Genomic DNA, 71,317 nt, shown 5'->3' on the forward strand with positions numbered 1-71,317 from the left:
CTTTTCTTTTTTTTTCATTTTTTTATTTTTTTGAGATGGAGTCTTTCTCTGTCACCCAGGCTGGAGTGCAGTGGCGTGATCTCAGCTCACTGCAAGCTCTGCCTCCCGGGTTCACACCATTCTCCTGCCTCAGCCTCCCGAGTAGCTGGGACTACAGGCGCCCACCACCATGCCTAGCTAATTTTTTGTATTTTTAGTAGAGACGGGGTTTCACCGTGTTAGCCAGGATGGTCTTGATCTCCTGACCTCATGATCCGCCTGCCTCAGCCTCCCAAAGTGCTGGGATTACAGGCGTGAGCCACTGTGCCCAGGCCTAGACTGCTTTTCTAATGAAGAACATCCTCCGCTTCCCAAACAAAATTCCATTTCTTTGTACAAATATAGGACTAGAGAGTAGCAAAACCTCCTGCAACTCAAATATTCTTCCAGAAGCCAGGTGAGGAATGACAGAAGTAGTGAATGAGAACCCCGAATGAGCTCTGGGGTGGGGAGTGGTGACAGGAGAGGAAGCCGAAGTCCATAAGGAGATGTGCCAAAGCCACTCCTCTCCATGGGCTGCAGCCACCAGAACCAGCCACAAATGTGGTCATCTTGCCCATGGTTAGGCTCACCTTGAAAAACAGAACCTTCTCAACTGTAGACAAAAGCATAGACATCAGCAAGTACTTATGTGCAGCAAAGTCCATTCCACAATATGTTCTTACTGATCTGGAAACAACACAGTCACAAATAAATGGGTTAAGAAAGTGGTTGTAGCCAGGTGCAGTGGCTCACGCCTGTAATCCCAACACTTTGGGAGGCCGAGGTGGGTGGATCACCTGAGGTCGGGTGTTTGAGACCAGCCTGACCAACATGGAGAAACTCTGTCTCCACTAAAAATACAAAATTAGACGGGCATGGTGGCACATGCAGGCGCATGCCTGTAATTGCAGCTACTCGGGAAGCTGAGGCAGGAGAATCGCTTGAACCCAGGAGGCGGAGGTTGCGGTGAGCTGAGATCACGCCATTGCACTCCTGCAGCCTGGGCAACAAGAGCGAAACTCCATCTCAAAAAAAAAAAAAAAAAAAAAGTGGTTGCTTCATTTAAAATTACTCATGCTCACTATTGCCAAACTCCTCCCAAAAGTGGTAGCATTGCCTTTGTCTTTGGACACACTGGTGTTGGAGGTCATTGATGAGGAACTCCATGTGGACCCCCAGCCGGCTTTGTCCTCTTGGTTTCAGTGAAGCTCCAATTAGGCTTCGCCCGTTTCCTGCAGTGGGTAGCTGCAGACAGAAGCTCCTTCCAAGGCAGTGGCTGGGACAGCAGCTAAAAGACTTAACTTGGCAGACACTGTGAGTCAGTGCATGAAAAGGCCAGTATGGAGATACAGATTAATTACATAGGGAAAAATAGCAACTGCCCCAAGGAGAAAGCTGCAGACAGCACCTTCACCAGGTGAGCCGGGTTAGCATCATCAGTCATGCCACATACTGGCCTTATATGCCCTCTGATACCACACACTGAGGAGGATACCACGTCACTCTTAAGATATTCTTGCAAAAAAAAATGCATAAGCTACATTTAATCAGGAGGAACGTGCCACAAAATCATGGCCAGTACTCTTTAAAACTCTGAAGGTCATTAGAGACAAATAAAAGTTGCAGAACCATTCCAGACTAAAAGAGACCAAGGACATTTGATGACTTAAATACAGCATGAGATATTGGACTGGGTCCTGAATCAGAGAAAGACATCAGTGGGGCCATGGATGAAATTTGAAGAGCATGGGTGGATTCGTTGACAGTACTGCATCAATGCTAAGTCCCTGGGATTGACTATCTTAACATAATTATGTGAGGTGTAAACACTGGGGAAACTGGGGTAAAGCATACGGAAAATTTTTGTACTGTTTTTGCAACTTTAAGTTCCAACTTATTTCAAAATCAAGTTAAAAAAGTAAAAAATAAAATCTCTTTAAAATTTAACAAGAAGAGAAAAAAAAAGAGAGAAGCTCCCACCACTGTTGGCTGACATCTATGTTCTTTAAATTTAGTGGGAAAGAAATGATCAATTTTGGCCAGGCAAGGTAATCCTAGCACTTTGGAAGAACGAGGCAGGTGGATCACCTGAGATCAGGAGTGCGACATCAGCCTGGCCAACATGGTGAAATTCCATCTCTACTAAAAATACAAAAAATTAGCCAGGCGTGGTGGCTGGTGCCTGCAATCCCAGCTACTTGGGAGGCTGAGGCAGGAGAATCACTTGAACCCAGGAAGTAGAGGTTGTAGTGAGCTGAGATTGCATCACTGTACTCCAGCCTGGGCAACAAGAGTGAAACTCCATCTCAAAAAAAAAAAAAAAGAAAAATTTTTCTTTTTTTTGAGATGGAGTCTTGCTCTGTCACCCAGGCTAGCGTGCAATGGCGCAATCTTGGCTCACTGCAACCTCTGCCTCCCAGTTCAAGCGATTCTCCTGCCTCAGCCTCCTGAGTAGCTAGGACTACAGGCATGTGCCACCACGCCCAGCTAATTTTTTTGCATTATTGTTATTTTTTTTAGTAGAGATAGGATTTCACCGTGTTAGCCAGGATGGTCTCGATCTCCTGACCTCGTGATCTACCCTCCTCAGCCTCCAAAATTGCTGGGATTACAGGCGTGAGCCACCACGCCCACACATCATTTTTTAATTCATTTGGCTACCGGCCCTCAGAAGGTTAAGAGACAGCCATATGGTGGACATTTGTTTGGGGCCACCCTGCATCACCCACTCACCCCCTTCTCTCACCCCAGGTTTTCATTGAGGAGTTTATTTTTCCCTTGACTCGCAGTCATAAGACTATGGGGAAGGAGCTGCTAACTCCAGCCCTAGAAAAGAGGTGTGTGGCCCAAGCCTACCCAGCAGCATATTCAGTCTCCTTGGCCCTGGTGACACTCCACAGAGGGCATGTGACAGCAGGAAGTAGACTTAATTCTGAGCGTTTGGCTTAAGCATCAGGAGGCTGTCACAACCAGCCCCACCTCCACTGGACTTTAACAAGCTCAGTGGGGACCAAAGCTACCTCTGTGACCAGCTGCTGCCAGGAGGGAGTCTGTCCCAGCAAGGAGCCAGCCCTGAAGCTGCAGAAATGAGTCCTGCCACAGCACCCGATCCCTGGTCAGGCCACACCTGACTCCACCCCATGGGTCCTGTAACTAGAAGAGGTCAGGAAGCCCCCCGTCCTTCAGGCATTCCAGATTGCAGGGGCCTCCGGCAACCAAGAGGGCCATGTTTAGCTGAGTTCCATCTCCTGCTGAGAAAGTCAAGATCAGCCAAACCACATGCTGCGGTATCAGAGTCTCCGGTTATGAAAGGCGGCATCAGTGGGGTAGTGAAGGACAGGAGGAAAGGGCAGAGAGGCCACCAGTGTCCCTCTGGGAGGACAAACGTTTTGCATTGGCCAGCATGCCCCCATACTTTGGTGTTCTGACAACCCACCCACTTAATCAGCAAGAAATCAAGCCTTTCCTGTGATCCCCATGTCCAGTTCATCCTTTGCAAGTTCCTGGGTGGGGAGCAGAGTGGCTGTCACATAGACAAAGATGTAGGCTGCCCACCAGTGCCTACTTCTCCAACTTCAAGGTCCCCTGCTCCATCCACTGCTCCCCAGATGGCCTGGGCATCCCTGAACGTGGCCAGCCCTTTCCCCGTGAATCAGTTCCCTGTATGCAGTCCAGGTTGGTCAGAAAGGCCTGTGGACAATGTCTGAGCCCCAGTCGAGGCTGAGCTCCACCAGTTCCTGTGCCCTAAGGAAGTCAGGAGATGGGGCTGAGCGCCCAGCCTTCCGGAGGTCGGAGCCTGCTGCCTAGCAGATGACCACGAGGGAGCAGTGTGGAGCAGCTGGTAGGCCGGGCCGGCGGCTCCTGGCTGACCAGCCGGACAGGACTTTCCAACCTGAAATCCAACCGGAGGGAAGAGAAAACACACAGCCAGCGGCAACAGCCAACCCTGAGTGGCGGGGTGACAGATTACGCTTATTTCCCAAATGTCCTGTTATTGATAAGTAACTGATTACCAAATAAATTTTATTACTAAAATGAAAGAAAGAAGCCAGGACAGTAGATACCTGTTTTTCTGCATTATTTGTATCCAAATTCACACATTTGTCCAACTACAAAGATCCTGAACAGGCGCCACGAACCACTCCAGGACCGGCAGGGACTGCTTCAGGCAAGGAAGATTTGTACCCCTGGGAGCCGCTGTGCCCGTCTCCACCTGGGGTCCAGCGCAGCCCACCTGGGGTCCGGCAACCCTCACCTTGAGGACAGGTGTCTCTTATCCTGCGTCCAGTTATTTTGGTTGTGATGGAACTCCATTTTCTCTTGGAGATTAACAGCGCCTGCACTTTGTATGCTTGAGGACATTGCCAAGGGTGCTCTCTACCACTCCGCTCTTAACTTGTTTTCATAGCGACATTTCCCAAATTCTCAGTCATTTCACGTGAAGCCTTCCCAATTTCTCCATGGATCCACTTCAACCATGAAGACACTGGACACAGAGTGCCATGAGGACTGAATATAACGGCAAGGGCCTGCGCCTAGGGGCGGGTCCCACAGCAGGACACTGCTCTTGCTGCCAGACCCACCGCTGGACCCAGGGTTTCTAAGCACTGATGACTCCCAACCACTCAAGGTTCTTGTTATGGACAGGCTCACATGCCCATAGTTCATATGTTGATGCCGTAAACCCCGATATGGCTTAGAAATGGCACTTGGAAGGACATATTGGATTAGGGACTCACACTTTTGAAATGAGGTCATAAGTAAGTCCCTGATTCAATATGATGATGCATCCTTAGAAGAAGAGGAACAGATGCACGGTGCTGCACTCGCTCGCTCCCTCCTCTCTCTCTCTCTCTCTCTCTTTCTCTCTCCACATAAGCACAGCGGAAAGGCCATGTGAGGACACAGTGTCCACAAGCCAGGAAGCAGGCCTTCATCAGAAACCAGATTTGCCAGCACCTTGATCTTCAGCCTTCAGAACAGTGAGAGAATGAATGTCTGCCGTTTGAGCCCCCAGCCTGTGGTATCATGTGAGGCAGCCTGAGGTGGCACCTGCAGTTCTCTTAGGACCGTAGAGATGCTCACCCGGAACAGAGGCCACCGTGTCCATTGTCTGTGCAGGGCTGTTCTCACCCCTGCCCAGGGGTGCACCACAAACACCTGATGGTCTCATGCCGCCCCCAGTCACAAACACACACACCCCATCCATGAGCAGTAGAAATAAGCATCCAGGAAAGGAATCAGGGAGCTAATTCCTCTTCCTAATGCTAAGAATTGCTCAGAAATCCATGCACTTTTAACTCTCACATGTCTGGGGCTCTGACAGACCTCCCTCTCTGGATGGCAGCTGTGTGTGCTTCAACCTGTTTCAGCACAGTCAACCCACTCCCTGCTTCCCCTCTGCTCCTCATGGGCAGGACACCTCACAAGGACCCTCCCTCACCCTCTACCTTGAGGGCAGCCATAAGCAGTAGCCTGGGGCTTGGGGGATGGGAGCTGGGACCCCCCTACCTACCACTCTATGGGTGGTGGATCACCCCAGTTGGGGATAAGGCTGCAGGGAACACAGTGTTGGAGCCCCTTAAGCATGGCCGAGAAGAAGCACTTCATGGAGACACTCAGGCAGCAACATGGCAGGGGCTGTGTCTGGTGCTCAGGCTCCTACGTCCCAGAGAACCCAGAGGAAAGCAGGGCCGACCTCCCTGCCACGGGCTGCCTCTAGTCTACTCCATAGTCCCAGGAAAACAAGCTCTGCCCTTTCCCTTTGAGGGGCTGGTGGGGAAGGGAGCAGTCCCAGCCAAGAAGACACAAGTTGTCCTTCTAGGCTTGTGGGCCCCGAGGAATAGCTACCCCTCCTGCACCTCATTGGCCATTCTCCCTCTTCTCCTTCTCCCCTCAGGACAGCAGACATGTCTCCCTTGTCACCTGCTAGCAAACTGAAAGTCTCTCTCCTTCCTTCAGCAAGCACCCCTGGGAGACTTAATCTTCAGCAGACAAGCTCTTTGCTCACCCTGCACGGGGAGAATTCAAGAGGGCTTGGAAGTCACGAGGAAACCTGGCCCACGTGGGAGCTGGGGGTCCAGGGCCACCACATAAGTGTGAGCCCCCAACGTGAGAAAGAAGCAGCCACCTGTTGAACCAGGTATAAAAGGAGTCGAGAAACCTTGAGAAGTCTAGGTCCATCGCTGTGGGTTCACATGTCGGGAGAGTCAAGCGCATTGGGTTTTTGTTTGTGGTTTTCAATATTTTGTTTATTTGTTTTTCTGTTTTGTTTTGTTTTTGAGACGGAGTCTCGCTCCGTCGCCCAGGCTGGAGTGCAGTGGCACGATCTCGGCTCACTGCAACCTCCATCTCCTGGGCTCAAGCAATTCTCCTGCCTCAGCCTCCCAAGTAGCTGGGATTACAGGTGCCCGCCACCACACCAACTAATCTTTTGTATTTTTTAGTAGAGATGGGATTTCACCATGTTGGCCAGGCTGATCTCGAACTCCTGACCTCGTGATTCACCTGCCTCAGTCTCCCAAAGTGCTGGGATTACAGGCATGAGCCACCGTGCCTGGCCTAATTTTTTTATTTTGAATTTTTGTGGGTACATAGTAGGTGTGTATATTTATGGGGTACATGAGATGTTTTGATACAGGCATGCAATGCATAATAATCACATTATGAAGAATCGGAGTATTCATCCCCTCAAGCATTTATCTTTTGTGTTACAAACAATGCAATTATAGTTATTTTTAAATGTACAATCAAATGATTATTGACAGTAGTCACACTATTGTGCTATCAAATATTAGGTCTTATTTATTCTTTGTATTTTTTTGTACCTATTAACCATTTCCACCTTCCTCCCAACCCCACTATCCTTTCCAGCTTCTGGTAACCAACCTACTCTCTATGTCCAAGAGTTCAATTGTTTTGATCGTTAGATCCCACAAATAAGTGAAAACATGTGATGTTTGTCTTTCTGTGCCTGGCTTATTTCACTTCACATAAGGGCCTCCTTTTCCATCTATATTATTGCAAATGACAGAATCTCATTTTTTTAATGGCTGAAGAGTACCCCATTGTGTATATGTACCACGTTTTCTTTATCCATTCATCTGTTGATGGACACTTAGGTTGCTTCCAAATCTTGGCTGTTGTGAACAGTGCTGCAATAAACATGGGGGTGCAGATACCTCTTCAATATACTGGCTTCCTTTTCCTTTCTTTTGTGTATATACCCAGCAGCAGGACTGCTGAGTCACATGGTCACAGCACATTGTTGATGAGCACAGACTCGCAGAATGCAGGACACGGATGGTGTGGGGGGAGAACAGCTGCACTCTCGGGGTGTCCAACTCCTCTTCAATATCTTTCCCCTCACCTAATTCACAGCAATGGCTTCAAAGGAATAAGAAGGGGAGGGTGAGCTTAATGCCAGATCTTTTAATGACCTCCTCTTAAGCTTAAAAACGCAGTTTCAAAATCAAAGAGTCCTACAAAAAGAAATTATTTAAAGTAAGTTATGCAACATGTGCCCTTTGGAAAAACAGCACTGTCCTTAGAGTTATGCCCCCAGGATGGCGGGGACAGGCCCTACATCTGCAAACACATGTGCTCAGACCACCTGGCCCCTGCCAGAATCCCCCGCCCCGGCCATCTGCAAGTTTCCAGTCTTCGCAAAAATCCATTCAAGTCGGGAAAACATTACTCTCCCCGACAAGCTGGCTCCCCTCTATTCAGATCAGCTAAAAATCCTCTACCTAAGGATCCAGCCCCAAATATGCTGTATAAGGAAGTCCTCACCTCAAAATCTCCACTGCTCTATTTCTTACTAAGATTCCTGTGGACGAAGGACAGACAGAGCTCAGCGTCATCTCTCTGCACACTGACATAAATGCATATCTAATTGCTTCCTTTGGAACGACTAATCAGAAACTCAAAAGAATGCAATTGTTTGTCTCTTATCTACCTATGACCTGGAAGCCCCCTCCCTGCTTCGAATTGTCCCTCCTTTCTGGACCAAACCAATGTACATCTTATATATATTGATTCATGTCTCATGTCTCCCTAAAATGCGTAAAACTAAGCTGTGCCCTGACCACCTTGGGCATATGTCATCAGGACCTCCTGAGGCTGTCACAGGCATGTCCTTGACCTTGGCAAAATAAACTTCCTAAATTGATCGAGACTTGTCTCGGATACTCTTTGGTTTACAGTATGGTACCACATTTGTGTATCCATTCATCAATTGACAGACATATGGGTTGCTTCCAGTGTTTGACAATGGTGAATAATACTGCTATGAACATTTGTGTATATGCCTTTCTGGGGCATATGTTTTCAGTTCTCTTGGGTATATATATATATATATATATGGAATTGCTAGACCACATGAAAACATTTAACTTTTTAAAGAAACCACTAAACTGTTTTACAAAGACGCTGCATCATGTTACAATCCCAGCAGGAATACAGATGTTCCAGAGGCTCCACATCCTCACCAATACTTGTTATTAACAGTCTTTCTCATTCTATCCATGCTAGTGGCAGGGAGGTGGTATCTCACAGTGCTTTTGATTTGCATTTATTTGATAACTACTAACGTTCAGCACTTCTTCACGTACTTTTTGACCACTTGTGTATTTTCTTTGGAGAACTGTCTACACAGATCTTTTTTAAAATTGTGGCAAAATGCTCATAACATAACACCATCCTAACCATTTTAGTGTGCAGTTCAGCAGTGGTAAGTATATCTGCACTGTTGGGCAACACATCTCCAGAACATTTTCATACCCACTAAATTCGTGCCCCATTTCCCCTCCCCCTGCTCTTGGCAACCACCAGTCTACCATTTCCATGCATTCAACCACCTGCTCATGAGTGCAATGAGCAACTCTATTCAATCCCCTAGTGTGATGATCCTATATAAAACATGTCCATTTTATTATGGAACTCTTTGGGGCACCAATCTCTGTTAGAGCATTTCTCCAATATCACCCAAGATATTATGAGTATTTCAGGTTTTAAGACTACTGTATGGCCAGGCACAGTGGCTCATGCCTGTAATCACAGCACTTTGGAAGGCTGAGGCAGGGGGATCACTTGAGCCCAGGAGTTCAAAACCAACCTGGGCAACATGGCAAAACGCCTTCTCTACAAAAAATACAAAAATTAGCTGAGCATGGTGGTGCATACCTGTAGTCCCAGCTATCCAGGAGGCTGAGGTAGGAGGACTGCCTGAGCCCAGGAGGTAGAGGCTGCAATGAGCTGAGATCTCACCACTGCACTCCAGCCTTGGTGACAGAGCAAGACTTTGTCTCAAAAAAAAAAAAAAATTGACTATTTTATGTCCTTCAATCAATCATAAGAACAATTTCAATAAATGTTCAATAGCAAGCTAGTAATTGCCCCTCAGGTGGGAACTCCCTAGTCCACAGGTAAATTGGCCCTTCAGGCAATATTAATTGGACACATTAATGGGAACGAGCAAGATTACCCAGGCCCACAAAGGGTGCTAATTTCAACAGTGCAGAACAGAGGCTGCAGTGCCGGCACCAAAGTCTCTGAACAATGGCCTCTTGTGGGACACGGACTGAGGCTTATGGCACCAGCCTGTGAGCACACCCCGGCCATACATGAGTTAGATCCATCTCTGTCTTGGGCGCCTCTTCACCAGGAGGATTAAAGAACAATATCCAGGGTGCTGTCAAAGTGCCGGGCCTCCTTCTCCTAACTCAGATACTCTTAGGGTGACATGGGGGATGGAGAGCTAAGGTGTCCGTCATTAAAGCGAGGCTCAGCCTCACCTCAGAGGGATACTCATGATCCCCCTTCACCTCCCAACACCCGGGTCGCAGCACAGGCCGATCGTCCTGTGTTTTGCCAGGGTCGGCTGCTCCTTCCGGCAGGCAGGAGCTTCCACCGCTGAGCATGTCGCCTGGTGGGGGCACGGCTCACCCGGTCCGAGGGCGTCTCCAAAGGCCCGTCACTCGTCACATGTGTGACTACCTTCAGGGTGTACTGTGCATGTTTAACACCCAGCTGCAGGAGGAGCCGCTACTTAGAAGTGTTTTCTGATTTCTGCTCTGTGAATACTCCCCCATGGGCCATTTCAGGCCCGTTTCCTACTATGGGTGGGAGGCCGAAGAAAGGTTCGCAGGAGAGCCCTAGGAGCTGTCCCCACCTAGGATCTCCTCCACCCATCCACAGAGTCAGAACACGTTTGTCCCAAGGGCAGGCACAAGGGCTGGGATAGAGAAAGCCCCCAGTAATACAATCGAGTGAATGAATGAGTGCACGCCCCAGAAACAACACTAACAAAAGTGTTAAAGGTTCTAGTGCTATTAGAACTGAACTTGGGGTCAGCTATTTAGAGACACGCCAACAGGAATCAGATGCATTCTGTCTGGAGGTGGGCTATGGGGGACTGAGGGAGGGAGAAATCGCCCTCTCTAGGCACATGCTCCTCAGCCTTGGGACACCTACTCACCTTCTCCATTTGTTTGGGGACCAGAAGCCACTCAAGTCTGCAAGGAAGAGATAAATGTGGGCCCTGTGTGGACACCCCCTCCCTGCGTGCCCTCTGATGGTGAAAATGTTTCTCTGAATAGATGTGGTCCTGGCTTTCCCGGCTGAAGGTCTCCGGTGGAGACGTTAAATAGGCAAGGCACAATTCTGAGGAGGACTGGCCTGAACCCCCGTCTTGCCCAGTGGGATGCCCCCAAGTGTTCAAGGATTCATGGTGGGACTGGGCCCCTCCTCCTGATGGAGCAAAGCCCTTGGTGAATTACACAGGACTGGACTAAACCCACTGACACAGGAATTTGCCATTTAGTTTAATTCAACCCTTGCTTGGAAACAGGAGCTCTTGCCATAGCAACGGTGGAATCACAAGATTCCCTGCCCACTCCACACGCGCAGCACAGTTACCAGAGCCAAACTGTGGTAGGAGAGAAAGAGAATTTCAACAGGAAAATAAAACATCAGCTCTGATTCTGCCAGCTAGCTTTAAGATTAATAAGGTATTTAAGATTTTCCCATGTACAGGCCTCAACGTTCTTCCTGCACAGTGGAGGCATCTTCCAAAGCACCTACAGCTCCAAGCTCTGATCATTTGAAAGCATCAAAACAGGGCCAGGAGCTGTGGCTCACACATGTAATCCCAGCACTTTGGGAGGTCGAGGCGAGTGGATCACCTGAAGGTCAGGAGTTCGAGACCAGCCTGGACAACATGGTGAAACCCCCGTTGCCTGGGCGACAGAGCGAGACTCCATCTCAAAAAACAAAACAAAACAAAAACCAGTATTGGGCTCTTCCTGTTAAATCTGAGATTCTCTGAAGCTAACCAAATGAACCAAGCATTTACATAATGTTTGCTGCGTGCTGGATGCTCTTCTAAAAAGTCTGCATATATTCACAATCCATCTATTCCCCCAACAACCTTATGAGATAGGTGTGATAATTATCTCCATTTTACAAATGAGGAAACTGAGGCATGATAAGGTAAACAAACTGGCCCAGGAGTTTGCATTTAAATAAAGAATTCAAACCTAGTACATCTCCATATTCTATTCACCAAAAAGAAAAGTACATCTTTGAAAATTAAAAACAAGTAAAACCTGCCAGGCATGGTGGCTCACGCCTGTAATCCCAGCACTTTGGGAGGCCAAGGCCTGGGGATCGCTTGAGGTCTGGAATTTGAGATCAGCCTGGCCAACATGGTGAAATCTCATCTCTACAAAAATGCCAAAATTAGCCAGGGATGGTGGCGCGTGCCTGTAATCCCAGCTTTTTGGGAGGCTGAGGCAAGAGAATCACTTGAACCTGGGAGGCAGAGGTTGCAGTGGGCCGAGATCACACACCGGCACTCCAGCCTGGACAACAGAGCCAGACTCTGTCTCAAAAATAAAAATAAAAATAAAAAAATTAATTAATTTAAAAAAATAAAAACAAGCAAAACCAAGTGTGACACCCTATGAAAAACCACCGAGTACACTGCAAACTACGCAGGTGGGTGGACGAAGCCCTGAATGGGCATGGAGGTTTGCAGACATGAGGCACCCGGCAGAGGTCTGCAGAAAAGACAGCACGTTGCTGGGAATGGCAAGATCCGGGGGCAAAAAGTGCAGAAGAAATAGCATACAAAAAACAATCTCTGCAAATAACCTAAATAAAATATTAGCAAATCTAATTCTAAAACTCATTAAAATAATAATAAATCATGGCCAAATAGAATTTATCCCACAGGAATGCAAGGAAAATTCAAATTAAGAATCTATTAACATAATTCACTATATTAATAAGTCAAAGAAGAAAAACCACATAATTGTCTGCATACAGCTAAAATGGCACTTTAAAAATTCAGAATTCCTGATTAAATTTTTAAAACACTTAATAACAGTAAGTGCATATTATGATACAAAGCATATCTTAAACCAAAAATAAGTATTAAACTTGATACCAAAACACCAGACATATTTTCATTATGTCTCTGCCATTATTAAATGTCGATTTAAGGCAAGAGAAAAACCGAAGAGATTAGAAATTATACAAAGGAAGGCAAAATTGAAAGATGGCACCTCCATGTGCTTGGGAAATCCAGATACAACTGAAATGCCTTAAAAACAATAAGGTTGCTGGCAAGAAACTACATGCTACACAGAACTTCTTTTCTATACATAAAGTTTGAAGGAAGAAAAAAAAGGAAGAAAGGATTATCTTTACAATGGCAACAGCAACAACATATGTGAAAAGTTACAAGCCATGCAGACTTGTATGGAAAAAACATTAAAACTCCAGCAAGTGGGCCAGGCATGGTGGCTCACGCCTATAATCCCAATATTTTGGGAGGCCAAGGCAGGAGGACCACTTGAGACCAGGAGTTTGAGACCAACCTGGGCAACATGGTGAAACCCAGTCTCTACAAAAAAAATACAAAAAAATTATCCTGGTGTGGTGGTGCATGCCTGTATTCCCAGCTACTCAGGAGGCTGAAGTGGAAACATCACTTGAGCCTGAGAGGTTGAGGCTGCAGTAAGCCATGATTGTGCCACTGTACTCCAGCCTGGGTGAGAGTGAGGCGTTGTCCAAGAAAAAAAAATACATCAAGAGATGGAAAACAAAATTTGAACAAAAGATAACTCGGATCTTCTTGTTGGATCGAAGCCTCCATAATGTAACCAAGTGGGTTCTCATCAAACCATATTATAAATGAATGTGGAATGAATGTGCACTCATGTAAAAACAACAGGATTCTCTTCTGAACTACATACTGACACTTAGCTTATTGCAGAAAAACTAAACACGTGAGAATACCCAAGGAAGTTCTGCAAAAGAAGAGAAAACAGGGAAGATTTGCTCTACCAGATGATAAAACATTATAATGATACAGAAATTCAAATAGCTTGATAGGACAAACAGATTGATGGACTACATGGAAAGACCAGAAAGAGGCCCAAGTATAAACATAAATATGGAAAGATAACGCCAGATGCAGGTGACTCTTAGAGTTTGAGGTTGTGGCCCCCAGTGCTGAACCCCTGGGGGGCCCAGTGTCCCCTCAGTCTTTTCAATGGCACCAGGCCTGCCTCTCACCCTCCCCGGTGCGGAGCTGGGTCCATGGCTGTCTGGCCGGGGACGACACCCCCCGGCTGTCTCTACTCAGGTACAGCCATGTGACCAAGTCTTGGCCAGAGAGAGGAAAGCTGAAGTTCTGAGTGTGGATCCCCCTGTGCCATCCCATTCAGTAGCCACTAGCCACATGTGCGCGTTTAAATTTAAATTTAAATTAATTAAAATAAGACATTGTTAAAGATGCAGTTAGTTGTACTAGCCATATTTCTTGTGCTCAGATAGTCGCATGTGCCTGTGGCTGCAGTGTTGGGCTATAGGGAATTCTGTGTACTTGATCATCTCTAACTTAAAAGCAAGTCACTTCCCCTGGGTATCCCCTAGCCCAGCCTGGCTCCACCCACAGTAGTAACCATCTGTGGTCACACAGTAAGAACACGACCTTAGGGGCAGGGCTGGGACTGGATGAGGCAAGCTACGTACCTAGGTTGCAAAATTTAAGGAGGGACTGGCACCCAGCATCACCCAAGTGAGGGCCCCCCTGAATTCTGAGCATCAATGCCTCCTTCAGCTCAGGCTCATCTTGGTCCTGCTGTAGGGAGTGGAGAGCAACCCGATGCAGAGAGCCCAGGGGTTGGCCTGGAGTCTGGGCTGCTCCCCACACAGAGAAGAAAGGCCCAAGTACTTAAGTCACAGCTCAAGGCCCTTGTGGTATAAGTGAGAGATTAGTGCCTTACATATTAGTGTCTTACTGTATTAGTGGGAGAAAGACAGATTATTCCCTAAGTCAGGATGGGACAACTGGCACACTGTTTAGAAAAACAGAGATGAATCGCTTTTTTTACTCTTTATCAATTCATCTTCAAGTTAATTGTAGTCCAACAAAAGTCCTGGTTGGCATATATACGAGGACATTTATTGCAGTAATAGTTAAAGACTGGCATCAATTCTATCAACCAAGGACTGTAGAGAATAAATTATAATATACCCACTTTAACATGCTGCATAGACATTAAAAAGAATTCAAGGCCAGGTGCGGTGGCTCACACCTGTAATCCCAGCACTTTGGGAGGCTGAGGTGGGCAAATCATGAAGTCAGGAGTTCGAGATCAGCCTGGCCAACATTGTGAAACGCTGTCTGAACTAAAAATACAAAAATTAGCTGGGGATGGTGGCAGGCGCCTGTAATACCAGTTACTCAGGAGGTTGAGGCAGGAGAATCCATTGAACCTGGGAGGCAGAGGTTGCAGTGAGCCTAGGTTGCACCATTGCACTCCAGCCTGGGCAACACAGCAAGACCCCCCCAGAAAAAAAATAATTCAATAAGTCAGCAAATAGGTATAGAGAATCTACTATGTACCAGTTCTATCAACCAGGCAGATGGAATTTCTGTGCTCAAGGAAGTCACAGTCTGCCTGTGGAGAAAGAAAACATATTAGATGATAGATAGATAGATAGATAGATAGATAGATAGATAGATAGATAATAGAAAGATGATAGAGATAGATAGATAGATAGATAGATGATAGATAGATAGATAGATAGATAATAGAAAGATGATAGAGATAGATAGATAATAGATTAGATAGAAAGATAGATAACATACCACTTTCAATAGCATCAAAAGTAATAAAATACTTAGGAATAAATGTAACTAAAAAGATGAAAGACTTGACCACTGAAAACTACAAGACTTTGATGAAAGAAGTTCAGTAAGTGGTGCTGGGAAAACCAGAAAAAAATGAAACATGCAAAAGAATGAAATGTGTCCTTTGTCTACACCATACACAAAAATCAACTCAAAATGGATTAAAGATTTGAACATAAGACCTGAAACTGTAAAACTCCTAGAAGAAAACATAAGGGATTGGCCAGGTGAAGTGGCTCACGCCTGTAATCCCAGAACTTTCGGAGGCCGAGCTGGGTGGATCACCTGAGGTCAGGAGTTTGAGACCAGCCTGGCCAACATGGCGAAACCCTGTCTCTACTAAATACAAAAATTAGCCGGGTGTGGTGTCACATGCCTGTAGTAGCAGCCACTCGGGAGGCTGAGGCAGGAAAATCTCTTGAACCCAGAAGGCGGAGGTTGCCATGAGCCGAGTTCACACCACTGCACTCCAGCCTGGGTAAGAGACCGAGACACCATCTCAAAAAAAAAAAAGAAAAGAAAACATAAGGGAAATCTTCATGACATTGGCCTTGGCAATGATTTAACGGATCTGGCACTAAAAGCACAGATAACTAAAGCAAAAATAGACAAGTGGGATTACATCAAACTAAAAAGCTTCAACACAGCAAAGAAAACAATCAACAGAGTGAAAAGGCAACCTATGCAACGGGAGAAAATATCTGTAAACCATATATCTGATAAGGAGCTAATTTCCAAAGTATATAAGGAATCCATACAACTCAATAGCAAAAAAAAAAGAAAAACCTAATAACTCAATTAAAAATGGGATTAGGACTTGAATAGACACTTCTCCAAAAACATACAAATGGCTAACAGGTATATGAAAAGATGTTCAACATCACTACTTATCAGGGAAATGCAAATCAAAATCATAATGAGATACCACCTCACACTTGTTAGAATAGTCATTATTAACAACAACAAAAATACAAGTGTTGGCTGGGCATGGTGGCTCATGCCTGTAATCCCAGCACTTTGGGAAGCCAAGGCGGGTGGGTCACCTGAGGTCAGAAACTCAAGACCAGCCTGGCCAACACGGTGAAACCCTGTCTCTACTGAAAATACAAAATTAGCCAGGTGTGGTGGCTGGCACCTGTAATCCCAGCTACTCGGGAGGCTGAGACAAGAGAATTGCTTGAATCTGGGAGGCAGAGGCTGCAGTGAGCCGAGATCATGCCACTACACTCCAGCCTGGGTGAGACAGAGCAAGAGTCCATCTCAAAAATTAAAAAAAATTTAAAATTAAAATACAAGTGTTGGAGAGGATGTGGAATAATTGGAACCCTTGTACCCTGCTGGTGGCAATGCAAAATGATGCAGCTGCTATGGAAAACAATATGGAACAATTCCTCAAAAAATTAAAAATAGAACTCTCATATGATCCAGCAATCCTACTTCTGGGTATTTATCCAAAAGAATTGAGATTAGGATCTCGGAAAGATACCTGCAGTCCCATGTCCCCTGCAGCATTATTCACAATAGCCAAGATGGAAAAATAACCATCATGTCCATCGACAGATGAGTGGATAAAACATGTGGTACACACATACAATGGAATATTATCCAGCCTTACAAAAGAGGGAAATCTTGCCATTTGTGACAACACAAATTAAGCTTGAGGATATCATGCTCAGTGGAATAAACCACGTGCATAAGGACAAATACTGCATGATTCCACTTATAGGAGGTGTCTAAAGTAGTCAAACTCACAGGAATAGAGAGTAGAATGGTGATTCCCAGAGGCTGGGGGAGGAGAAAATGGGAGGTTGCTACTCAATGGATATGACGTTTCATCTATGCCACATGAATAAGTTCTAGAGATCTGCTCCAAAACATTGTGCCTATAGTTGGCAACACTGTATTGTCAACTAGAAATCTGTTAAGAGAGATCTTATATGAAGTCTTCTTACCAAAATAAAATCAAAATAAGAATCAAAAGATCTAAAGAAAAAGAAATATCAGTAAATGTATAATAGACAGATGGTTGACAGAGATAAAGATAGATGAGAAAGAGAAAGGTAAATAAAAGATAGATAATAGATTAGACAGATTAATAGACAGATACAGCTGGGCACAGTGGCTCACGCCTGTAATCCCAGCACTTTGGGAGGCTGAGGCGAGTGGATCACCTGAGGTTGGGAGTTCAAGACCAGCCTGACCAACATGGAGAAATCCCGTCTCTACTAAAAATAAAAAATAAGCTGGGTATGGTGGCACATGCCTGTAATCCCAGCTACACCAGAGGCTGAGGTAGGAGAATCACTTGAACCCGGGAGGCGGAGGTTGCAGTGAGCTGAGATCGCGCCACTGCACTCCAGCCTGGGCGACAAAAGTGAAACTCCATCTCAAAAAATAAATAAATAAATACATACGTACATACATACATACATACATACATAGTACATATATACATGATAGATAATAGATGACAGATAAATAGATCATAGCTATAAATGGACGATAGATAGATAGATAGATAGATAGATAGATAGATAGACAGACAACATCAGAGAAGGGCTTTTTTTTTTTTTTTTTGAAATGGAGTTTCGCTCTTGTCCCCCAGGCTGGAGTGCAATGGTGCAATCTCAGCTCACTGCAACCTCTGCCTCCTAGGTTCAAGCGATTCTCCTGCCTCAGCCTCCCGAGTAGCTGGGATTATAGACACGTGCCACCACACCCGGCTAATTTTTTTATTTTTAGTAGAGACAGGGTTTCACCATGTTGGCCAGGCTGGTCTCAAACTCCTGACCTTAAGTGATCCACCCACTTCAATCTCCCAAAGTGCTAGGATTACAGGTGTGAACCACCGTGCCCGGCCCAGAGAAGGGCTTTGATGAAACTCAAACATGCTAGAAGTCAGGTGCCATTTTTGAATGGGAGGGTCAGGGAAGGATCTTCTGAGGAGATATTTCAGCAGAGGTGTGAACAGTTGGAAAGAGTGATGACTGCAAAGAGGTGGGGAAGAGTGCTCCGGAGAGAATGCCCAGCCAGCCACAAGCTCTTGAGAGGAGAGGGTGATGTGTCTGGAGGGGAGAAAGGGAGGTGCAGAGAAATAGAGGAGCAGCAGGGTGGTTGGGAGAGGACTGGGCTTTAGTCTAAAGGCACTGAGAAGCAGCAACACCACATGATCCAATTTAAATCTCAGAAGGCTTATTTGAGTGGCTGCGTGAACAAAGCATTATAGGGAGTCAGGAGTGGATATTGGGAATCCAGCGGAGAGCCCACTGTGACCGCGCAAGTGAGAGGTTGAGGGGTGCGAGGAGGGTGGGAGTGGGCAGTTCGAGATAGATGCCTCCTAAAGCACCAGGTATGGGACGTGAGGAAGAGCAGGCACTGGAGATGACTCCACAGCTTTTGACCTGAGCTACGGGAAGTCAGGAGAAGAACTAATGTATGAATATAAAGTAATCAGCAACAGATGCTGTGACGTGAGAAATTCAGGGTGCAGAAAAGTTAGAATAGAAAGTTGCCAAGTGCACACAAGTGTGTGTGTACACACATGTGTGAGCACACACATGTGTGAGCATGCATGTGCACGAGCATACATGTGTATGTCTGTTCATTGTGTCCATTACCACAAACAGGAATCAAGTCGGTCTATCTCTGTATTCTGACCCCAGACCCCATATGTGGTAAGCCCTCAGTCTGTTTATTTTATTTTTATTTTTATTTTTATTTTTATTTTTATTTTTGAGATGGAGTCTCGCTCTGTCGCCAGGCTGGATTGCAGTGTCATGATCTCGGCTCACTGCAACCTCTGCCTCCTGGGTTCAAGCTATTCTCCTGCCTTATCCTCCCGAGTAGCTGGGACTACAGGTGTGTGCCACCATGCCCAGCTAATTTTTGTATTTTTAGTAGAAATGGGGTTTCACCAAGTTGGCCAGGATGGTCTCGATCTCTTGACCTTGTGATCCACCTGCCTTGGCCTCCCAAAGTGTTGGGATTTTGTCAATAAGCAAAATTTCCTCTGCCTTCTGTCCTACTATTCGTATTTCTCTTAATGCCTCACTACAATTTTTTTTTTTTTTTTGAGACAGAGTCTTGCCCTGTCACCCAGGCTGGAGTGCAGTGGCACAATCTCAGCTCACTGCAACCTCCACCCCCCGGGTTCAAGTGATTCTCCTACCTCAGCCTCCTAAGTAGCTGGTATTACAGGCCACGCCACCATGCCTGGCTAATTTTTGTATTTTTAGTAGAAATGGGTTTTCACCATGTTGGCCAGGCTGGTCTCGAACTCCTGACCTCAAGTGATCCACTCACCTTGGCCTCCCAAAGTGCTGGAATGAGCCACGGCTCCCAGCCTCTTTAGTACAATTTAAATTGCTTTTCTTTCTTTCTTTTTTTATTTTTTATTTGAAAGTTAAGAGAAATGAAGGGCCTGATGGATTTTCACAAAGTGAACATACTTGTGTAACCAGCACCTAGATGGAGATGCAGACCACCTCCAGCACTCCCAGCCACCCCCAGCCGCACCCTGGGGTGCCCTTTGCATTTCTCACCACCTCTCCACCGAGAGTGAGCACTATCTGACTTTTAACAAACACAGATCAATTTTCTCTGCTTTTGTATTTTCTATCAATGGAAACATATAGTATGTACTCTGTGTGTCTGGCTCCTTTTCCTCCATGTTAATTGTTATTCATCTCTATTGCATGTAGTTGTAGGTTGTCCCTGTGTAGTATCCTGTTGTGTAAATATACTACAAATGATTTATGCATTCTACTTCTGAGGGGTGATGGAGCTATTCCCAGTCAGGACCTGTTACAACTAGTGCTGCTATGCACATTCCTGGTCGTGTCTTCGGGTAACATAGGATCTGTTGGGAATACATCTTGGAACTCCTAGATGTGCAATTTTTCAGCTTTAGGACCATCAGCCAAATTCATTTTCTCAAATGGCTGTATGAGTCTACATCCCCACCAGCAGCACAGAGACTTCCAGTTATTCCACCTCTTCTCCTGAGCTTGGCTTTCCCACCTTTAGGATCAGAGTCCTTCTGGTGGGTGTGCACCAGTGTCACGTCACGGCTGGTGTGGTTGGTTTCTAATCCTCTGGGGGGAGGTTCTCGGCACATTGGGATTACTGTCCACGCAAGGCTCCCCTCTTGTTATTGGCGCTTGCTTATTTATGCCCCTTCGTATCCCCACACCCCTACCTTTCCCCCTCCTCCAGCATTAGGAGTTCAATCTAAGGCTTTTATTGTGTAGACTGGTTTGTGTGTGTCATTGTCCCATGTATTAGTCAGGGTTCTCCTAGAGGGACAGAACTAATTAGACAGATGATAGGCAGATAGAAGATAGATAGATAGGTAGATAGACAGATAGATAGTAGATAGTAGATAGATTGATCAATAGATTGATAGATAGATGATGGATAACGAGGAATTTATTAAGTATTAATTTACACAATCAGAAGGTTCCACAACAGGCTGTCTGCAAGCTAAGGAGCAAGGAGAGCCAGTCCCGGTCCCTAAACTGAAGAACTTGGAGTCTGATGTTTGAGGGCAGGAAGCATCCAGCATGGGAGAAAGATGTAGGCTGGGAGGCTAGGCCCGTTCCATCTCTTCACGTTTTTCTGCCTGCTTTATATTCCCTGGCGCTAATTAGGTGGTGCCCACCTGACTAAGGTGACTGCCTTCCCTAGCCCACTGACTCAAATGTTAATCTCCTTTGGCAACACCCTCACAGACACACCCATGATCAATGTTGCATCCTTCAGTCCAATCAAGTCAACACTCAGTATTAACCATCACACCCCATGTGTGGGGTTTTCTTGTGTGTGTACGTATATTTTTAATTGCATCAAGATAATGTTGCACACCTATGTCATGTATCATCTTGTGTTTTGGTTTCCTCCCCCAGGGCAGTGCTCTCAATATCCATCCCTGCTGCTATGGGGTCAGATTCCAGGTCTCAGCCCAAGGCCACTCCTCTCTACTCTACGCTGTGATGCTGGAAATGAGAACCTATAGTTACATTCAACATTCCCAGGCTCGTTGTCTGCAGCTTCCTAAATCTTCTTTCTTTTTTTTAGAGACTGGGTCTTACTATGCTGCCCAGGCTAGACTTGGACTCAAACTCCTGAGCTCAAGCGATCTCCAACCTCAGCATCCAGAATAGCAGGGATTTACAATGCACAGCACTGCACCTGGCCTGTGTCTTCTTTGCTCTCGAACCTTGCATAGCCAAGATACTTCTGCATGCTCTTCTCTCTGTTTGTCACAGGTAGTGCAGTTTCCCTTTTCTATCTGATTCTGTTACACTTCATAAACATCTAGTCCCCTGCACTCTAGACGCTGCATCCAACATGTAGATCTCTGCGTTCGTGGACACCCAGGCCCCTCCAATTCCAGAGATGCCCCGGCGATCCATTTCTCCGATGACAAGCGAGGTTTAGCATCTCCTCGTGGGGGTGTCAGCCTTTCCATCTCTTTTCTGTGGCTTGCCAGTTTGTGCTTTTGTCTAGTATTGGGTAGGAGTTCCAACAAGCAGAAGGGCTGAAGGGACAATGACAGGATCTGAAGGGAGAACCTCCCGCTGGCAGAAAGATGCCTCCACATCCAGAGGTCCAGGAAGGGCTGTCTTGCAAAAGTGACCAGGCCTTTTTTCATCATCTTCACTGAGGACAGAATTTACTGGGAATTGTTTAAACTGCTGCCTAAGGATGTGTATTAGGTTCCTGATGATAAAAGACAGGAAGACTCTGCAATTATTCCCAGGGAAAACTACAGACCTCCTTCCATGAGCCCCACTAGATCCTGAGGCCATGCAGCAGGGCCAGGACAGGGTAGGCTATGAAAATTAATCCGAAAAGGTTTTAGAGACCCTCCAGACACTCACATCCTGTGTTTACATATGTCCCGTTTCAGCCAAACCTTTTACATTCTCAGGACAGGCTGACTTCATAAAACCTGCCACTTGGTGGCTTTGCTCTGTTTGAGAAGTGGAAATGGCCAGGAAGGGTGCCGGCCTGTCCTGAAAGATGGACACACACACTCTTTCTACTGAGGCCATTTGTTTTGCAATTTCAGGGTAGAGGGACTTACTGGTCGTGATTGTTCTGAAGTGTGGGATTTAAACAAACTGGGCAAGTAGAATGAGGCTCTGACCACATGCAGTGCATGAAGTGTGGATTCTGTGCTCAGAGTCTGGCTCAGGGACCTGCTGCAGTAGCTGGCCACCTAGGCCCTCGAATCCCCATTCAAGGGACAGGCCTACGGATGGCAGGGATGAGGTCAAGCAAGTAAACGTGCTTGGTAGCGAGGAAGCCCTTTGCAATTCGATTTGCTGTTGTTGCTATTGGAGGGGCAAGTACCAGAGGCTGGCTGGTCATGAAGGACAGATTCTCGTAAGGGGCAAAGCTCTGGGTCTCAGGGGACAAGCTCCTGTTGCAGCCTCCTCTCTGGGCTGTCATTAGAGCCCAGCATCATGGGTGCCTAGAATTAGCTTTCAGCCTCCAGAGAGCTGCTGCTATTCCTGGTGGCATAGATCATACTTGCCATGTTACCTGTAGTCCACAGGCCATGAGCAGGCCTCCTCCCGGGCCTGAGCACATGCCGTCCCAACAGAGAAAAGGCACCAAGCTCCTTGTCCCCATCCCTCCAGAGGCCACCTGGAAGTGGAAGCAAACAAGAGAGCAGGCAGTGGTCCCTATAGGAAAGAGGTGGCCTGAGGACTACCTGGACCCTCTGGCTCTTCTTTGTTGTCTGTGTTTCTTGGGAAACACAGAGGGTATCAATTGCATGCAGAGGCATCTATTTGCTCAGCATGGAGAGCTTAAGGGAGGTTGAGTGCTGGGTGCCATAAGGGGAAAGATGGGGACAGGGACCCCATCAGTGCTGAGGGACCTGCTACCTGGGATCAGAGGGGACTATCTCCATCTGCCATCTCTCCCCTTGAGACCTAAGACCCTACAGGCAGAAGGAGGCTAAGAGATAGGAAAAACCAAGGTGTTTCTCCTATTCTCACTACCACTCACCACTCACTTCTGACATTAGATGTGTGGGGGTTTTCCCTACACATCAACCAGTTCTCCAGTGGACACCAGCTGGGAGTCCTATAATTCGATTCCATTTTGACACAACCTGCCTATAGTTAGCAGGCAGGTTGGGATATGTAGGGTCATATCCCACAGGTTAAGGGATCCATCCCACAGGTTAAGGGATCCGTCCCACAAGACGGCCTCTTCTACTTCAGACACTAACCAAGCCCCAGGTTGTTTAAACTGTGCTTTTGACCCAGTGGCTATACATAGGGGTTCCCACGACCCTCTCCTTAAGTTTGTTTAATTTGCTACAGGAGCTCACAGAAATCAAGGAAACACTTCACTTACATCTATCCATTTATTATAAAATATATGAAAAAGGATACAGATTATGTAAGGATGCCTCAGGATGAAGAGATGCTTAGGGAGATGCATACGAGAGAAAGGGTATGGAGCTTCCATGCCCCCTCCGGGAACACCATCCTCCAGGAATCTCTACGTGTTCAGCTAGCCAGAAACTCCTCAAAGTCTGTTCTTTTGGGATTTCATGGAGGCTTTATTATGTAGGCATGACTGATGACATCATTGGCCATTGGTGGTCAACTCAATCTTCAGCCCCTCTTCCCTCCCAGGAGGTCCCATTGGAGCTGAAAGTTCCAACCCTCTGACCACTTGGTTGGTTCCCCTGGGAACCAGCCCCATCCTGAGGCTATTCAGGGGCCCCCAACCAGCAGTCATTTCGTTGACATACAAAAGACTCTTATGACTTTGGATATTCCAAGTGTTTTATGAGCCATGTGCCAGGAAACAGATGAAGCCCAAATATATATTTCACAGTGTCACAGAGGCACAATCCTTTTCCCACTGAACGCGTTCTCAGTGATGTCTGCTGAATGAAGCAAGGGCAGAAAAACTGCTGCAGGGGAAATTTCCTGGAAAGAGAGAGCAAAGGCCCCTCATTCCAACTGTATGCTCAAATAGGAGAGTGAAATAATCCCTCCTGGAAATTATGCTCTATCTAACACGCAGATTCTTGAGTGACTGCAGGGATTCTGATGAGTGGCTGCTTGTTGGCTGGTTTTCTGGGCTTTGCCATTCTCCCCGTCTGGGTAGTGTGAGGTGGAAAGCACAACTGTAAACCAAGGTTGCCAATCAGTGCTCATTTTTGGACAAAGGTCAGTTGTTCAGAAATTAGACTATTCCTGCCTCCTGTCTTAGCTGTTGGTGGCTCCACTCCACCTGAACACAGGGTGTAGGGAAGTCATTTCAAGCCCAGTGATTCTGCAAATTTGGATGACTCTGACAGCAAAAGTTGTTTGTTCATATGTTTGTGCATTTGCTTAATTCACGTTTACCTTAAGAACATGCTCACCCTGTGACCTCTGCAGAAATCCTGACTCTGGTGCAGGAGCCTCTACTAGGAAAATTTGGAAAATTTGATGCCCAGCATGAAAGGAAAGCCACCCAAGCCTGTAATTTCTCAGGTCTCTTTCAAAGCTGATGTCCCAACAGTATTGTCAACCTAAAATAATCAAAAGGTTCAGAATCTAGTTCAAAGAGAATTTATCCCAACAGTACAAAGTTGAGGACAGCCCACTTGGGAAGAATGTATTCCAAAGAATGGAAATCTGTGCTTCAAAGTGTAGTAGAAGTTTGGGATTGCTTATATGAAAGCTTAGGGAAGCTTAACAGAATTTCAACATCTTTCTTTTTTTTTTTTTTTTTTGAGATGGAGTCTCACTCTGTCACCTAGGATGGAGTCCAGTGGCATGATCTTGGCTCACGGCAACCTCTGCCTCCCGGGTTCAAGCCATTCTCCTGTCTCAGCCTCCTGAGTAGCTGGGATTACAGGTGTCTGCAACCACGCCCAGGTAATTTTTTTTTTTTTTGTATTTTTAGTACAGATGAGATTTCACCATGTTGGCCAGGCTAGTTTCGAACTCCCGACCTCAAGTGATCCGCCTGCCTCAGCCTCCCAAAGTGCTAGGATTACAGGTGTGAGCCACTTGCACCTGGCCTAACATCTTTCTATAGAAGGCTTAATGCACAGTTACAACAATCTGATGAGCCAAAGTGTTGATAGCAGTAGGAGGCAGACAAATTCCTAGGCAGACAGGGGCAGGTCCCCAATGAAACCCGATCTTCAAGCCATAGACAGCCTGAAGCCTGAAAACCAGGCAGCCAGCTCCAGGTAGAGTCCATGACCTGAGTGAGAACTTCCTTGATGCTTTTATAGCCAATCAAATGGTGCTTTTTCCAGGCCTGCTTATGGACCAATCAGCACACACTCCCCCATTCTGAGCCCATGAAACCCCTGGACTCAACTACATGTTGGGACTACCCACCTTCAGATACGGGTTACCCACTTCGGGTCCCCTCTCATGTCAAAAGCTGTTCTGTCACTCAATAAAACTCTTCTCTGCCTTGCTGACTCTCCGCTTGTCCATGTAACCTCATTCTTCTTGGACACAGGACAAGAACCAAACAGTGGGTGAGAAAGGAGCTGTAACGCTGTAGCCCACCTGCCATTGCCAGGTGGCCTCCCCATGTGACAGGAAGCAGCAGTGGGGCCAGGCCAGCCACAGGCTGAAGTGGACTGGCAAGACCGAACAAGCTGTAATGCAAACAAGCTGAAACATATTCCTGGCTGGCCCACCAAGTTGCAGGTAGTGATGCACTCCCATTCACCAGACTATGAGAGAAGAGCTGTGACCCTCTGGGGGCCCAGACCTTGGGACTCCCTGAGCCAGAGTTGTGACCCACTGTAACACCCACTTGGGGCTCCAGGGTTGCTGTGTCTCCAAGTTTCTGGGACCCACTGTGTTGCCCTCATCCAGATGCCAGCACCCAAGGTGGAAGCCATTCAAGGCACACCTGGTCCAGCTGCAACCTTGCATGGAGCCCATGCCTGTGCTGGCACCTAGAGCTGCCCACCCCACCACAACAGCCGGCGTGCCTGGCTGTGCACTGTGGCCGGACCCTCTGCTCACTGGCTCACACACCTTTTGCCACTCTGCACCTGGCTTGCCCACAGAAGGCGAAGGATCTGGGACAGTAGCAAGAACTGAGTGCAGCCCGCCAGGCTAAGTGGGAGGGAGTGAGCCCAGCGCCAAGCCCAGAGCCAAGCAAAGCCTGAGCAAAGGCACCGCCGGACAGAGGTTTCCAGCTGGCAAAGCGGCTCCGAAAGAATCGCCAGGGATTTTTCCTTTCAAGAAAAGTATATTTACATTCCACACTGAAGATATAACTGTCATTGAGATAGGAGTTTGCAAGGACTTGTTTCACAAGACACAGGTCACAAAGACCCTGCTGATGTGGCAGAGAAGCCCGTTCAAACCAGCTAGAACACAGACAGCTACAAAAGCAACCTCTGGTTGTCCTCATGGCTCATTATATGCTAATTATATAGTGCATTAGCGTGCTAAAAGACACTCCCACTGGCGCCATGACAGTTAACAGATGCCATGGTAACTTCCAGAAGTTACACTATATGATCCAAAAAGAGGAGGAACCCCTGGTTTTGAGGATTCACCACCAGTTTCCAGAAAACTCATCAATAATCCACACTTTGTTTAGCATATGATCAAGCAACAACCATAAAAATAGCCAACCAGCAGCCCTGAGTGTTGCCTATGAAGTAATCGCCCTTTTATTCATTTACTTTCTTTATAAACTTGCTCTCACTGTCTCTGTCAGCTCACTCTTGAATTCTTTCCTGTGCAAAGCCAAAAAACCCATGTGGCCTCCTGGGCTAAGCCCCAGTTTCAGGGTTTACCCTGCAACATCATCAAGTCTTGCATACCATCTGGTCTGAGTTAGGTACAGGGCAATAAATGAGGCAGTCAATCTATAACCAAGATCAGTGATTGGAAGGTGGGTAGATCTGGTATCTGGTCTCTCCTAGTCAATTCTAGGACAAGAACAGTGAGTAAGAGAGTTAAGCTATAATAAGAAGCAGAATTGCAAACAACATGCTACGTGACTCAGTCTCCAGGGCTTAACTTCCCCCATGGTATAAAAATTTATAGGGCCCTGAAATTTTATTTTCTTTTACAATGTCCAGGGAGAGGTTGGAAAAAGAGGAGCCTCATTCAGGTGAGATATGTAAACGAGACGGCAACCTGCCAAAATACTTGTTGCAATTAATATTTGTTGCTGCAATGTTGTTATATCCAGGGCTCTGCAATACAGAGAAATATTCCTAAATGATTTCCTTCAGTGCAGATATATAATTCTTGGTTCAACTCCAGAAGATTGTTATTATCAACATAAAGAAATAAATCATTCCTGCCAAAGGCATCAGATTTCCTCTCCAGGAAGTGGTCACTGAGGTCTTCTTTAAAGGGCCTGTCTGGGTGCGGTGGCTCACGTCTGTAATCCCAGCACTTTGGGAGGCCAAGGTGGGCAGATCACTTGAGGTCAGGAGTTTGAGACCAGCCTGTCCAACATGGTGAAACCCCATTTCTACTAAAAGGAAAAAAATTAGCTGCTGTGGTGGTGCACACCTATAATCCCAGCTACTCAGGAGGCTGAGGCAGGAGAATCACTTGAACGTGGGAGGTGGAGGTTGCAGTGAGCCAAGATCTCACCACTTCACTCCCACCTGGGTGACAGAGGGAGACTCCATCTCAAAAAATAATAATAAAAATAAATAAAGGGCCATGGTGTCAGAATGGGGCAGTGGCCCTTACAGGTTCCTCCAGCCCCACTCTATCTTCTCCCTCTGAGCTTCATCCCTGCCTGAGGCCCTGACTCCACCACCTCATCATATACCATTATAACGATGAGTTTCATGTCAGCCCAGGCCTGGAGAGAGAAGAACCAAATGCCTGTTGAATGAATGAATGGATGAATTAATTAATTGATATCTAAAACCTTGTACTAATACAATACATTTACCTGAAGATGATTATTTGTAACAAAATCATGACAACACATACATAAGGAAAGAAGAATAAAGATCATTACTTTTGTGTTTCAGAAAGTGAAAATAGAAAAGCAAAAAGAACATAGGAATGAAAAATGATGTCTCTTATGCCTTATCACTGCAAATGCTTACCCAAAAAAACCATAAGGCTTTAATCTTGAGGATTTATTCCAGGTAAATATATCTGGAATAATATCAGATCTTTTACATGAAGTATAAAGGAGATATGATTTGTTATGTCCCTAGCCAGCCCTCTCTATGTCACTCCACAGCTAGATAAGAAAAATGTTCTTCATACCCTGTCGGACTCTCTACCTCCCTGACCCGCTAGAAAGAGCCTCTGGGTTAGACCCAGCTGCAGATGTAGCACCAGGAGAAAAAAATAAAGCGATGCAGATTCAACCAGACATGCTGCAACATGCTATGTAGCGAGGAGTTCAGAGACAAGGAGGAGGGTGAGGAGCAGAGCCATATGGGCTGGGCCTCAAGAGGAGTGGATAGAAGACTCTGGAGGGCTATTTGGGGAGTAGAAGCAAGGAATTTTTGTTGTTGTTGTTGTTTGGGCTTTTTTGAGACAGAGTTTTGCTCTTGTCACCCAGGCTGGAGTGCAATGGCACAATCTCAGCTCACTGCAACCTCCACCTCCCAGGTTCAATCAATTCTCCTGCCTCAGCCTCCTGAGTAGCTGGGATTACAGGCACACATCACCATGCCTGGCTAGCAAGGGAGGTTTTAGATGAGTAGCCTTGGGTTGTGAAGTGGATCTCCTCAATTATTTTTCAAATGATGCAAGTAACAATTGGAGTTTGCTTTTTGCAATTATTATGGCATTCATTGAAGGCAAGACTGGGTCCCATGGGACATTAGATTATAGATGGGTTTTTCATGTGGAGTGGAAGGATATCATCCAGGATTTCAGAGCTAAGATTCCTAGCTAGCTGCACCTAGTTTAAAAATCATCCTTTCAGGTCTTAGTTATGGGCAATTTTTCCACCACTTCCTACCTCTGGTGTAAAGTGGTCAAATTCAATTGGCCACAATTGTTCTCATTCTCATACTCCAATGCAAAGTCAGACAGATATTGTAGAAATTACTTTGAACTTGTCATTACAACTGTGGAGGTATTATAAAGGTTAAGAATGCATGTTTCACTGGGCGCGGTGGCTCACGCCTGTAATCCCAGCACTTTGGGAGGCCAATGCGGGAGGATCACGAGGTCAGGAGATCGAGACCATCCTGGCTAACACAGTGAAACCCCATCTCTACTAAAAATACAAAAAATTACCTGGGTGTGGTGGCAGGCACCTGTAGTCCCAGCTACTCGGGAGGCTGAGGCAGGAGAATGGCGTGAACCCAGGAGGCAGAGTTCGCAGTGTATGGAGATCGCATTGCACTCCAACCTGGGTGACAGAGCGAGACTCCATCTCAAAAAAAAAAAAAAAAAAAAAAATGCATGTTTAAAGCAGAAAACTAGATTTACATGGCATTTTGTCAGTTCACTAAATTAAGTAAAATTTTAAAAGGAGTCTTCCTTGTAGAATTACAAACATAAAATTAACTTTTCTCAACAATCAGGCAAATAGGCAGTTTAAACACATGCATGCAATTTCACTCCCTAATAGAGCCATTGAAATGACAGCAAAGGGATTTGTTTTTTTAATGATGGGGAAAACAAAAGAGTAAACAAAACAAAAACATGTTTGGAAGCTGTAAAAGTGGAAGGAGAGTGGAGGCTGACTCCACAGACATGCAAGTGTGATCTGTGCCAGAGCTGGAAAATGTGAGAACCAAGTGGTTTATCCCAAATAATCCTCAAATGCCTGGGGGCCAGTGGCTCCAGAAGCCCCCTTGAAGTAGTAATACAGGCACCTAAAAGGAAGAGTGTGATGTGTTTACAAAGTGGTTTGATCTCCAGGCTCCCTCCCACCTCCACATGCTGAGTGATTGAACTTACCACCCCTGAGGTGACAAATGGGCTCTCTTAGTTGAGAAATACGTGGCTGAAAGTAAGAGAGCCAAAATGAAATCAGGGTAATTTCATGAAAAGGTATGATCCTACCCAGCTCCCAGAACACTGAGCCTTTCATCCCTCCTCCTGATAGGAGATAAGAGGATGCTTTCTAGTAAATGTGACAAGCTAGAAACAGCAATCTAGCTAACAGAATGGCCCCAGCAGGATCACTCTATAGGAGAGCTCAGCGTTACCAAGTCCCACTGATGTTCTGCTAAGTCCCTCCCAAAATAAACAGGAGAGAGAAGCAACAGGGGAAGGGGAAGGGGAAGGGGAAGCCACTTGGGGTGAACAGAAACTGTGCAGAAAGAAGACATTTTAAAAATATGGTTAATATCCTTAGAGAGGTATGAGGAGATATTGCTTTCATGGAACTAGAACAGAATGCTATGAAAGAAAGAGATAGGAAGGGAAGGAGGGAGAGAAGACAGACAGAGAGAAACTGACTCAGACAACAAAGAACTCTTTATATGTAATAAAATCATGATAGCAGATAAAGGGCTAGAAGATAAATTTGAGGAAATCTCTCAAAAAGTAGAACAAAAATAAAAAGAGATGGCAGATAGAAGAGAAAAATATAAGGATGTTAGAGGTCCAATCTAGAAAGCCCAACATTCAAATACTAGGAATTGCAGAAAGACAAAGCCAACAAAACAGAAGACAGAAAATTAAGAAAAATAACTCTGAAACATTTCCCAGAAGGAAACAAGTGTGTTTCCAGACTGAACACTCACAAGAGCCAACAGGCCCTAGGGTGAAAACAGAGGCTTGCTAAGTCGTCATGAAAGTACAGAACGACAGGCAAGGAGAACATCTGACAAGTTCCGAGAGAGAATAGACGACGCTTGAGATGCAGCAGGGACCCCTCTTGGGGGCCTGCCACCCCCGACAAGCATGGAAATAAAGGAACATCTTGAGTTTCTTTAAGGGAAATTCCAGGCACCTACCTAGCCTTGAGAAGTAAATAAGCAACCTAGAAAACAAGAAGGTGACAAGAGCCTCACACAATAGCCAAGGAAGTCAGAGCTACAGAATGTTCAGTTCCCTACAGAAATTAAAGATTACACCTTAACAATATTCTTGAGTTGCTTTTCAGAAACCTGGACCATAACAAATGGAAAATGTCATCTACTGGCACATAGACCTCAGAGAAGAGAGAATTGAGGACTGAACTGTGACCACTGTTCTCTATTCTAAATTTCTTCCTACTAAGGGGCCTGGAGGAAGTCACACCCACAGGCCAGAGCTCAAGATTCCTTTCTGCTGACCCCAAGTTTTTAGACAAAGCTTAACCAATAACAAAATCAGAAAATCTTTGAATCTACCTATGACCTATGAGCTTCCCTGCTTCAAGATGTCCCACCTTTTTAGGCCAAACCAATGTGTAGCTTCCATGTATTCATTTATTACTTTGCATGTAACCTCTGCCTCCCACCTTTAAAAACCCTTACACGTAAGTCATCAAGTTTGGGTCTTAAGCCTGAGCTGCCTGATTCTTGTTGGCACCTCACAATAAATGCCTCACTTTCTCTCACTGCCGTCACCATATCAGTGTTTAGCTTTGCTGTGCTGGGTGGGTAGACCCAGGTCCAGCTTGGTCACTGATGTAGTTTGGATGTGTGTCCCTTCCCAAATATCATGTTGAATTGTAACTCCCATTGTTGGAGGTGGGGCTTGGTGGGTGGAGATTGGATCATGGGGGTGGATTTCTCATGAATGGTTTAGTGCCATTCTCTTGGTATTGTCCTTGCAATAGTGACTAAGCTCTTGCAAGATCTGGTAGTTTAAAAGTGTGTGACAGGCCGGGCACTGTGGCTCAGGCCTGTAATCCCAGCACTTTGGGAGGCCGAGGTGGGCAGATCACCTGAGGTCAGGAGTTCCGAGACCAGCAAGACCAATATGGAGAAACCCCATCTCTACTAAAAATACAAAAAAATTAGCCAGGTGTGGTGGCACATGCCTGCAATCGCAGCTACTCGGGAGACTGAGGCAGGAGGATCACTTAAACCTGGGAGGTGGAGGTTGCGGTGATAGCACCACTACACTCCAGCCTGGGCAACGAGTGCAAAACTCCATCTAAAAAACCAAAAAGAGCGTGTGGCACCTTCCCCCTCCCTTTCTTGCTCCTGCTCTGGGCATGTAACATGCCTGCTGCCTTTCACCTTCTGCCATGACTGTAAGCTTCCTGAGGCCTCCCAAGAAGCTAAGCAAATGCCAGCATCATGCTTCCTGTACAGCCTGCAGAACCGTGACCAGTCTCAGGTATCTATAGCAATGCAAGAATGGCCTAACACAGTAACCACTCACAGGGCCAGGGGTCACAGTGTAGTTGGACCTCTCAACAATAACAAAGAAACAAAAAAAACTATGAGGTAGTGCCTTCAAATCACTGAAGGAAAGTACTTCCAACCTAAATTCTGCACCTGCCACTCATCCAGTGAGTATATATAGGATGGAGGCTTTTCAGACTCAGGAGGCTTCAAAGAGTTTGCCCCCTTTCACCTGTCCTTAGGAAACTATTAGAGGATGTATTCCAACAAAATGAGGGTGGAAACCAAGAAACAGAATGACAAGAAAGAGAAACTCAATGCAGGAGAGAGCCGTGGAGCAGCCTGGGGGTCATTCCAAAGGGTGACATCGGGTTGACAGATGTACCAGGTACATAGCTCACCAGAACCAATGGAGATGTTGGGAGGCTTCAGCACAGGTTTCTTCAAGAAGATAGAAGGGACAGACCAATGGATGTGTCTGCATATCTCGAGAGGAGACCTGGATAGCCAGTGGAAGGTTCAGGTTAGACTACTTACAGGCGCTGTCTTCGTCTGTTCGGGCAGCTATCACAAAATACCATAGACGAGGCTGTGTATCACAGTAGAAATGCATTGCTCACAGTTTTGGAGGCTGGAAGTCCAAGGTCAAAATGGCAGTAGTTTCTGTGTCTCCTAAGGGCCCACTTCTTGTTCACAGATGGCATCTGCTCACTGTGTCCTCATATATTAGAAGGGGTAAGGGTCTCTCTTAGGAGGACACTACTCCCATTTATGAGGGCTCCACCCCACCCTCCTGACCTAATCACCTCCCAAAGGCCCCACCTCCTAACACCACCATCACCTGGGGGTTAGGACTTCAACACATGGATTATACTGGACAGAAACATTCAGACCATGGCAAGTACCTAGAATAAAACACACACACAAAGCAAACAGCCAGATAAGATAATTCTTTTTTTTTTTTTTTGAGACAGAGTCTTGCTCTGTCACCCAGGCTGGAGTGCAGTGTCACCATCTCGGCTCACTGCAAGCTCCGCCTCCCAGGTTCAGCCTCCTACCTCAGCCTCCTGAGTAGCTGGGACTACAGGTGCTTGCCACTATGCCTGGCTATTTTTTTTTTTTTTTTTGTATTTTTAGTAGAGACAGGGTTTCACCATTTTAGAGACAGGGTTTCACCATATTAGCCAGGATGGTCTCCATCTCCTGACCTCGTGATCTGCACACCTTGGCCTCCAAAAGTGCTAGCATTACAGGCGTGAGCTACAGCACCCAGCTTTTTTTTTTTTTTTTTTTTTTTTTTTTTTTTTTTTTTTTTTTTGAGACAAAGTCTCGCTCTTGTTGCCCAGGCTGGAGAGCAATAGTGTGATCTCGGCACACTGCAACCTCCACCTCCTGGGTTCAAGCAATTCTCCTACCTCAGCCTCCTGAGTAGCTGGGATTACAGGCACCTGCCACCACGCCCAGCTAATTTTTGTATTTTTAGTAGAGACGGGGTTTCACCATGTTGTCCAGGCTGGTCTTGAACTCCTGACCTCAGGCGATCCACCCACCTCGGCCTCCCAAAGTGCTGGGATTACAGGCATGAGCCACCACACCTGACCCATCAGATAAGATAATTCTTTTTTCTTTATTTTTTTTTTAAGATGGAGTTTCGCTCTTTGTTGCCCAGGCTGGCGTGCAGTGGTGTGATCTCGGCTCACTGCAACCTCTGCCTCCTGGATTCAAGCGATTCTGCTGCCTCAGCCTCCCGGGTAGCTGGAATTACAGGTGCCTGCCACCATGCCTGGCTAATTTTTGTATTTTTAGTAGAGATGGGGTTTCACCACATTGGCCAGGCTGGTCTTGAACTCCTGACCTTAGGTAATCCACCCACCTCGGCCTCTGAAAGTGCTGGGATTACAGGCATGAGCCACTGTGCCCAGCCCAGATAATTTTTAAACAAAAATGCAAGAGAGAAGGGTAATCCAGTTTACCAAATGGCTCAAAGGTTCTAGATAGCTGGCAAAGTGGAGGTGATTAAAACAGAGGCTCTTTTCAATCAAAATTAGCATAGGACACCCTACTGAAAGGATGGGGTTTTAAGATACCTCCACGGTGTTTGTAAATTCGGCCTAAGTCAGTCCAGCCCAATAGAGCATAATTCTCCTGACTGGTGAGCTCTGTGTCACCCCTCTTCTTCCTTTCTCTGGGAATGTCGGTGTCTGTGTGTGTGTTTGTGGTGTGTGTAGGTTGTGTGTGTGGTGTATATGTATGTTCTCTCAGTGACTGCCCCTCTCCAGTGCACAGTGACCAGCATTTCATGAATCTCCCTGAGGTCTGCACGTGCTCCTGCAGGAATGCCAGTGGCTGGGCCTCTCCTGAGAGAGGGGAGGGCCCCCACCTGCCCCAGGCCTGATGGCTTGTGGAGCACCCTGGGCTTTGATAAAGATGCCCCAGTTGTGGGCTGAAATTAGTGAAATGACTTCAGCAAATTCAGTAGACAACACACCTTTGCAGAGCCATGCTTCTCAGATGTTAGCGCCCACGGGGCTCACCAGGGAGTCTGGATGAGACGTGGGCCTGGGCTGGGTCACAATGCTGCATGTCTTTCAACCCCTGCCCCATGGTGCCCACACCACGCTGCCACTGTTTGTCTATGTCCACACGCAGGGTGACAAGTGTATAAAGATGAAAAGCAATGTGTACACACAGAAAAAATTAAAAGGTGGTGACTTTAGGGGACATATAGATGGACTAAAACATCCATCATGGCTTTCCCTCAGGATGATGGACTCTTTTTCCTGATGTTTGTCCACAGTGAGCACGTACTGCTTCTGGAGCACAAGGGGCACAAGGCACTTGTAGAAATAGTCACAAATTACACATTTCTTGGAAAGAAGGCTGGAATACTTTGCCTTACATCAAGAAAAATTGTTTGGGATGTTATAATATTAAAGTATGTGTCGGCCGAGCGTGGTGGCTCACGACTGTAATCACAGCACTTTGGGAGGCCGAGGCGGGTGGATCACTTGAGGTCAGGAGTTCGAGACCAGCCTGGCCAACATGAAGAAATCCCGTTTCAACTAAAAATACAAAATTAGCCGGGCTTGGTGGCAGGCGCCTGTAATCCCAGCTACTCGGGAGGCTGAGGCAACAGAATCGCTTGAACCCAGGAGGCAGAGATTGCAGTGAGCCAAGATGGTGCCGCTGCACTCCAGCATGGGAGACAGAGTGAGACTCTGTCTCAGAAAAACAAAAAAATGTGTCTTCAGGGAGCAATAATGTTTCAAAGGACACATCACTCTCCCAGCCCTAGGTGACGAAGGCCCATGTCCTACAGGGCCAGCCCAGCTGAGGTGGACCCTGCCTCTCCCTCCAGTCACCCCAAAGCAAAATCTTCCAGCCCACAAACACCAACACAGTTCTTGGCAACTACAAGCATGTTTACCAGGAGGGCCGTTTCTCTACCTTTTAAAAGTGTGTGGTTGTGGTACACACACACACACACAAACACACACATGAACACTCACTTTATGGACACTCTACATGCAAGAGATGTCCACCCAGTTCCCAAGAATGTGTGATTGAAAATACCATAATTAGGCCAGACACGGCTCACGCCTGTAATCCCAGCACTTTGGGAGGCCGAGGCGGGTGGATCACCTGAGGTAAGGAGTTTGAGACCAGCCTGACCAATATGATGAAACCCTGTCTCTACTAAAAATACAAAAATTAGCTGGGCGTGGTGGCGGGCACCTGTAATCCCAGCTACTCGGCAGGCTGAGACAAGAGAATTGCTTTAACCCGGGAGGTGGAGGTTGCAGTGAGCTGAGACTGTGCCATTGCACTCCAGCCTGGGCAACAAGAGTGAAACTCCATCTCAAAAAAAAAGAAAAGAAAAAGCCATAATTAAATAAATATTCCATCTCTGAGTTTTGGAAGAAAACTGTATTCCTACATGACTTATTTGGGGCACGAATAACCATCAGGTTAGTGTAAATGCATCCTTGGTCAACCCACAGGGCCCCCAGAAGGCCAGGTCTCAGTGGTCAGGGAAGTTAACTGACAGCGCAGAGGGTGAGGGAGATTGAAGGGACTAATTAATCAACAGCTTATGTCTCAGTGGCACGGGTTCACTGAGTATCACCCACTGGGGTTCTTTACTCTGCTATTCCTGGTCCTAGTGGTGTCAGCTTTGCTCCAAATTCTCAGCTGAGGAACCCAGCAAGCTGACCAGATCTGTAGGTGAGGACTTGGCTAGAGATGGGTATTGGTATTTTCACAATCCCAGCTGATTGGATAAGAATGAGGCTGGAAAGAAACAGGAAAGACCCACCAGCAAGAGGCCACAGGGGAAGCTGGGACAGTAATCTGAACCACTGACGGCTTTCACCACCATTAATAAAGATTGTTTACTTTGATGGATTATTAACTTTTAGGTAACACTGAGATTTGATCTTGAAGATGTGAAAACACACCCTTGAAAATTTCATTGCTTTCTAGGATATTGTAATGCTGTTACAAATAAGTGTGAAGAAAACAAAGAGAAGAAGAAAATTCCAAGATGACATATAATTAAAAACTAGCACCTGTGACAAATAAGACATATTTAAGCATGGTATTTGTCAAGAGACTCCTTTTCTTCCTACTGGCACCTGGAATAGAATGAGAAAGAAGGCAATAGACTTGTTTATTAAAGTACACAGCTTGCAAACTTTATTAAGATAGTTGTGAAAGCATATCATTAAAATAAATAGATTGCCAGAAAATGTTATCAATAAATATATTATTTTACCTGAAGAGACTTGTACAAATAAATGTCTTGCATAGATTTCCAACAGCTCAGTATGAACATATGAGGATCCTTCCTTAAGCAGAGGTGGATAAAGGTATGCAAAGAATAACAAAAATAACTATAATACAAACAGGCTGCATGATCAAAATACGGAGTGTATTATTTCCTGAGCAATAGTTGCTTTTGACCACAGCTTAGTGCTTCTGCTCTGAAATACAATGAAATCACACCAACAGAGGAAGGAACCCAACATGCTCCTCTTTGCCCCAGCGTCGGTGCTGGAGAAGCAGCACCTGTCTTGGCCCTCTGAGGTCCCTCCCACTTCAAACGGAGAAATTCTGGAAGATATCGGCCACCTCCACCCAGTCCTGGAAGCAGGCCAACCCCCGCTCCCGGATCTGCTTCCGCCCTGTGTTGGTGATGACCTCCCCATTTTGTTTCACAATCACAAGCTTGGGGATGGCTGTGACGTTGTACCTCTTCCTCAGCTCACTGCAGGAGAGAACAGTGGTACCGAAGTTAGCACTTCTTCCACATGCATATCTGAAGGGACACGCCCCCTCCCTCCAGCCTGAGGTACAGTCAACTTGGAGGAAGCCACCGGGTGCCCCACCCCGCCTGCTCCTGCTCTCCCTCCTGCTGGGATGGGGGCTCCTTTCTTCTTGGTGTTACTATTTCTTTTTCTTTTTCTTTTTTGAGATGGAGTTTCGTTCTTGTCGCCCAGGCTAGAGCGCAACGGCGTGATCTCGGCTCACTGCAACCTCCACCTCCCACGTTCAAGCGATTCTCCTGCCTCAGCCTCCCAAGTAGCTGGGATTACAGGCATGTGCCATCACGTCCAGCTAATTTTTTGTATTTTTAGTAGAGATGCGGTTTCACCATGTGGGCCAGACTGGTCTCGACCTCCGGGCCTCAAGTGATCTGCCCACCTTTGCCCCCCAAAATGCTGGGATTACAGGCGTGAGCCACCACGCCCGGCCTTGGTGCTACCATTTCTAACCCAGTTCCACCCCAGAGAGCTGCCTGCAACAGTGAACTCTCCGTATCTGTGCTACTCAGTCCAGTAGCCACCAGCCACATGCGGCTAGGAGAGCTCAGAATGTGGATAGTGTGCCTAAGGAACTGAAGTTTTCATTTTAACTAACTTTAAATTTAAATTTAAGTTGTCACAAGTGGCTAGTGGCTACCAGATTGGATAGTGCAGGTCTAAACCCACAAATAAACCCAGTAATTTTTTATGTCCTCTACATCTCAAGGGGTTGAAAAATATCAGGTACATATAATGGTAAAAGTTAAAATTCCAGCCAGGTATGGTTGCTCACACCTGTAATCCCAGCACTTCAGGAGACTGAGGTGGGAGGATGGCTTAAGCCCAAGAGTTCAAGACCGGCCTGGGCAACATAGTGAGACCTTGTCTCTACAAAAGTTAAAAAGTTAGCTAGGCATGGTGGCGTGCACCTATAGTCCCAGCTACTCAACAGGCTGAGGTGGGAGGATCGCTTGAGCCCAGGAGGTCGAGGTTGCAGTGAGCTGTGTTAGTGCCTCTACATTCCAGCCTGGGTGGCAGACCCCATTTCTAAGGAAAAAAAAAAAAAAAAAAAGTTAAAATTCCATGAGTTCTAAATACATCTAGAGCTTCACTTGACTTTCCACCCTACAAATTCAATCATGCACCAATTGCCATTATAATGATGAGAGGTTTCTTAGCCTCATTTTACATCATTTACATTTACAGTATCTATAACCTGATGAGTGGTCTTTTTACAAAATTATTTGTATTCATTTAGGGAAACGAGCATCTGCCTTCTTGGTTCTGCAATTCTCGTAATCTTCACTGGGATTACTCCCTCAAGACAGGGCAGCCGAGTGAAATCCCTTTCCTGTTTACCATGGCTAGGTCACCAGGGCCTCACAGTGACAGTAATCGGATTTCCTTGATCTGTCACCCTCAGGATTGTGAACCCAAGTGGAAGGAAAAACCCATTTGAGACCCTCCTATTAGCAAATCTCCCCTTTGACATGTCCCTCAAGTTCTTCCTGCCACTTTCTGGCATCCAGGTCAAAGACACACCATCACTCAAGCAGGAAAAAATACAGGGTCCCCTACGCTCAACAGAGAGAGAATATGCTTTGTTTCCAAACATCTATGAAGCAGTGACAAAATCAATCATGTTCTCAAGTCAGAAAGGAAGTATTAATGAATTTCAAGTGGTTAATAACATATAGATCACTTAATCAGACCAAAGGTAATGGAATTGGAAACCAATAAGAAATCATTTTTGGGGCTGGGCACGGGTGGCACATGCCTGTAATCCCAGCACTTTGGGAGGCTGAGGTGGGCGGATCATGAGGTCAGGAGTTTGAGACCAGCCTGGCCAGCATGGTCAAATGCTGTCTCTGCTAAAAATACAAAAAATTAGCCAAGCATGGTGGCACGCACTTGTGGTCCCAGCTGCTTGGGAAGCTGAGGCCAGAGAATTGCTTGAACCCAGCAGGCGGAAGTTGCAGTGAGCCGATATCACACCACTACACTCCAGCCTGGGTGACAGAGTGAGACTCCGTCTCAAAAAATAAAAATATAAAAAATATATTTTTTTTGTTCGTTTGTTTTTGTTTTTGTTTTTTGTTTTTTGTTTTTTGAGACGGAGTCTTGCTCTGTCGCCCAGGCTGGAGTGCAGTGGCACAATCTCGGCTCACTGCAAGCTCCACCTCCCGGGTTCATGCCATTCTCCTGCCTCAGCCTCCCAAGTAGCTGGGACTACAGGCGCCCGTCACCATGCCCAGCTAATTTTTTTGTATTTTTTTAGTAGAGACGGGGTTTCACCGTGTTAGCCAGGATGGTCTCGATCTCCTGACCTCGTGATCCGCCTACCTCGGCCTCCCAAAGTGCTGGGATTACAGGCATGAGCCACTGTGCCCAGCTAAAAAGAAATCATTTTTAAGAATGAGTTTTAAAACTAACTGTATGTTATATGGGAAATAGCAATGCAGATGACAAAATATTTAAAACAAAACAATATGGAATATACTACAAATCCCAAGCTGTAAACACAACTAAACACACTTAGGAAGCTGTAGCCTTAAAAACACTTATCCAAAACTTTAGTATATAGATGACTTATGGATCTAATTCAAGAAGCTAGAAAAATAAGGATGGCACAAACACAAAGAAAGTAGAAAGAAGGCAGAATAAGATTGAGAACAAAAATTACTGACATAGGAAATGAACCAACAAAAACCAACATGAGATGACCAATAAAACCCAACCTGATTCTCAGAAAACACTAAAATGTGAAACAAATCTCTACCAAGCCTGGGCACAGTGGCTCACACCTGTAATCCCAGCACTTTGGGAGGTCAAGGTGAGAGGATCACTTGAGCCCAAGAGTTCAAGACACCCCTGGATGACATGACAAGACCCTGTCTCCACAAAATAAAATAAAAAAAATAACCAGGTATGGCTGCACGCACCTGTAGTCTCAGCTACTTGGGAGGCTGAGGCAGGAGGATTGCTTGAACCCAGGAGTTCGAGGTTGCAGGGAGCTGTGACCACAGCACTGCACTCCAGCCTGGATGATGGTGCAAGACCCTAGCTCTAAAAAAAAAATCTACTGAGATTGAACAAGGAAAAAGAGAGAAGGCACAAGAATATCAAAAATGAGGCCAGCCTGGTCATTACACAGGCCCAGTGTGGACTGAACCTCCTTGAGGGGACTCTGTTGGGAGGGCTGTGGCCTTTCTGGGGCTGCATGACCCCTGCCAGGACAGGCCTATTCCCCAAAGAACCAGTGGACACAGCCCCCACCCCGGCAGTCCAGACTTGCTCCCTGTGGTGTCCAATGACTCACCTGGGCAGGGAAAGGAAAAGTGGGAAAAAATAAACATGTAAACTATTCTCTAAAACCTACCATGCATAGTGAAAAAAAGACAGAGCAGAGACCACTCAGCCAAAACCGTATTTGCAGAACTGAGAAAGTCATGTCTCAAACACAGAGCAGATGTGAATTCATGTCAAACTGCAGGTTTAGGGGACACCAACTCCTTCACGAACAGCCTTGAGTGCTCACAACAGGGGAGGCGCATGTGGAACTCGGCCAGATGGAGCCTGGACAGGTCAATGAACCACAGCAGTGAGCAGGAAAGATGTGGCAGAGATGTCCCTCTCTAGCATCTTAAGAATCCTGCACAACACCTAAATTTTTTTTTTTTTTTTAGATGGAGTCTAGCTCTTTCGCCCAGGCTGGAGTGCAGTGGTACAATCTCGGCTCACTGCAACCTCCACCTCCCGGGTTCACGCCATTCTCCTGCCTCAGCCTCCAGAGTAGCGGGGACCACAGGCGCCCGCCACCACGCCTGGCTAATTTTTTGTATTTTTAGTAGAGACAGGGTTTCACCGTGTTAGCCAGGATGGTTTCAATCTCCTGACCTTGTGATCCTCCCGCCTCGGCCTCCCAAAGTGCTGGGATTACAGGCATGAGCCACCGCGCCTGGCCGCACAACACCTAAAATTTAAAATGCCTAAGCAATTAGCTTTTCCCAAAGGCATAAAACAAAACTGTGTGGCCAGGTGCGGTGGCTCACGCCTGTAATCCTAGCAATTTGGGAAGCCAAGGTGGGTGGATCACCTGAGGTCAGGAGTTCGAGACCTGTTCACATGGTGAAACCCTGTGTCTACCAAAAATACAAAAATTAGCCGGGTGTGGTGGTGGGTGCCTGTAATCCCAGCTACTTGGGAGGCTGAGGCAGGAGAATCACTTGAACCCAGGAGGCAGAGGTTGCAGTGAGCCGAGCCTGCACCATTGCACTCTAGCCTGGGCAACAAGAGTGAAACTCTGTCTCAGAAAAAAACAAAGAAAGAAAGAAAAAGGTGAAGAAAAGAGAAACAACCAAGTAACTCTTTGCATAAAGACTGCAGCAAAATGGCCAGCAGCCTGATTTAAGCTCTTTATCCAGCAGTTTTGGCAAATGGGTTATTTCAGCATCTGTACTTTGGGCAGTGGGACAGGGCAGGGCCCGCACACATCACTTCCAGAAAGGAAAGTAGACGGTCTGGCTAGGGCCAGACCAGGGGGGACTCTGTTATCTCAGGAACCTGGAACCTCTTCCCCAAGGCCATGAGGACTCCTTGGAGGGCTGCTGGTGGGTCGTGAAGGGGTTGGGATGCCAGCAGCAGCAGCAGCAGCAGTATCTCACCTACAGATTCCTGAGCACCCCCAGGTCCGACAGCATCTGCACTCCTGACAGATTCCCAACTGACATGGGTCCATGCACCAGCCTTTGACCAGCACTGTCAGGAACAATGTGGGGTCCCAAGAGCAGCAACACCAACGTCACGCGGAAACTCATCAGAAATGCAATCTCCCCACCTCTGACGCTGGGGCGGTGCCCAAGATCTGGTGGTTTATGTTTGCTTAAGTTGGCCAATCCCACAGCAGTCTTCCAGGGCTTTCTGCATCCCCTGCACCAACTGGGAGGACGTAGGAGAGAGCAAGCGGAGAGGTGGCTGGGCATGGTGCCCCTGACAGCACGGGGAGTACAGGCCTGTGGTTTGCTGCTCAGCATCTGTGACCCTCCTTGGGAAACCATGTCTCCTTCATTTTCTGGCATGAACTAGCTGTGTGTCATGGGCAAGCTAGTTAACCTCCTGCACCTCGGATTCCTCATCTACACCACAGGAATAACAGAATCCACCTCCTGGAACAGAATCCACCTCCTGGAGTTGTTGTGAGGATTAAATAAACAGCTTAATGAAGAATGAGGCTTGGCACATAATAAGTACTTGATAAATGCTAGCTGTTCTTACTGTGTGGGAAAGACCCACCTCCAATTCCACCTGGGCCAACTGCTCAGTCAGCATATCTATCTGGTGGCCCCTGACTACACTTAATAGTTCAGAAATGGGGAACTAGCCAAATCAGAATCAATGAGGCGTGGTGCAGCACCTGGCTGTGTGCTGGGAAAGAGGAAGGTATAGGAATGTGCAGTCTGAGACACAGCAGCCATTCTGCCACCGTGAGGAGACACAGGATTTGCCAGGCAGCAACTGCCTGCAGCCTGAGCAAGGGGCAGACATTGCAGAAGGCAAGCCACAAAGCTGCATCCTCAGTGGCCTCCAGCTTGCCCTTGACACCATCTTCTGGCTGATGGGTGTCTCATTAAAGCCAGCCCATAACCTTTACTGTTCAAGCTCTTTGAGTTGTTCTCATTGCTGTTGTTTTAATCACTTGCAACATTAAATCAAGCTCTGACACAGTCAGGGGGATGCAGAGCAGGCTGGGCTTTGAGGAATGAGGAGGGTTGAGGTGGTCATTTCACTGATATTCCAAGAGACACTCAGTACCAGCCCTCAAATCCCCATGCTGGCAGCCTCTGCCTGGGGACAAATGTAACCTTGGAGCTGCACATGAGAGGCAAAGAACCTCACTTTTTCCCTAATGTCATCTCAATCCCCTCTGGGCCCTGAGCTGTGTCCACAGAGAAAAGAACTTGCTTTTGGAGGAGAGAATGTTGTCATGGTAATAACTTAGGACTTTAAGCATTTGGGGAAAATCCAAGAGCCCAGTTCCTCCTTGTCCTCAGCACTGTTGCAACCAACGTTGGTCCCTGCCTTCAACTAACACAGCCACATCCTTGTTGCTGGCATAAACCACACTTCTGGGTTGCCATGGCAACTCCTGACTCTAGTCTGTCATCTCAGCCAGGAGCAGGCTGTGGCCAAGCAAATCTCTCTGCAGAACTGTCTTTTGCTCACTTGCTCCAACCACTCACCAAACACACTCCCTGGGGATGCCAGGCACTGAACCATGTCTGGCTCTGTCCTGTGGGAAATGGAAACTCAGGAAACCCCGGGAGAATTGGAGCAAGGCATGGCTAAACCCGATTGGTCTTTGAACCAAGAGCCAATCAGATGGAAACACCAAGGCCCTGTAGACATAGGATAAGCAGAATTTAGGGCGTAGCTCCAACAATTCCCACAGAATATCCCACTTCCTAGCTTACACATGACAACAACAGGGTTACAGAAGTTCAGTGTGGAAAGGGGTAGGGACAAACAGCTAAGTTTACAAAAAGAAAAATCCCTCCCAAGCCAGCCAGGCTGAGAAGATAGGAGCGCACTGGCTGACCCACGTCATGCAGCTCACTGCCTCCAGCTGGAGCTCACAGGCTTGACCAGAGCATCAGAAACAGAAGAGCAATCTGCATGACCCCAAGCGATGGCCTCCTCAGTCCAATCTGTGTGCTGCTGGGGACCAAGGCTCACCACCCCCTCAGTGAGGAAGTAGGGCACGGCAGAAAGAGGGTCCTCAGAGCCAGGAGAGCTGAACTCTATGCCTCAATGGCACATCTGTAAAATGGGGCAATAGACTAGAGAGCTGGGAAATAACCAGCGGACATATGAGCTCATATGTGATCAGCTCAACCCTGACAACAACCACGTGATGTATCATATGCTCAGCAATAAAATACCTTGCCTGCCATCACCTGGCGAGTAAATCCCAGAGCTGGGCCAGAGCTTTGTGCCTAATTACTATAATGATACTGCCATCGTCTCTCGCTTTCAAACCTGTGTTCTTTCAAAAGCTTACAAATAACTTGAGTACTAAACAAGTCCAATCCTGTTTTTAAAAGCACCACTTGAACTGATTCTATAAGAAATCCTTTTGCAAAGTGAACCACCCATCTTTGAGATTCATTATCAATAGAACTTTCAGAGTCCCGTGTGAGTGAGGCTCCCAGAAGCAGGTTACCCCCCTGGAAGGCTGGGCGGTGCCCTGCCAGGGCCTCCTCTTTCACTGGGAATCACCAAAAATCATGTTTGGGGGAATAATTAGATTTCTTCCCATTAATTACTCATCTACAAAACTTTCCAAAGTTAGCTTCCAGTTTTCATTTTCCAGAAGGAATGTCATCTCATGATAATCAGTTTAGGGGGTAATGCCACAACTTAATGATAATCCCCAGAAATGTGAGGCTGTAAAGCAAAACCCAGAAATTCACATTGGTACCTAGAAGGGGGTGGCCAGGACAACACACTTGAGGAGGCCTGCTTTAAACCTAAGTCTGGACTCTTACACCATAGGAGACCACAGGAGACCCACCCCAAAAGCAGAACAATCAATCCCCGTAATCCCCTCTCTGCCAATCCCTACCCCCCTCCTTTCCAACAGTTAGAGTAATAAAGTTTATAGTAATGAGTTTTATGCCTCTCTAGTGATGAAATTCCATCAGTGTCGGTAAAAATGAAACCGCAAAGGTGGCCAGCACCTGGGTTCCTGCCAGCCCTGAAGCCCCCGTCCCTCCCTCCCAGCACACCAACCACGGCCTGCACTGTGGGTGCCTGTCACAGAGTTGACGTCCTCGCGAGTCATTCCTCATCCCCGCATCCAGACACCGAGTCGTGTCCCTGTGCTTCCTGCCCACTAACTGGGAGGATGACGCAGCGGCGCCGGAAGTCCAGGGCTGACTGGGCCGGCGGTTCCCGGAGCCGAGCCCGCGAACCCACAGCATCAACACCACTGGGAGCTCCTTCGCAATGCAGATTCCCGGAGCTCCAGACCCCAGGCAGAAACGGGCCCGCGTCCATGCTCCACGAGCCCCCTTGGGGTGCCGATGCCCTGGGTTTTCGAATCTGGTCTGCACCCTCCCTGGTCTCCAAGGGAGGTTGAAACTGAGACTGAGTGTGATTTACCCGAGTCCGGACGTTAACCGAGAGACGGGGAGGTGGTGGGGGAGGGGGCGTCATAAAGAGCTCCCCAGTGCAGAGGGGGAGGCCTGGGGGAACATGGGGGCGACGCGCCGGGCGGCTCCCGCCCCCCAGGACCCCCACTCACTGCCGGTAGGGATCGTGGAAGGGCAGCGCCAGCCAGGCGCCATGCAGCTCGCGCATGAAGTCCAGCATCTCCTGGGAGCTGCCGTCGGCTGACACGAAGACCACTTCGAAGGGCGCGGGCCGCCGCGCCTCGGCCACCAGCGCCGTATAGAAGTCGCAGAGCAGCGGCGTGAAGTCGCGGCTCGGCGCGCACCGGGCCGCCGCGAAGTACAGTGCCACCACCTTGTTCTGCAGCGCCGCCTCGGCCTCCACCGCCGCGCCCTTACAGGTCACCAGGTGCCGCCCGCCCAGAATGTCAACCATGGTGCAGACGCGCAGCCACCTGAGACCCGAGGACACCTGCAGGAGGATGATCACCTGCGGGCAGGCGGCGGCGAGAGCCGCGGTGCCCCGCCTCTGTCCGCACCACCGGGCGCTGGACCTCTCAAGACCTGCCCCAGATGCGCCCACACCCTAGCCAGGCCTCGCCTGTGGCTGGAGCAAGAGTGTCCGCGCCGACAATGAGACACTCAAAGACCAGCGACCCCAGATACCTGGGCGACAGCGCGGCACCCGCCTCTGGGAGCGGAGCCAGCCAGGCAACCTCAAGCCCTCAGGTCTCTGCACCCTCCCGCAACTGCGCCCCGCCCACACTCCCGCGCCCTCCCACCACTGCGCCCCGCCCACATCCCCCGCATGCTCCCCAACTGCGCCCTGCCCACATCCCGCACTCTCCACCCACTGCGCCCCGCCCACATCCCCGCCCCCGCCCCCACTGCGCCTCGCCCGCATCCCCACACTGTCCCCCCACTGCGCCGGGCCCACATCCCTACACTCTCCACCCACTGCGCCCCGCCCACATCTCCGCACCCTCCCCCACCGCACCCCGCCCACATCCCCGCACTCTCCTCCAACTGCGCCTCGCCCACATCCCCACACTTTCCCCTCACTGCGCCCCGCGCACACTCCCGCTCCCTCCACCCCTGCGCCCCGCCCACACTCCCGCGCCCTCCCCCTCACGGCGGCCAGCAGACATCCTGCGGCCCCGCCCTCATCCCGACTGCGCCCCGCCCACACTCCCGCGCCCTCTCCCACTGGTTGTCCGGCCCACATCCCGCACTCCTCTACTGCGCCCCGCTCACACTCCCGCACCCTCCCCTCACTGCGCCCTGCCCACACTCCCGCACTCTCCCCCCACTACGCCCCCTACCACATCCCGCGCCCCCGCCCCCATCCCCACTGCGCCCCGCCCACACCCCGGCGCCCTCCCGCCCCTGGGCTCTCCCGTCGTGGGCACTCTCCCTAGCGCCTCTACACTTTTCTCCCGACGCAGCGCCCTGCCCTCCGTCCCGCCCCACCTACTGCCTCCTGTGCTTCCCCCACACAGTGCTCTTCCTCCTCCTTCACTTCCTCCCACTCCTTGCGCTCCCCTTCAGCGCCCCACGCCGCTCCTCCCCAAAAACCCCGCGTCGCTCTCCTTCCCTCCTGGGCTCGCTTCCAGTCTGGCGCTCCCTGCCGGGCCCCGCCGCAGGTGTCCCGCAGCCGTCTCCCCAGGACATTTGAATCTTGCCTTGGAGCTCTTGCCGCGGCCCAGCACCCTGGAAGAGGCATGGGGAGGATGGGACGACGAGGAAAGGGAAGGGTAATTGGGCTTGGAGCGGACTTGGGCGGGGTGGTAGGGAACCTGAGCTCCGTTGGTTCAGGGTGTTTGCCCCTGACATCCTGTGTCCTGGTTGGGAAGTTCAGGAGAAATTGGGAGCAGTCCTTACAGAATGTTTTATTTGGAGAACCAAGAGTATTAATTTTTTGGCGAGCACTGTTGTAGGCCCTGGGAATTCAGCAGTGAGAAAAACAGTTTCAACTCCCTGCCAGGCCTGGGCTAGAAGGAGGCAAGCGAGCGAGGCACTCGCATGGGGGCAAAATTTAAGGGCGCGACAAAAAACTCAGTAATCAAGGTAAATAATGTTTTAATACAATATCTTAAAAAGTCAAAATGAATGCAAAAAAAAGTTTATAATGAACAAAATATCAAAAACTTAAAGACAGTGAATGAATCCAAAATATGCCACCCTAAAATATGCCGCTTTGGTATATTGATTATTTTGAGCGAGAGGCACTTGAAAAATAGCAAATGCAGAGAGACGTTCTCCCCTTACCTGTCTAAAGACGGAGCCTCCAAAAGAAACTGATTGTCATAAATTCCCTCCCGGGAGGATGGACTCTTAATCACAGCAGAAGTCCACACCACACCTAGACAAACTTTGTCACAAACTCATAAAGACTTATGCATCTTTCCTAAAAATCAGTTACTCTCCCCTAAGTGGCCTACACCAGCTTCCAGTTCCCCTATTTTAGAAGCTCTCAAAGCTCACCGGTTTGGGGGGTTTTAACCTAGTTTCCTGCAATGCCCCCATGCAGGTGATATTAAAGATTAATAAATGTGTATTCCCGTTCCCCCGTTCATCTGCCCGTTGGCAGTTAATTTCATAGAGCCAGCTATGGAACCGGGGAGGATAGAGAGAAGGTCTTTGCCCTCCTAAGACAAGATGGATCCCCCACTGACTTTGGACTCCCGTCACGCTCACCAACCCCTGAGTCCTGCCCCTGTGCCTGCCTGGAGCTTATGTTCTAACGGGCACAAACAAATAAATAAGGAAGATATTTTGCAGGTGCTATGCCAAAAGAAGAGCCATGAGCAGGGGCGCAGGTTTTTGTTTTGTTTTATTTTGGTTTGGTTTGGTTGGTTGGTTGAGATGGAGTCTCGCTCTTGTTGCCCAGGCTGGAGTGCAATGGCGTGATCTCGGCTCACTGCAACCTCTGCCTCCCGGGTTCAAGCAATTCTCCCGCCTCAGCCTCCTGAGTAGCTGGGATTACTGGTGCGTGCCACCACGCCCAGCTAATTTTTGTGTTTTTAGTAGAGACGGGGTTTCACCATGTTAGCCAGGCTGGTCTCAAACTCCTGACTTCAGGTGATCCACCCACCTCTGCCTCCCAAAGCGCTGGAATTACACGCTTGAGCCACCGAGGGGCGCAGTTTTAATCTAGCGGTGACAGGAGTCAGGGAAGGTGAGATTTGCGCTTCCTGAGGACCCGCCTGCCGGCGCGGTCTCCCCCAGTCTCGCCGTTAAATGAACGGAAATTGGCGCACGCCGTTGCCTGCAGGCACAGCCCGTCAGCTCGGCTGCGTAAATGTACTTAGCGGCCAAAGCTCAGTGGAAACCCTGCGGGAATTGATTGGCGCTCTTAGGTGAAGCAGGCTGTCAAGAGCCCCGATTCACTGTCCTCTGGGGAAAATGGATAGACAAATCGGAGGAAAAACTTGAGACGAACTGTGAGCAGTATAAATCTTGCATGAGGAGGCCCCTGACTTACGTTAAGACTCAGAGGTAAGAGGAATGAAATGCAGCTAAGCTCTCAAAATCATCCAGACTATTTTGTTTTGTCGTCTTATCCTTGAACACAAAATGAGCCAAAGTAGACAGCATTCCTAATTAGTTGACAGTGCCACCCTCCCGAGAAAATTAACAGTCATTCGCATTAATACTGCCTGCCCTAGGGAACTCACCCAACCTCCATCCAGGAATGGATCGCACTTCCTGCTGCCAATGTCGGGAGTAGGGCGGCTTCCAAGGCATGCAGACCCTCAGAGGCACAGGGCCCTGCACTCACTTGGGGCTCAGTATTCTGCGGTTGCAGTCTTTATTGTTTTGTTTTTTGTTTAGAAACTGAATCTCACTCTGTTACCCAGGCTGGAGTGCAGTAGTGGGATCATAGCTCACTGCAGCTTCGAACTCATGGGCTCCAGGGATCCTCCTGCCTCAGCCTCCTGAGTAGCTAGGACTATAGCCACATGCCACTATGCAAGGCTAATTTTTTTTTTTTTTTTTTTTTTTTTTGGTAGAGATGGGGTCTCCCTATGTTGCCCAGCCTGGTGATTTTTTTTTTTTTTTGGATGGAGTCTCGCTCTGTGGCCCAGGCTGGAGTGCAATGGCATGATCTCAGCTCACTGCAACCTCCACCTCCCAGGTTCAAGTGATTCTTCTGCCTCAGCCTCCCGAGTAGCTGGGACTACAGGTGCACGCCACCACGCCTGGCTAATGTTTTTATTTTTAGTAGAGACGGGGTTTCACCATATTGACCAAGCTGGTCCCTAACTCCTGACCTCGTGATCTGCCCGCCTCAGCCTCCCAAAGTGCTGGGATTACAGGCGTGAGCCACCGCACCCGGCCAAAATTTTTAATTTATCTTTGAATTTGTGTGGTGTATGAGAGGTCTTGGACAGTGGCACATATGTGAGTGTTTGGACCCTAGCTCATGTGTGCTCCCACCTGCCGCTGCCTCCCTACCTCCCCAAGACAGGTTCTTCTTCTTATTATTATTTTGAGACGGAGTCCCACTCTGTCACCCAGGCTACAGTGCAGTGCTGTGATCTCAGCTTACTGCAACCTCCGCTTCCTGGCTTCAAGCAATTCTCCCTGCCTCAGCGTCCCAAGTAGGTGGGATTACAGACACCTGCCACCACGCCCAACTAATTTTTGTATTTTTAGTAGACACGGTTTCACCATGTTGGCCAAGCTGGTCTTGAACTCCTAACCTCAGGTAATCCGCCTGCCTCGGCCTCCCAAAGTGCTGAGATTACAAGAGTGAGCCACTGTGCCCAGCCCAAGATAGGTTTTTGACTGCTCAATCCTCCCCTCCCTTTGGTGTCCTGGGCCACACCTGGACTCCCCATCTCCACCTCCACCCAGGAACCGCTAGTGTCCTCTGTGGTCACTGGGGGCCCAGGTGGTGGGGGGAAGACTGACGTCCGATGCCTTTGCCCCACAAGGTCTCAGGGTAGGTATGGCGTAGGAATAGCTGGTGGCCTGCAAGGCCCCCAGACAAGGGTGAAAGTTGACATTCACCCTGTGCCCAAGAAAGTGTGACATTCAATGGCAAATAAAAGACCATGCTAGAAAGAGAAAAGCTTTTGCATATTAGTGCCTTTGCTGGCACCTTCCTTTCCTGCTTGTTGAACAAGGGGCACTGCATTTCCATTGCTGGGGAGAGCAGCCCACTCAGTGTTAATGGAAAAACCAAACTCTGTAAACTATTTGAAAGAGGTTTATTCTGAGCTAGTATGAGTGACCACAGCCCAGGGAAAGACATAAACTGAAAAAGCCTTGAGTCAGTGGTCTCAGGGCAGTTAGATCGCAACTCTGTTTTACACATTTCAGGGAAGTAGAAGTTATGAAAAAGTCATAAATCGGTACATGAAGATTAGACATTGATTTGGCCCAAAAAGGCAGAATATGTTAAAGTGGGGGCTTGCTGGTCATAGGTCGCTCCAGAGTCTTCAATTTGTAATTGGTTAAAAGAGTAAAACTTTGTCTAAAAATTTTGAGTCAGCAGAAAGGAATGTTTTCAGTTAAGATAAGGAAGTCTGTTAACCAAACCACTGGGTCAGAGTGACCCATGGGGTGTGTGATTTAATCCTTGCCTGACGTGGACTTAGGTCCTATTTATCATTTGCTACCTTATTGTCACAAAGAGTCTGTTTTGTTAGTCTTATCATCTGTATTTTAACATTTATGCTGGTCAGTTCTGTCTAAACTCCAAAAGGGAGGGCATGTAACAAGGCATGAGTCCAACCTCCCTTCCCATTGTGGCCAGGAATTTGGTTTTTAACTTTTTTCTAGATCCTCTTGGCCAACAGGGGGTCTGTTCAGTGAGTAGAGGGTTAGGATTTTATATTTAGTTTACATCAGGGACCTGGGTGAAGTGAGTAAGCCCTCCAGGGGTGTGATCATGGGGGAACAGAGTCAGCCACCCCCATCCCAGATTCTCCTTGGACTGCCTGCTCTGAGCGGCTGTGTGTAGACAGCAAGGAAGAGGGGTCTTCGTCAGATGCGTGCACCAGAGACTCCAGAACAGCTCAGCCTGGCTCACTCAGTAAAGGGCATTCTCAAGGGTCATTGCTGACTCTTCCGGGGCAACCAGTCTTCAAATGGACTTTCCCAAACCCCTTCCTATTGCAGAAAGCTTGCGTCATTTGCCTCCAAATGCTGTCCCCCTGACCTCTCCCTGGAGAGGGAGTGGGCTGCAGGTGCCACAGGATGCAGCATGAAGCCCTGCATTCTCCCGCCGCTGCTGGAGCCAAATTCTCCTTCATGTTTCCCACTGCACAACACACAAAGGAACACTCACAAATGCAGTCCTGGAAACAGGATTAGGTGGCCCCTACTTTCCTAGCTGGGATATGCAAAGCCACTTTCATACCAAACTTCCTTCCAGGGCATCTAAAGGTGACATGAGTGTGGGCATCTGTAAGCAGCTTTACTTGCCTTGGACAACCACAGGGAAACTGGGCAGTGGGTCCCACTCCAGATGCTGGCCGGAGAGACCCCAGTGAAGGCTCCCTCAGGCCTGCCCTCCCTCCCTGAGCCCCTCTCCCCTCCCCGCTGCCCCTGATTTAAGGGTAGTCCTTTCTGCATTTCCTCCCGAGAGCATGATAATAACTCACTGCTTGACCAACTTCAGACAGGCTCATCCAGCACTTTTTTCAACTAGGCCTCATCCTTGGACCCCATGCTCAGCCTGCTTGAGCCAGTCTTAGCAAAGGATCCTGTTAAGTCCTCTTCTGCCCTTAGTATCCAATCATCCTAGCCTGTCTGCAGCAAGTATCCTGTTCAGTTAGTTTAGCAAGATACCCCGCTACTGTCAAGGTCCCCTCTGTTTTCCATCTGCCAACCCCCCACCTCCACCCTGTTCCTGGGCTGTAAATCCCCACTTGTCCTTGTGTTGGGAATTGTGCTCGGTGCTTTCCTTTTGCAGTAGTGCTCAACAGAGTCTGCCTTTTTGCCTTGTATAGTGTTCAGTTCTCTTTCTCATTAACAGTTATGAAGGACTGTGACACCTTGCTTGGCTTCTAGTCTTGACGTAGACTAAAAGGCAGAAGGTTTCCAGAGCTCACGCTGGATGGCTGGGCAGATGGGGTCTTCAGAGACTCTCCAGGGAGGTATGGCTCTGCCTTTCTACTCAGTATGCAAGCTCCCTGGACTTCTGAAGAGGGGTGTTTCTCCTTAGAGAAGGTCTCCCTGAATGTGGGTATTTCATAAGTTCTTGGACCAGTTCTGCTCTTCTCAGTCCTGCTTTTTGTCGACATACATTGAATCACTTCTCCCTGGCAAAAGAGCAGCATGTGAAGAAAATGTGATCCTTGGTGGTTTGACATGAAATTGACTTTTTCTTCTAGCAACACTTATGAATATTCAAATCAATTATGGAAAAGATTTTTTGCACTGATCAGCATAACGAACAAATTAGATATCCCAGTGTGCAAATATAACTTTCTGAATTTCCTAGTTTTAAATACTCCAATGGCCAGGATACCCTATCCAGAGGAAGCAGGACTGTCTCAGCTGACTAGGGCCCTTGCCTGCTAATAGCATCATGCATACCTTGTTTCTTCATGAGGCTGCTTGCCCGGGTTCCAATCCACCAGGAATTCATCCTGTATCATAGCTGATGGATCCCGTGTCTCGTTTCTAAGTTGGAGCATCACTTTGCAGCTCCCAACCAGGGCCAGCCACATAATTTGAAAGGCCCAGTGCAAAATGAAAATGCAGAGCCCCTTGTTCAAAAAGCAGGAAAAGAATGGGCCAGCAAAGGAACTAAAATAAATGAAAGCTTTTCCCTTTCTTCCATGCTCTCTCTTTTGACCTATCATGGTGTTTTTATTTGCTACTGAATATCATGCTTTCTTGGGACAGGGTGAGTGTCAACTGTCACACTTGCCCAGGGGCCCTGCCGAGTGACTTGGTGGGTACACAGTCCACCAGCTGCTTGCATGGCCATGCCCACCCTGAGATGCCACGGGTAGTGTAGTAAAAGCATCTGATGTCAACCCCACACCCCTCCACACATACACACTCAGGCTCCCACGGACCATGGAGGGCACCAGCTGTTGCTGGGTGAGGGTGGGGATGGGGAGGCCATGTGGGGCCCAGGACACCAAAGGGAGGGAGATGAGCAGTCAAGAATGTGCCTGGGGAGGTGGCGGACCAGCAGCAAATGGGAGCACACATGAGACAGGCTCCAAGTGCTCACGTATGCTCCACTGTCCAATGAGGCCTCACTTACACCACACAAATTCAAAGATAAAATAATTAAGTTTTTGTGTTTTTTTTTGTTTTTTTTTTTTTTTTTGGAGACAAGAGTCTCACTCTGTCACCCAGGCTAGAGTGCAGTGGTGCAATCTTGGCTCACTGCAACTTCCACCTTCCAGGTTCAAGTGATTCTCCTGCCTCAGCCTCCCAAACAGCTGGGACTACAGGCGCCCACCACCACGCCTGGCTAATTTTTTGTATTTTTAGTAGAGATGGGGTTTCTCCATGCTAGCCAGGCTGGTCTCAAACTCCTGACCTCAAGTGATCCGCCCCCCTTGGCCTCCTAAAGTGCTGGGATTAGAGGCGTGAGCCACCGTGCCCGGCCTGATAAAATCATTAAGAATTTCAAGACAGCAATCACAGAGCACTGAACCCCAAGTGCAGGGCCCTGTGCCTCTGAGGGGCTGCATGGCCACGAAGCCACCCTGCTCCAGCATTGGCAGCAGGAAATACAATCCATTCCTGGATGGAGGTTGGGTTAGTTCCTCAGGGCTGCTATAACAAAGACAACCTGGGTGGCTCCAAACAACAGAAATGGGCTGTCTCGTAGCTCCAGAGGCCAGAAATCTGAAATCAGCATGGTGCAGGGCCGTGCTCCCTCTGAAACCTTAGGAAGTCCTTGCTTGCCTCTTCCTGGCTTCTGGTGGCTGCAGCAATCTTTGGAGTTCCTTGGCTTGTGGCCGTGTCACTCCAATCCTAGGTCTTCACCGGTCTCCTTTTTATAAGGACACAGTCACATTAGGTCAGGGGCCCGCCCTGCTCCAATGTGACCTAACTTTAACTATTACATCTGCAAGGATCCTGTTTCCAAATAAGGTCACATTTTGAGGTCCTGAGAGTTAGGACTTCAGAATGGTTCATCTTTCGGGGGGATGCACAACCCATAATAGAGGTGTAGAGGAAGGAGAGTTTCTTCAAGGGGCAGGACTGGGAAAGACTTTGTAAGGAGGCTGGACCTTGAAAGAGGTGGCAAGAGTGGGGCCAGAGCGGGTTGGGAGAGGGAAGAGTGAGCGTGTCAGTTTGGCCACCATGAATGTGGTGTTTGCGGGACAGAGAGGACAGTGGGAAGGTGGCTTGTGGCCAGGGTGGCCCTGGATGCCTGATGTATAGTAACAATGATGGTGTTTATTGAGTGCCAGGCCCCCTTTTAGGCACTTTACCTATTTTATGTTAATTTATTAAATCCTCAAAAAACTCCTGTGAGGTATTTCAGAAACAAAATAATATATGTAACTCCTCACTCTGAAAAAAGAAACTATGAAATCAGAAATGTAGACTTTGGTTTTATTAAAAATGAGAAACAGGCTGGGCACAGTGGCTCACGCCTGTAATCCTAGCACTTTGGGAGGCTGAGGCAGGAGGATTGTTTGAGGCCAGGAGTTCGAGACCATTCTGGGCAACATAGTGAGTGAGACTCCTCTCTATAAAAAATAAACCTAAAAATTAGCTGGGCTATTTACATGTCTATGGTCCCAGCTACTCAGTAGGCTGAGGTAGGAGGATCACTTGAGCCCAGGAGGTCCAGGCTGCAGTGAGCTGTGATCATGCCACTGCATTCCAGCCTGGGCAAGAATAGAATGGAATTTTGACATAGAGCAAGACCCTGTATCAAAAAATATATACATAATAACAAATAAAATATATTTTATATATTATATTTAATTTATATATATTTAATTATATATTATATTATATATAAATAAAAATGTAAATATAAAAATGAGAAACCATGAAGTCCAAAAGCAGTCTACTTGTTCAGACACTGTACCTCTCCATGGCTAATCCTGCCTGCCACTCTCCACAGAAGCAGGACAACACAACACTTCCTTTCTAAGCCTCCCCCAGGCCTGGCCAGCGGGAGGATGTAAAGCTCTTCCTGAATGATATACTTCTTTCTGATACAAGAGAAATAAGAAGAATCCCCTGCCTCATGCTGCCCCCCTTCATGACTTTGAATCTGAATGAGGACATGATGTCTGGAGCTCCTGCAGCAGTCTTAGCACTGTGAAAAAAGAAGGCCAAGAAAATTTCAGAGACAACTGCCTAAACTTCTGATATTGTTGTATCTCCAAACCCAAACCAATAATGATCTACCCCCAGACAGCTTACCAAAAAATACATCCCAACTGTAGACAGTTCTCCAAGCGTGTTCTGCAGAACCCCAGGTGATGACCTAAGACCCATAGAGGTGGTTTGCAAGGTCAAAACTGTTTTCTTTTTTGTTCATTTGTTTCTTTTTTGTTTGTTTGTTTGAGATGGAATTTTCACTCTTGTCACCCAGGCTGGAGTGCAATGGCGTGATCTCGGCTCACCACAACCTCTGCCTCTCGGGTTCAAGCAATTCTCCGCAATTCTCCTGCCTCAGCCTCCCTAGTAGCTGGGACTATAGGCGCCCGCCACCACGCCCAGCTAATGTTTGTATTTTTAGTAGAGATGGGGTTTCACCATGCTGGCCAGGCTGGTCTCAAACTTCTGACTTCAGGTGATCCACGCCTCGGCCTTCCAAAGTGCTGAGATTACAGGCATCAGCCACCGTGCCCGGCCAAAACTGTTTTCTTTATAACACAAAGATGATATTTGTCTTCTTCACTGTGCTGACATTTGCCCTTATGATGCAAAAGTAATGATGGATAAACTGCTGTCAGGATCTGAATCAAGCCAGTGGCACCAAACTATACTCAGTAGTCACTGTATGCTTCTCTGCCAGATACACAATAAAAAAATAAGCCAGTTTCACTTAAGAATGTTCACAATGATGCTCAAGAGTTATTCATTTTATTAAATCTCAAACCCTGAGTACTAGTCTTTTTAATATTCTGTGGGACAAAATGGGGAGTTTTCAGAAGGCACTTTTGCATACCAAAGTATGTGGGTTTTCTTGAGGAAATGCAGTTGTGTGATTGTTTTAGTTACCAGCTGAACTAGCCACTTTGTCATGGAACATCATTTCTTCTTGAAAGAACAATTGAGGCTGGGTGCAGTGGTTCACATCTATAATCCCAGCACTTTGGGAGGCCAAGGCAGGTGGATCACTTGAGGTCAGGAGTTTGAGACTAGCCTGGACAACATAGTTGAAACCCCACTTCAACCAAAAAATACAAAAATTAGCCAGGCGTGGTGGTGGGTACCTGTAGTCCCAGCTACTCAGGAGGCTGAGGTGATAGAATCACTTGAACCCAGGAGATGGAGGTTGCAGTGAGCTGAGATCGTGCCACTGCACTCCAGCCTGGGTGACTGAGTGAGACCTTGTCTCAAAAAAAAAAAAAAAAAGAACAATTGACAGATGAACTATGAATATTTAGACATAGGTATGTGACCACAGGTATGTGACATTTTCTTAGACATGAATAACTTGAACCTATCCATTTAAACAAATCAACTGATACCCTTTCTTGCCAGTGATACCATTAAATATTTCAAGCAAAAATTAGGATTTTGAAAAGCTTCCACCCAGCACCAAGAGCTTGACAGCTTCCCAATACTTACAGACTTCTCGTGAGAGACTGGTGGTGGTATTAACAAATGTAATTTATGTTTTATGTTATACGAACTAGGTCAACATTCGAAAGTTCTGGCCGGGCACAGTGGCTCAAGCCTGTAATCCCAGCACTTTGGGAGGCCAAGGTGGGTGGATCACCTGAGGTCAGAAGTTCAAGTTCAGGAGTTCAGCCTGACCAACACAGTGAAACTCCACCTCTACTAAAAATACAAAAATTAGCCAGGTGTGGTGGGGCACACCTGTAATCCCAGCTACTCAGGAGGCTGAGGCAGGAGAATCACTTGAACCTGGGAGGCAGAGGTTGCAGTGAGCCAAGATTGCACCATTGCATTCCAGCCTGGGCAACAGAGTGAGACTGTCTCAAAGAAAAAAAAACAGAAGATGAAAGTTCTGCTTAACCCAGTGAACCAATTATTTTCCAGATAAGCATGTCTTCTTAATCACTTCAGATGTTATTACACAGAGCAGGGCTTGCTGGTTTCCCATACCATTTCCCAGGCTCACCTAAAGCCCAGCATCCTTGTTCTCCACCCCTGTGTAATTCCTGCTTTGGAAAGCAGTACTTCATGAGTGACTGAGGTTATTCCCACTTATCAGGATGGAAAACTGAGACAAAAGGAGATTAAAACTGAGACTCACCCAGAGTCTCGGGTGTGGCATGTGGAAGCAGGCCCTGAGCCTGGGATCTGCCCACCCGGGCCTGACTCAGCACAGCTGCCAGTGCCCCCCCACACCCCTCCCGCATGGAGCCTTCATGTCTGCTTTGGCCAGGTGTTGTCCCCCTCTCCCCAGATGGTTCAGTGTCCACCAACGGGCCCAGTGATTCTAGTCTTTTTATTTCAAGATAACTGTAACCTAAACAGGACCAGGAGGATGGCTCTGCAGAATAGAGCAAAAACTGCAACTTACCTAGAGCAGAGCGTTAAGCATCTCTCACTGACTCCCCTGCTCTTGTGGGGTTTTTCTCTACATAGCTTTAAGGGGCCCTATCAACACCAGGACCTCTCTAAGTCATGCTATATGGTGCGGTTACTCAGTGAGGATTCCCTGTGTGTATCCCTCAGCTTTCCTTCCCATCCAAGAGAACAGAGCCCTCCCTACCCACCAGCAAGCCCTGTCCAACCCTTTCCTCACAATCCTGCTTGGCCCCACAGCCAGAGAACTGTCCTCCTCCCAATAATTTGCAAATCTGTCTTCAAACCTTCCTCTGGAACCTTCACAAAAATCAACTACTATCACTGGAGTTGGAAAGAGCTTCAGAAATCATTTTAAGAAAGGTGAATATCGGAAAATTCAGCCCCCGATATTTCACGTGGGTCCTTTTCTGTTTTCCCTAAGTGTTGGCTGGTCTGAGAAATAAAGGGAAAGTACAGAAGAGAGAAATTTTAAAGCTGGGTGTCAGGGGAGACATCACATGTCGGCAGTTTCCGTGATGCCCCCCAACCCGCAAAACCAGCAAGTTTTTATTAGTGATTTCAAAAGGGGAGGGAGTGTACGAATAGGGTGTGGGTCACAGAGATCACATGCTTCACAAGGTAATAAAATATCACAAGGCAAATGGAGGCAGGGTGAGACCACAGGACTGGGGCGAAATTAAAATTGCTAATAAGTTTCGGGCACGCATTGTCATTGGTAACATTTTATCAGGAGACAGGGTTTGAGAGCAGACAACCGGTCTGACCAAAATTTATTAGGCGGGAATTTCCTCATCCTAATAAGCCTGGGAGTGCTACGAGAGACCAGGGCTTATTTCATCCCTTATCTACAACTGTAAAAGACAGACGTTCCCAAAGCGGCCATTTCAGAGACCTCCCCTTAGGAACGCATTCTCTTTCTCAGGGATGTTCCTTGCTGAGAAAAAGAATTCAGCGATATTTCTCCTATTTGCTTTTGAAAGAAGAGAAATATGGCTCTGTTCCACCTGGCCCACAGGCAGCCAGACTTTAAGGTTATCTCCCTTGTTCCCTGAACATCGCTGTTATCCTGTTCTTTTTTCAACGTGCCCAGATTTCATATTGTTTAAACAGTTTGTGCAGTTAACACAATCATCACAGGGTCCTGAGGTGACATTCATCCTCAGCTTATGAAGATGACAGGATTAAGCGATTAAAGTAAAGACAGGCATAGGAAATCACAAGAGTATTGATTGGGGAAGTGAAAAATGTCCATGAAATCTTCACAATTTATGTTCAGAGATTGCAGTAAAGACAGGCGTAAGAAATTATAAAAGTATTAATTTGGGGAACTAATAAATGTCCATGAAATCTTCACAATTTATGTTCTTCTGCCATGGCTTCAGCCAGTCCCTCCGTTCAGGGTCCCTGACTTCCCGTAACAGGTGAACCCAGTGAGCAAATAAATGCCTGCATTTATTCACTTGTGCATTTACCCACAAATTTTTATGGGGTGGTGCCCTCCTGTACCCTGGCCAAGATGGAAAACAAGAAGTCAGAGAGTACCTGTCCCCAGGTAGCTCCCACCTAGACAGGTGACAGATGTACAATATCAACACACTGTGGCAAGACTCTGCAAGAGGGTGGCTGTCACTGACTGCAGACACCTGACCCCACTGTCAAGTTCTAGGGCTGGACACACTGTTGCCCAGGAAGCAGGAGCTGGTCGAACCCCTATGGGGGTTTCCTAGGAGATAAACCCCACGGCCCAGGTAGGGCACAACAGAACAGACTGTATGGGGACAAGAAGTTCAACTGGCAGGACTCTTGGTAACACAAGGAAGGGTGGAAATGCAGAGGGAACAAGCCATGACTGTCTGCTCTGCAAACATAACTTGTCACATTAAAATCACCCACTCTCTGCCTGGGCGCGGTGGTTCACGCCTGTAATCCCAGCACTTTGGGGGGCCAAGGCAAGTGGATCACAAGGTCAGGAGATTGAGACCATCCTGGCCAACATGGTGAAACCTCGTCTCTACTAAAAATACAAAAATTAGCTGGGCATGGTGGCGTGCGCCTGCAATCCCAGCTACTTGGGAGGCTGAGGCAGAAGAATCACTTGAACCTGGGAGGCGGAGGTTGCGGTGAGCCAAGATCGCATTACTGCATTCTAGCCTGGCGACAGAGCCAGACTCCATTGCCAAAAAAAAAAAAAAAAAAAAAAAAGAAGCACCTGAAAGATGCTTCGCTATGACATAGAACACATTTCTATAGCTTGTATTTTTTAAAACATGTTTACCAGATGCCCAGGGCTTTTGTTTTTGGTGTTCTGTTTTGTTCTACTTTTCCAGCATTTTTCCAGCAGCATCCTACAGGTATTTCCAACAGTCACCATCACTTCATCACACTCCCCAAAACTAACCACGCCAGCTACTCCTAATGACGACAGCAGCAAGCCCCCTAGCCCGAAGGCCTTTTCATTTCAGAACAAAACCCTTGACATAGACATCATTCAGTTATCTGTTAAGCCTGACCAGAGAACTACCATCGCCAAGTCAGAAAATCACAAAAACCCTATAGTCCTAACCCGCGGTTGAAAATTCAGTCCAGGTGCAGCGGCTCATGCCCATAATCTCAGCAATTTGTTAGGTCAAGGCGGGAGGATCACTTAAGCCCAGGAGTTTGAGACCAGCCTGGGCAACATAGCAAGACCGCCCAATCTCTACGAAAACAAAAAAGAAGAAAATTCAGTCTTTAACGTAGCATGCATCTGTATGTGAGTGTGTGTATGGTGGTGTGTATATGAGTGTTGTGTGTGTATGTACATGTGCATAAGGGTTATATGAGTGTATATATATGCATGTGTGTCCCAGCTTCCAAACCCCATGAATGGCTCCTCTAGGACTCAGGGCTAGGTCTTGCCTGCTCGTGGAAGCCTCCTTTGCTCCTCCCTCACTCTGCAGCCGCAGCCTGGCACAGTCATGGGCTCAGCCCATGAGAGGCTTCTCTCCCCCTGTAACAGGGAAGAGGTCACTCAGTGGGAATGGCCAGGGTGGTGGCTTGAAGAGTGCAGGGCAGGGCCCCACCCTTGGGTTATGCCTGTTTCTAGAGCCAAACCTGCTCTTGGACCTTTTTAAAAGAACCTATATGCACCGTCCCCCGACCCCCCGGCCCCCCTGCCATCCCCTGTCCCCTCTGAGAAAGACTTTCTGTTGCTTGGAGCCAAAACATCTGACTGCTGACCCAGAGGGAATGTTCATGCCCCACTTGCTATCACATCCTCATAAAATGTACTATTTCTCCAATTTAAGCCATCTCCAAAGACCTCATTTCATGTGAGGGGAAATTTTTTTTTTTTTTTTTTTTTTTTTGAGACGGACTCTCGCTCTGTCGCCCAGGCTGGAGTGCAGTGGCGCAATCTTGGCTCACTGCAAGCTCCGCCTCCTGGGTTCATGCCATTTTCCTGCCTCAGCTTCCCAAGTAGCTGGGACTACAGGCGCCCACCACCGCACCCGGCTAATTTTTTGTATTTTTTTTAGTAGAGACGGGGTTTCACCGTGGTCTCGATCTCCTGACCTCGTGATCCGCCTGCCTCAGCCTCCTAAAGTGCTGGGATTACAGGCGTGAGCCACTGTGCCCGGCTGAGGGGAAATTTGAAGAAAGAAGGAGCTGTACAAAAATTGTGTCAACAGGAAATAGCTTTTCATGTGAGGGTGAGGTGGGGGACTCCATTGACCCACACAGCTTTTGACTTGGAACTTTTTCCTTTGAATTTGTATCCCCTGAGTATAACCCAATAGCATTCAACTTTTGAGACCTGTCATTGTTTTATCATTTTATCAGAATGTTTATCCATGTCCCCTCCCTCCCCCACTCCTGGCCAGTTACTTGCTTTTAAGAGATTTGGGCAGGGCGCAGTGGCTCACGCCTATAATCCCAGCACTTTGGGAAGCTGAGGCAGGCGGATCACCTGAGGTCAGGAGATCAAGACTAGCCTGGCCAACATGGCGAAAACCCATCTCTAGTAAAAATACAAAAATTAGCTGGGCATGGTGGCAGGCACCTGTAATCTCAGCTACTCAGGAGGCTGAGGCAGGAGAATCACTGGAACCCGAGAGGCAGAGGTTGCAGTGAGCCAAGATCGTGCCATTGCACTCCAGCCTGGGCGACAGAGCAAGACTCCATCTCAAAAAAAAAAGAAAAGAAAGAGAAAGAGAGAGAGGTTTGATGAATTCTTAAAGGCCAGCCCCTGGGGTGGAGGGTACCATGGCTAAGATGCTTCCATGCCACACCGAAGGTCATTAGGGATACAGGACTCCCTGGGCTCCTTCCTGGGCCATTTTTATCATGTGCAAATGCCCAGGGTCTTAGAGGCTCACCTGAGAACACGTGACTTCACGTTAGACCAAACCTGGAGGCCTCAAGCCACCTGCATTTGGATGATGAGAAACCACCATGTTATCAGACTCATTCATCTTTGTATCAACTTCAGCAAAAAGCAATTAAACCAGGAAGCGGGGCATAATTCATAGTTATAGCAAATCATTTCAACTCTTCGGTACCCAAGTCAAAGACAAAAGGCAAGAGCTTTTTTGTGTAAAATCTCTATAGCATAGAAAGTCTGCTAGACCTCCCTAGAAAGGACACATTCCAGCAGCCTCTGCATAGACATTTTCTCAGGCCTCCCCATTTTTTCCTGATCTCATCCACGTGTTTCTTCCAGCTTTGATTGTAAAATAAAAATGAGATTCAGAAAACCACATAAAACAAACATACAGCTGAATGAGTTACCTTAAGAGGAATACCCCTGCACTCCTCACCCAGGTCATAAAGAAGCTTTTCCCCCACCCAGAGGCTTTCCCAGGCTCCCTCCCTCCCCAGGAAGGTGGCCACATCCTGATGTCCCTGGAAATCGCCCCCTCACATTTCTTCCTGGTGCATCACCCCAGCCGCATCCCTAGACACTGTTTCTATTCATTTGTCCAAGTCCATCTCTTTCCTTGCCTTACAGTTTACCTGTTGAAGGTTCCCCTGTCGCTGGCCCTACTGCCCTGCTCTCTGGTTGTGTTACCTGAGATTGCTCCAAATATTAATAATTTATACTCGGCCAGGTGCAGTGGCTCACATCTGTAATCCCAGCACTTTGGGAGGCTGAGGCGGGTGGATCACCTGAGGTCAGCAGTTCGAGACTAGCCTGGTCAACATGGTGAAACTCCGTCTCTACTAAAAATAGAAAAATTAGCCGGGCGTGGTGGCAGGCACCTGTAGTCCCAGCCCCACTCGGGAGGCTGAGGCAGGAGAATCGCTTGAACCCAGGAGGCGGAGGTTGCAGTGAGCCGAGATCGCGCCACTGCACTCCAGCCTGGGCAACAAGAGCAAAACTCCATCTCAATAATAATAATAATAATAGTTCATACTCAAATGCTCATCTCAGGTACTGTGTGACAGGGCAGGGGTCGCTTCTAACCAGCCCAATCCAAGACAGCCCCTCCAACCACAGCCCCAGGTTAGGTGCCACTTGCCCATTGTGGCCTAGGCCAGCGTCTAGATTGGGCCCTCAAGGACAGGACCAGTGTCCTCTCTGTCTTCCTCCCCACCGGCCACACAGAAGGGAGGGTGCAGTCAACTGTGGAGCAGACAGGATTTGGGGTTCTGCAGAGCCACACAGCTGCGTGACCCTGTACCTTTCCAGAGGGAGGATCTCATGGGCTGGCCAGGATAAAGGGGAGTTAGAGGCCCTTGGAGAGAGTGGGATGGTCCCAGAACCTCCTCACAAAAATGGACATTTGTAAAGCAGTGGAAGTTAAATAAATAAATAAGATGGGTCGTCATCTGGCTCTGCCTTTATTTTAACTTGCTTTGAGGATGAAAGCGTCAAACCCTGGGGAGTGACCAGTTGTCTGAATAAAAGAAGAAAATGAGAGGCCCCTCGGGTCATCTCTCCAACGTATGACCTGGTCTGGGCTCCCCTGAATCTGCCCTGCTCCTTCCTGGCACTCAGGTTAGGAGAGGCTCCTTCTCTCCTTCTTCCTTTGGGGGTGACTTTCTGGAAGACACTCAACTGGCCTTTCTTAACTGATATGAGGCTTCCTGTATGTTGTCCGTACCAGTATACTATTTGACACTGATTTTTTTTTTTTTTTTTTTTTTTTTTTGAGATAGAGTCTCACTCTGTCACAAGACTGGAGTGCAGTGGCTCAATTTCAGCTCACTGCAACCTCTGACTCCTTGGTTCAAGCGATTCTCCTGCCTCAGCCTCCCGAGTAGCTAGAATTATAGGCACGTGCCACCACGCTTGGCTAATTTTTTTGTATTCTCAGTAGAGATGGGCTTTCACCATGTTGGCCAGGATGGTCTCCATCTCCTGACCTTGTGATTCGCCTGCTTTGCCCTCCCAAAGTGCTGGGATTACAGGTGTGAGCCACCACGCCCGGCTATTTGACACTTTCATCCCCAAATTACAGCTGTTGTAAAATAGTCCCATTTTTTAAAGAGAGAAACCCACATTCATATGCCTTTGGGTTTGGGTTTGAAGGATGCTCTAAGCCCTGCAGTTGCTGCAAGTGCACTGGCTCAGTGGGTGGACACGGAAAGCTACTTCCTCTCTGTGAAGCGCTGAGCTCAGCTCAGAGCCACGGCCTCTGTGGGGGCACTTCTCCAGCTGATCCACATTTACAAACTTCAGCTTTCAAAGCAGTCTCCAAGCCCAAGCAATAGGGCTTCTGGAGAGCAGCTCAGCGATGAAATCACCCCCTAATTAGCAACCTCAGAGAGGATTACATAAAAGACCCAAGATAATGCAATGCTCTTTTTGAAGGTAAAAGAGAAAACTCTAAACTGTATTATCTTTTTACCTTCTCTTCATATCAGAAATCATTGCGGGAAGCTCATTCCTCTTTCTGCAGGTCCCCATTCTCCTTTCCAATCAGCCCTCTTCCCCCAACACAGGCACTTACAAATTCTGGAAATATCACTGCTTTGAGAAAACAAATAGGTTGTCAGGACAAGCGTCTCTAAGGGGAAAATGGTTTTCTCTGGCGGGATGAAAAACATTAAATCACAAGAATTTCTGTCTATGTGCTACCACCTGAAATGGAAAAGTTTTGTTCATTCCACCAGACAAACAGCTGATGTTTAAGTCCTGACTCTGGATACAGTGAGGTCCTAAAGCGTATAGCATAACCATCAGCATGGCCCACTGTTGGGGGTATGGGGAGGAGTGGAGACCAGGACCCCATGGGCACTAGGGCCTGGGGATCCCGCAGCCAGGTTGTAAGCACCCAGGTGTTTCTTCCTGCCCATTGTATAAAGAAAGACCATAGCACTGCAGTAAAAAATAATTTAACAGACACGAGGCCATTCATGACCATGGGAGATGGAATTTATACTCAAATCGTCTTGTCCAAAGCTCGTGGGTTAGGGTTTTCTGTTTGTTTGTTTTTGTTTGTTTGTTTGAGACAGTCTCGCTCTTTCGCCCAGGCTGAAGTGCAGTGGTGCAATCTCGGCTCACTGCAACCTCCGCTCCTCGGGTTCAAGCAATTCTCCTGCCTCAGCCTCCTGAGCAGCTGGGATTATATGCGCCCCCCACCACACCTGGCTAATTTGTTTGTATTTTTAGTAGAGACAGGGTTTTGCCATGTTGGTCAGGCTGATCACCCGCCTAGACCACCCAAAGCGCTAGGAAGGATTACAGGCGTGAGCCACCATCCCCGACCAAGGGTTAGGGGTTTTTCTTTTCTTTTTTTTTCTTTTTTTTTTTTTTTTTTTTTGGAGAGGGAGTTTTTTGTTCTTGTTTCCCAGGCTGGAGTGCAATGGCGCTGTCTCGGCTCACTGCAACCTCTGCCTCCCGGGTCCAAGTGATTCTCCTGCCTCAGCCTCCTGAGTAGCTGGGATTACAGGTGCCCGCCACCATACCCAGCTAATTTTTTGTATTTTTAGTAGAGATGGGCCTTCCTGATGTTGGCCAGGCTGGTCTGAAACTCCTAACCTCAGGTGATCCACACGCCTTGGCCTCCCAAAGTGCTGTGATTACAGGCATGAGCCAACATGCCCGGACAGGGGTTTTCCAAAGGCAGTTTGGGGGAAGGGGTGTGGGTGGCTGCTGATTGGTTGGGGTGGAGATGAAATCATAGCAGGTGGAAGCTGCCCTCCTGCGAGCTCAATAGCTTCTGATAGGCCACAGGAGTGGGGCTGGTAGGTCCAGGTGGAGCCATAGATGTCAGATACGAAAATAAAACTGAAAAGATATCTTAGGTTCTACAACAGTGATATTATTTGCAGGAGTAATTGGGGAAGTTGCATATCTTAAAACCTCAAGAATAATGGCTGACAACCATTTATGTCTGCGCCTTAGCAGGACGCAGGCTCCTCTCCACCTCCCAGCCTGATGGCCACCCATTAGCTTTACAAAAGCTGTTGAATTTGGAGGGAGACCCATTAACACTATATCCTAAAAGTCTCTCAAAGTTAGCTCAGCCCAATAACCCAGGAATAATTAAGAGGAAGGCAAGACGCAGGGTGGGTTAGCTCAGATCTCTTTCACTGTCATACTTTTCTCACTGATACAATTTTTGCAAAAGCAGTTTCAAGATCATAGCAAGGGGCAGAAACCAGCTCCCCCCCACATCTGAGCCCCCAAAGGAATTCAGGTGGGGAGTCAGCATCCACGGCCAGGGTCACTGGAGAATTCAGGCTCAGAAATCCTGCACATGGGTGTCTAAACATCTGTGGCTGACTTTAGTTCTTATGGAACTGAAGACTTTTCTGAAGGGGAAAGAGGCCCCATAGTGGGTAACCAGCCCCTATTCTGTGCTTCTGCTGAAAATGGCCCCTGGATGCCAGTGATCAGGCCAGAATTGGGATCCACTAGTAGGGACATCCTGTCCCCAGAAAGCAGGGATGTTCCTGAATGTTCCATGATCCCTTTCCTAATGGCTGTGTCTAACCCACGTTTTCTCTACTCTTAGATCCAAGCAAGGGATTGGCTACCTGCCCCCACAAGATATTTTATTCACCTGCCACGTCTTCTCAATTGAGATGAGCCCTTTTTTAACCATCCATAAACACATTCATGCACCATATGTTTCCGCCAACTACAGACGACATAGACAACGGTGGTCCCATAAGATTATGATACCGTATTTTTACTGTGCCTTACTATGTTTAGATATGATAGATACACACTTACCACTGTGGTCCAACTGCCTACAGTATTGAGTACGTCACACACTGTACAGTTTTGTAGCCTAGGAGCAATAGGCTTTATCATATGGCCTCCTAGGTGAGTAGGAGGCCATACCATCTAGGTTTGTGTGAGTACACTCCATGATATTCACAGGATGACAAAATCGCCTAGCACCACATTTCTCTGAACATATTCCTGTCTGCCAGGCGTGGTGGCTCATGCCTGTAATCCTAGCACTTTGTGAGGCTGAGGTGAGTGGATCATCTGAGGTCAGGAGTTCAAGACCAGCCTGGCCAACATGGTGAAACCCCATCTCTGCTTACAAAATAAAACATTAAAAAATAAATAAATAAATTAGCATGGCCAGGTGCAGTGGCTCACGCCTGTAATCCCAGCATTTTGGGAGGCCGAGGTGGGCAGATCACCTGAGGTTGGGAGCTCGAGACCAGCCTGACCAACATGGAGAAACCCCATCTCTACTAAAAATACAAAATTAGCCAGACATGGTGGCACATGCCTGTAATCCCAGCTACTTGGGAGGCTGAGGCAGGAGAATCACTTGAACCCAGGAGGCAGAGGTTGCGGTGAGCCGAGACAGCACCATTGCACTCCTGCAGCCTGGGCAATAAGAGCGAAACTCCATCACAAAATAAATAAATAAATAAATTAGCTGGGCATGGTGGTGCAACGCCTGCAGTTCCAACTACTTAAGAGACTGAGGCAGAAGAATCACTTGCACCCAAGAGGCAGAGGTTGCAGTGAGGGGAGATCGTGCCATTGCACTCCAGCCTGGGTGACGAAGCAAGACTCTGCCTCAAAAAAAAAAAAAAAAACAACCAAAAAAAGCGCATATTCCTGTCATTAACTGACACATGATTGCTCCAGTATGTTATCTCTAAACATATTAGACTCTTTTAAAAAATGTAACTACAGTGCTATTACCACACCTACTAAAAAGTAAAATAATTCTTTAATAACATCCAGTGGCAAAGTAGGTTTCAATTTACTCAATGGAAATTCCTCATGCTCAAATTCTCCCAAGTTTGAAAGGTTAAAAGGTTAAAAAGTCTTCTTTTTTTTTTTACACTTAGTTTGCTCAAGTGAGGACCCAAAGAAAACCACTCATTAAATGTGGTTGGTTGAACAAACATATGAAAAAAGTCATCATCTCTGGTCTTTAGAGAAATGCAAATCAAAACCACAATGAGATACCATCTCACGCCAATTTGAATGGTGATCATTAAAAAGGCAGGAAACAACAGATGCTGGAGAAGATGTGGAGAAATAGGAATGCTTTTACACTGTTGGAGGGAGTGTAAATTAGTTCAGCCATGGTGGAAGACAGTGTGGCGATTCCTCAAGGATCCAGAACTAGAATTACCATTTGACCCAACAATCCCATTACTGGATATATACCCAAAGGATTATAAATAATTCTACTATAAAGACACATGCACACGTATGTTTATTGTGGTACTGTTCACAATAGCAAAGACTTGGAATCAACCCAAATGCCCATCAATGATAGACTGGATAAAGAAAATGTGGCACATATATACCGTGGAATACTGTGCAGCCATAAAAAAGGATGAGTTCATGTCCTTTGCAGGGACATGGATGAAGCTAGAAACCATCATTCTCAGCAAACTAACACAAGAACAAAAAACCAAACACCGCATGTTCTCACTCAAAAGTGGGAACTGAACAATGAGAACACATGGACACAGGGAAGGGAACATCACACACTGGGGCTTGTCGGGGGGGTGGGGGACTAGGGGAGGGATAGCATTAGGAGAAACACCTAATGTATATGACGGGTTGATGGGTGCAGCAAACCACCATGGCACATGTATACCTATGTGACAAACCTGCACTTTCTGCATATGTACCCCAGAACTTAAAGTATAAAAAAAAAAAAAAGTGGTTGGCTAGGTGAGATGGCTCACACCTGTAAACCCAACACCTTGAGAGGCCAAGGTGGACAGATCATTTGAGGTCAGGAGTTCAAGACCAGCCTGGTGTGGTGGCGCATGCCTGTAGTCCCAGCTACTCAGGAGGCTGAGGCGGGAGAATGACTTGAACTTGGGAAGTGGAGGTTGCAGTGAGACTGCACCAATGCACTTCAGCCTGGGTGACTGACTGAGACCCTGTCTCAAAAAAAAAGAAAGAAAGGAAGGAAGGAGGGAGGGAGGGAGGGAGGGTGAGCGGGAAGGAAGGAAGGAAGGAAAAAAGGAAGGAAGGAAGGAACAAAATGTGGTTGATCAGTCTCCAGGCCTCTTTCAATGTATTAAAGCCTCCTCCCCCTACTTTTCCCCATACTGTTTACTCACTGAAGAAGCCAAGTTGTTTAGCTTAGAGAAGTTTCCAGTCTGGATTTGGCAGATTGTTTACTTGTGGTGTCATTAATTTATCCCTCCATGCCTGGTTTCCTGTAAGACATTGGTTTAAACTAGAGGGTCGGCCGGCATGGTGGCTCACGCCTGTAATCCCAGCACTCTGGGAGGCTGAGGCGGGCGGATCACCTGAGGTTGGGAGTTTGAGACCAGCCTGGCCAACATGGAGAAACCCCGTCTCTACTAAAAATAAAAAATGAGCCAGGCATGGTGGTGCATGCCTGTAATCCCAGCTACTCAGGAGGCTGAGGCAGGAGAATTGCTTGAACCCAGAGGGTGGAGGTTGCTGTGAGTAGAGATTGCGCCATTGCACTCCAGCTCTGGGCAACAAGAGCAAAAGTCCATCCCAAAAAAAATTAAAATTAAAATTAAAAAAATAAACTAGAGGGTTGTTTTTTTTTCTTTTATTGGTGAGCTACCTCTTAGGTGATGCTGAGTGCTTCCCACAGCATCACTTCCATCAAAACTGATCAGTGGCTTCAGGTGTTGTCAACCTGCTCTGTCCTTTAAAAGTTTTCCATCAAAATTTCACCTATGGCTTTAGCATCCACTGATTATTTTTGTCTCAATCTGTTACTTCAGCCTGTTTAACATGGTGACTTCCTAATCCAATCCTCCCTTTAGCTTTCTGCGCTGACATTTTTCCATAAAGAATACCTTTCCCTCCTCTGGTATGGTTTCCCTGAGGTGCCGTTCATGCAGAAAAAGCTGGATACATGTTTGATTCTTTATGAATTTTCAAAATGAGTGACACCCACCCACCTTGAAAGGGAGCTAATGCATTTTATTAAATATTTTTATTAATACATATGGAATTTTATAAATTTGATGTGTTTTGATCCATTGTAGCAGTTTTTCTTTCTAATGTTCAAATTGTCATTTCTTTGGCCAGTAGGACTCCTTTCAAATTAGCTGTGTCCTTCTTAAATGACCCACAGCTGGGCGTGCTTGTTCATGCCTGCAATCCCAGCACTTTGGGAGGCCAAGGCAGACGGATCACAAGGTCAGGAGTTTGAGACCAGCGTGGCCAACATGGTGAAACCCCTTCTCTACTAAAGATACAAAAAATTAGCTGGGCATGGTGGGACGCACCTGTAGTCCCAGCTACTCGGGAGGCTGAGGCAGGAGAATTGTTTGAACCCGGGAGGCGAAGGTTGCA

The 71,317-nt window shown here is 47.5% G+C and overlaps 2 protein-coding genes and 1 long non-coding RNA gene across 5 annotated transcripts; 1 reads left to right on the forward strand and 2 right to left on the reverse strand.

The window, feature by feature from the left end:
- Nucleotides 1–6,606: 6,606 nt before the first annotated feature.
- On the reverse strand, nt 6,607–46,623 carry NXNL2 (nucleoredoxin like 2). 3 transcript variants are annotated; one of them, XM_054502188.2, is made up of 3 exons: nt 46,065–46,587; nt 40,705–40,828; nt 37,619–37,725 (listed from the first exon to the last, which is right to left on the reverse strand). In XM_054502188.2, the coding sequence occupies exons 1-2, from the start codon at nt 46,364–46,366 to the stop codon at nt 40,717–40,719; spliced, it is 414 nt and encodes a 137-aa protein (XP_054358163.1). In that variant the 5' UTR covers nt 46,367–46,587; the 3' UTR covers nt 37,619–37,725; nt 40,705–40,716. The 3 variants fall into 3 exon arrangements, with proteins under 3 accessions (XP_054358161.1, XP_054358162.1, XP_054358163.1); XM_054502186.2 differs by lacking the exons at nt 37,619–37,725; nt 40,705–40,828 and adding an exon at nt 6,607–7,407; XM_054502187.2 differs by lacking the exon at nt 40,705–40,828 and having other exon boundaries at nt 37,132–37,725; nt 46,065–46,623.
- LOC134737973 (uncharacterized) lies at nt 23,651–30,168 on the reverse strand. The gene is made up of 3 exons (XR_010123452.1): nt 30,133–30,168; nt 29,464–29,602; nt 23,651–24,383 (listed from the first exon to the last, which is right to left on the reverse strand). It is a non-coding gene; the product is annotated as an uncharacterized LOC134737973 (long non-coding RNA).
- Nucleotides 46,564–56,904, forward strand: LOC134737939 (uncharacterized). Its single transcript, XM_063650133.1, has 2 exons — nt 46,564–49,428; nt 55,994–56,904. Exon 1 carries the CDS (start codon nt 46,564–46,566, stop codon nt 47,686–47,688), a length of 1,125 nt encoding a protein of 374 aa, XP_063506203.1. The 3' UTR covers nt 47,689–49,428; nt 55,994–56,904.
- Nucleotides 56,905–71,317: the final 14,413 nt, after the last annotated feature.

This window comes from Pongo pygmaeus, chromosome 13 (assembly GCF_028885625.2).
Source record: "Pongo pygmaeus isolate AG05252 chromosome 13, NHGRI_mPonPyg2-v2.0_pri, whole genome shotgun sequence".
NCBI lineage: Eukaryota > Metazoa > Chordata > Mammalia > Primates > Hominidae > Pongo > Pongo pygmaeus.

What these genes read in the sequence shown, in the direction of transcription:
- LOC134737939 (XM_063650133.1), top strand. Translation starts at nt 46,564, where the DNA reads ATGAGACACTCAAAGACCAGCGACCCCAGATACCTGGGCGACAGCGCG.
- NXNL2 (XM_054502186.2), bottom strand. Translation starts at nt 46,366, where the DNA reads ATGGTTGACATTCTGGGCGGGCGGCACCTGGTGACCTGTAAGGGCGCG. An exon ending in TTCCACGATCCCTACCGGCA is followed by an intron (nt 7,408 to 46,064) that starts GTGAGTGGGGGT and finishes ATTCCTTTGAAG; the next exon opens with CCATTGCTGTGAATTAGGTG.